This window comes from Armigeres subalbatus, chromosome 2 (genome assembly GCF_024139115.2).
Source record: "Armigeres subalbatus isolate Guangzhou_Male chromosome 2, GZ_Asu_2, whole genome shotgun sequence".
NCBI classification, from domain to species: domain Eukaryota; kingdom Metazoa; phylum Arthropoda; class Insecta; order Diptera; family Culicidae; genus Armigeres; species Armigeres subalbatus.
The window spans coordinates 216210534-216282622 of record NC_085140.1 but is presented as its reverse complement, the minus strand read 5'-3'; the positions used below and the strand labels follow the sequence as shown (position 1 = coordinate 216282622).

Sequence of the window (72089 nt, the reverse complement as noted above, 5' to 3'; positions counted from 1 at the left end):
ACGGACCTGGGGATCCTGAACGTTCAGGGAAACTGGAGGGACATCGCCCAAGACCGACGATTATGGAGCTCTACAATACGCCAGGTGTAGGTGTATCGACGCTATAACAAACCAGGTATCCAGGTAGGTAAGTTCTTGGTCACTTAAGAAATCACTGGAGTACACGGTCTACATTCGTAAAAGCATTAGTTCTTGGTCATGCAAGATATCACTGGAGTAAGGCCTCCCGAATAAAAAAGTCCAATAGAATTATAATAGAAATTATTTTAACAATACGATAAATTTAATTGTTATTACAATAATATCTATAGTTGCTCACAATAGAATAACAATTAAGAATATTGTTTTCCACCATAAATCCTATTGTAAATGGCAGTTTTACAATAAGCCATTTTATAAAAAGCTCAAACGACAGGAGACCTAACACTAATATTTACATTTTACAAGGAACATTTGCGAAAATGGAATGAAATGATGATGATGATGACGAATTGATGATGGTTTGCATGCAAATTTACCAAAACAAAGACCGAGCCGTTCACTCAAAATTTCGATCAGCTGTTCGAATCTGTCTCGTAAAATGGCTTATAGAAAATAGGGGTTGTTAGTTACCGTAACAATAAAAAAATCGTTTTTTTCTCATTGTCAAAATTTTTCTGTCAATAGATTTTATTGTACGTTAATTGGAACAACAATAAGGCAATTTAATTGGAACAATAGAAGAACAATAGAATTGAATGTTCATAAATAAAATGTATTGTACTTTTATGATATTTTAATGTAATTCTATTGTAGTTTCTATTCGGGCTATCAATCCACACGCAAGAAGAGGAAATTGTCAATGTATGAGTCAATCTGGTATCTGATTTTCTCACTTTTCACAAATAGAAAAACTCGTAAATGTCCGATGATACACACTATATTTATTTCATTCCCAAGATCCAGTACATTATACTTTTTGTAATGAATTAGTTTTAATTTGTTTGTATTCCTCTCTACGTATTAACGATGTAAGTTTTTGAATCAAACCACCCAACTTCTATTTCAGTATCAATTGAATCTAGTTGCACTGTCACGATTTTCAAACTTCATCTCATCAAGCAAATAAACATAACTCAACTACTGAACTAACTAACTGCACTAACTGAAACGCACTGAACTTACTGCACTAACTGTCGAAATAACTAAACTGACTAACTGAACCGCACTGACTCCACTCCAAAACTGAACTAACCGAGCTCCCTGAAGCTCCTAAAAATCTTCTACAAATCAATATAGGGGGAATGACGGCTTTGACAGGTTTTGTTCTATTATTGGCAGGGGGGTTTTTATGACTGACTAGGCTCAAATTCGGCTTAAACATTATTTGCCTATCCAAGAATATTGTGGCCAAATTTCATAATAATAGAACAAAACCTGCCAGAGCCGTATTTCCCCCTAATTAATAATTTTTCCATTGCATCAACATGCAAAAAAATGCACTTTTTGTATGCTGTTGCCGACCACTGTGACCACCGCAGCAAATAATGTGCCTCGGTCGAAACACTACACCGACACCGGGTCATCGTGCGCGGTGCCGATTTGTTCTATGCCCCGCAACAGCGGAGACAGAAGAATTAAATTGAAGCGAATAAAAATCCCGACTCATGGATTTTTCGGCAACGGCAACCATAATGCACTCCCAGCACGAATGCAACACTTGTTTCAGAACAAGTAGCATTAGGCATGAAAAAAATGGTCAAATTTTACATCAAGAAAATTTTGAGACATTGCACGCGTAACCAAAGATCAATTTGCCAAATTTCAGTACGGTATATACTCCCTGTGGTACACTACAAAGAATATATAACCACGTACAAAGTAAAGATTTTCACAGACATCATCCCTACACATTTTCTATTACATGTACCACAATGGGCACATAGCTTTATGTAACCGTTAAGTATTACAAATTAATCAATTTCAATAAAAGAGAAATGCTTCTAAAGTGATTTTCACACTTTGCTGGTTGACATAGTTAGGTTGGGCGGCGCAGTACTCATTACTCTGGCGGGCGTAGGTCAAGTTGGTAGCAGTGCCATTCGCCTACCGATTGTTTCAACCGGATAACTTATGGCTACCAAAGCAATCGATGGAACTTGCCGAGAAGTGGAATTTGAAGTTCCCGCGAGTCTGCGGGAGGCAGGCTCGCTCTCTTTATTTGCGACCGTAAATGTAGTTACATCGTGTGAACGGAAAGTTTTATTTTGAGAAGGGCAAGTGGAGTAGAATTTACACGTGTTTCTGGGACGGTTCAACTGCGCTGGAGAGCCCCGGTCACCAGTACTGCCGTAATCTGAAAAAGTGACGTATACGCCATTTTCCAAAAATAGTATTACGGCAGAGTAGCACTAGTTGGTGCTGGTTAATCGACAAGGATCGGAAGAGTTAACCGGTCTCGCCCAGTGTGATTTTTATCACCACGGCTCACTGTCGAGAGCTGCACCGGATGTCGTCTGGGATCCCCCTCCACAGTGTTAACTGTGCGAATACACCATCCGCTAACCGCCAAGGACAACCGCATTTTGGGAATCCCATCGTCAGTAATCTCGGATGTAAGAAGCTGGTAGGTAATGTACGGATCAAGCAGATCGTCGTCCGATCAAGTGCCTCGACGCGTGTTACAGTTTATCGTCCGGCGAGTGTTCGCCGCCATCTCGTATGGGGAAGCAAGCCAAAGTATCAGCCCGACGTTTTGTCAGCCGGCCCCGTTGTACAGCTGCGTGCATACAACCCGTCTGCGCCCGGCCGAACGGCCGAAGAAAATTATCTCCAGTTAAATAGAACTGCCACCTAACCTGCAAAACATTTCGCCTTCAATTCCGTAGTGCGCCCTGTCGGCGCCCGGTCGCCCCGCTTTCCATTTAAAATTCTCGCCACAAATACAGCTTAAGCGATGGATCGTCGTCGTTTTTTTATTTAATTCGGTGCATATATACCGCGTTAAAAACATAATTTGGTGTACTTATTTATTGAAATCGCACAGATTTATTTGACGCAATCCATCGAAAATTGGAATGGACGAATGAAAGCTATCATGGACGTAAACAGTTTTCCGTAAGACAAATTAAAAAAAAAAATGGTTATTTTGATTGCCGATTCCTAATAAACCATGATTTTGTTCATTGCGCTAATAGTTTGCAATGGAAAGAAGGAACTCAATATAAATACATGTTACATACAAATTAGTGTCGCGTCAAGGTGGGATGGTCGGTATGCCCTGTGGGCATATACGAGCAACCCGAAGTTTGCTTCAAGTGCCTGGAACCGGGGCACAAGCAATGGGACTGCAAAGGCCCTGACAGAAGCAATCTCTGCCGACGCTGCGGATTGGAGGGACATAAGGCACAATGCTGCACGAACCCTCCCAATTATTTGATTTGTTCCAGCGAACAGCAAGCACCCCATGGGGGGTTCGAAGTGCCCGGCGTTTAAGCGTGCTGCAAAATCACAGTGCAGGTAACGCACCTGGCTTGCTCGGCCTCGCCCGAGTGTATGGTGTGCGCAGGTTTAGAGGAAACGGCGGAACACGTGTTGTTCGTGTGCTCACGTTTTCGCGCAAAGCGTGACCACATGCTTGCCACATGTGGTCTGGACACTACCCCGGACAACCTAGTTGGGAGGATGTGTAAAGATGAAGTTGGCTGGAACGCCGTTTTATCGGCTATCGCCCAAATCGTCTCGGAGCTACACAGAAGGTGGCGCGTGGACTCAAGGATGGCTAGTTCGGGCGCAAATAAGAGGTGGTCCAAGGGATCGGATTCGGCTTCATGGGTCATACCGGTGGTCATGCTCTGTGGTCGGACTCGATCCTTTTATCGAACAAGTGACCGCGGGAAGAACAACATGGTATCGTCGCTTTCGCGGCGTCGGTCAACCGGGCGAGTTCCGAGCCCGAGGACGGAGAGGGGTCCTCGTCAAGGCTGGGCAGGCGTAGGCACCGCGTCGGCAAGTCCCTCTGTGTGCTGGCGAATAGGCCCTATCGCAGAAAGGTCAATTTGGGGTGCATGCGGCATCATCATTCTTGATACCAGTCGTGCAGAGGGAAGCAGGCGCGAAGTCGACCCTTCCCACCTTCCGAGGGCGTGGTAAGGCCACCTGGAAAGCCGGCAATGCGCTGGCACGATACCATGGTGTTCTTCTAAAAAAGCGATACGTTACGATGTTCGGTGCTGCAAGGACACGCAGCTAACCTCGAGGGTGCGTTGTGCACTGACCCCCCTTTGAAGCATTACTTTCTGGTTGTACCGAAGGGACTATGGGCTTGGCGGCAATGGAAACGGTTTAGCGGGATGTAGTCCTGCCTCCCTCGTTTGCTGTTGGAGGTGGTCCCTAACCCCGCACTTCCTGGACAACCCAGGATGTCTGTTGAGCAGATTCCCCCTCCATTGCTTAGGAAGAAAAAAAAAACACATATTTATTGGCAAAAATCCATAGATTTAACTTATGATGTATATCAGCGCACACATAGCCATTCTCCACGCGAACTACTAATAAAATATATGTCCAAATAAAATATGGGGACCTTATGGAACAAGCTTCTGCTTATCAAACCAATGTCGACGATTCGTATACTCTTCCTTTATGTTACCCAGTGGAAAAAATAATGGATATAATTAAATTCGTTTTAGCAGAACCCTTTTTGCAAGACACCTAAAAAACGCACTCTTACCCCACCGGTGGGGTAAGAGTACGCACTTTGCCAATCATGTGCTTAAAGTATTTATTAACACAAAAATTATCTAATAACATTTAAATGATGTTTACTGAAAGTATATTGTGGAATGTTTAAAGATTACGTAACTTTGAAGGGGAGGGGGGGCGTCCTAGAAATATGAACTTTTATACGAAAAGGGGCCGTCCAGAATCCACGTGGTTATATATGGGGGGCGGTTTGGTTTGACCAGGATAAGCCACATGGGGGGAGGAGGGGTTTAGCTCTCGAACCACGTGGTTTTTTACACGAAAAGCTTTTGGTGAATTACAATAGCGGTGTGAAACATACAAATCAATAAATCAATGAACGCAAAGTGCATCTTGGGGTAGATGCATACCTGCGTTATTAGACTGCTGCGTACACGTTGGGTTAAAAATACGCTGCGTAGATCCTGTTTTCATAAAAAAATAAACGAAAAAACAGGTTGCGATACAGTCTTAATTCCCAAAACAAATTTTGGAATGTAAAAATGGAAAAACATTTAAAAAATGCGCCACGCCGCACCACTTCGGCAGATGGCTTTTGGCATCACGCCGCCGACCTTTTTGCATAAGCGCACTGCTGCTACAATTTTGAAAAAAAAACATGTTTTTACATTAATCACAAAAAATCTTTAGAAAAATCTTTAAAAGAATTTCTTGTGGATATTCAGGGAGCATCCCATAATCAAATTTGTATTCATTACATGTACATTCATTAAACTCATTATTCCATACATGAATTCGATTTCTTTGACTGTATTGCGGAATGAATGGTATATAAAAATGTCTACAATTTCCATCTAAATTCTGGTAGTAATTGGAATAGTGCTTGAAAGGTCGCGTTAGATCGGTCGAAGTGCGCGTTAGATCGGTCGAAGTTACGCGTTTCTCGGTTTCCAAAAGTTACCCAGCTTATATTGTGCGGGATAATCCAGGTAATAAATAAAAGTTGATATAGACTATTAGTGCGCGTCGATTCGTTTGTAGAAGCACGATCCTCAGTATACAGAAGCCACCGGACTTGCATTGTGTTAGTTTTTTCTTTGTCGCGGGACCTTAAGGTAAATGGTAAAAGAGTTTTAAAATTAGTGTGCGATACTAAATGTTTGTTCAAAAGTAGAACGGTCTCGAGGCCACGGGTTTTTGTTCTGCTTTGTGCGGTAAGTTATTCAAATAATTAAGTGCGCGATCGGTTGTTTTTGTTCAAAACAGAACGGTCTCGGGATCACGGATTTTTTGTTCTACTTTGTGCGGTCAGTAATTGGACTAATAAGTGCACGATCATCAGACACACGTTATACACAGCATACCGTTTACCAAGGCGAACCCCGCTACATGCCCTACCCTGTATATCCAACATCCCAGTGATTTCTCGTGGAAGTGCAGATGACTCGTCGGCTTCCATCAAAGCGAGTATCACGTCAACATTTTCCTACCCATTCCTTAATTGACCTGCATTCGGACACGGCCGGCGCTGGTATTGCTTTATATTGGGTCACCAGTTTTTACACATTGAGGATGATGTTAGTCCCAAACATCATCTGTTGGTTCTTTGTGTAATTACAGCTGGCCTGGCAATAACGGAGGAGCAACCGTGGGCGGTCAATCATGCTCATGCTCGAGAAAGGGAAAATTATTTCTTCATACCTGGCAAACTGCTGCCGTAAAAACTTTGCTAATATGTATGCTAATAAATGTATGGAAGACTAATTTGTTTTGTTGTTTTATGTTGGTCTTTTTTACCGGAAATTCCGAATTTCCGGAGCTTCTTCCATGACCATTGAATGGCCAGTTATACCCTACCAAGAAACTATGGCGTTTTCTAGATTACTCATGAGATTCTGAGAGGATTGAAGTGTCGGAAGCCTAGTTTGTTTTGTAGTTTTATGTTGTCCTTTTGTACCGGAAATTCCGGATTTCCAGGAACCTGTTCCGTGGCCATCGCATGGCCAGTTTCACCCTAGCAAGAAACTATGGTGTTTTCTAAGTTACTTATGAGATTCTGAGAAGTTGTCGGAAAACCAATATATTCCGTGATTCTATGTTGGCCTTTTATACCGGATATTCCGGGTTTCCGGAACCTGTTCGGTGGTCATCCGAAAGCCCATTTAAGTCTTTTTTTCTATTGTTGTCAATTATTTACATTGACCATTAATTACTTATACTAAAACACCTGTTATGACGTTAAAATTTCAAAATATTGAACATTTGCTTAAAAAATGACTTATGCCACACTTCAAAACTCCCCCCACTAAAATAGGGAGGGTTATGCTGAGCATTTTACCCACCTACTTTCTGGAACTACTATTCCCCTTGATCACAGTTGAAACATTGCATTTTAGTGGAAAATTGGCCGAGAACGAGCTGTTTTAAGTTGTCAATGATGAGGATATATAAATGAGTATCCAACTAGATAAAAAACAAAATCTATGCTTGAGTTATGGCTTGAGAAATGGATTGCGAGTGATTTGGCTATGCGTCCAATTTGGGAATCTTGAGCTCATTCAGTAGCCGCTAGGTTGCGAAGGCCGACGGAGGTCCTTCGTAGCTTAGTTGGTTAAAACACCAGTCTAGCGTACTGTAGGGTCATGGGTTTGAGTCCCATCGAAGGAAAATGGTTACCTCCAATACATTTTCCAAATCAATATCTTCCACATAATGTACATATTCACATATGAGTTTTCACAACATTGTAAAAAAAAATCTATGCATTCATTTTCTGATTTTGAGTTAGCTCAATACCATAAAACCATACTGATAAGACAACATGAAGTATGCTTCAGCATAATACAGGTCGGACTCGATTATCCGGAGTATCGATTTTATTTTCACTCCGGATAATCGAATCACCACAAAAAAATCAAATTTGCATTTAATAACGAAAAACTTATGTTTTATTTTGTTTGCAGTGGTGTAGTCAGAATTTGTTTAAGAAAAACATTGATTAATCCACCTAGCGGTATCGGTGACTTTCTGGTGTAATATGGAAAAATATTTGCCAAATATTGTATTTTTGTCAAAACTTTTGAGTCCATAGTCCGATCCAGTCAATTTACAATATGAAATGATGAGACAGGATTTCCATTTGAATGCAGCTTGTTGGTTGAGAATAGATGCCAAAAAAATAGCTAGACTATTTAAGATTTTTGTGCAAAAAAAAGTATGTTTGCCTTTATTTCTTTTGAGTCCTATCCATGAAATTATCAATAGGAAACAGGATTTCCCATTAAATGCAACCAGTTGGAAGCAAATCGAATAAGGATAAGTACCGCAAAATGGGTTAGATTATGTCCACTCAAAGACACAGACATCACCTCATTTGCCGACCATAGACGATCGGTATATGATACTATGGATCTCCGAGCCATCTAAAATAATGTAAAAAATGGTAAAATTTTAAATTGTCTGAATGTTAGACATTTTAAGATAATTTGGGAGATTACCTGTGGAAGCTGTAAGGGGTCGCCGTGGTCACAACTAATAATTTGGTTTTGCTGAAGTTATTAGCTAAACCTAAACTCTGGTTACCTAAATGAACGTACATAGATTAAATAAGTGTGACAATCCATACACAATTTTAAAATGATTGATATAAAAAGATTGACGGGAGGGATGGAGGAGGGTTTGAAAATGGTCGATTTTTGCGTTACGAAATTAATGGATTATAGGGGGATATTCTGCAAGATAAATTCCTTTACAAAACTACCAATTGTAAGGACATCGGTTCTGATGATGCATTTCTACTTGTTTTACACATGGTCCTCAATGGCAATTGTAATAGAACGAACCGTTTTATCACAACGACGGTGGGGGAAATATTTTTCTGCCTTTTTTCGCATTTGTATCAGGTGATGAGCATTTTTTCATGTTTTGTTATGATCGAAAAAACTTTAGGCTTCTTGTCTATCGTCGGAAATATAAATAAAGAGCGAATTCGGCCATCCTTGTTATGTCGAATGAGTGACTGCTTCATCAATTTTGGAGCCACATTGGATTGATATAAACAGCAAATCTGAAGATATTATCTCAAATGCAACAGCTTAATTGATAATCGATCAAGTAATTGCATGGAAGAAAAAAGAGGAAACAGACCTCCATGGGAAAGTAACTGAAGCGAGAGGTTTGTGAACATGTTATAGAGAAAATAGTTTATTCATGGACTTAAGATTAAATATATAAAACACCCCTACTTCAGTCCCTACCATTCCAGCTACGTTCATGTTTTTTCAAATAATCATATTTTGTATGAATATGACAGTAATATATTCATTTGAATTCATGGATTTGACATACAAGCCTATAGTCAAATTTCAATATACAAAACGGCCCCTTTTCAACCCCCTCGAACAACCTTGATACGTCCCATATTGTTAAAATAATCATATTGTTTATTATAATATTGAAATTTCAAAATAAAAATAAAAAAAATAGATAAAAAAATACTCCGGATAATCGAGTCTAAAATTCCGGATAATCGAACTCCGGATAATCGAGTCTCCGGATAATCGAGTCCGACCTGTAACATAATTCTTAAGTAAAATAAGGTTTTTAACAGAATTTGAATTCAAACACAAAAAAATCCCACATTTTCTATATTTTTATGTACCTACTGATATAAAACTAAACTGATATAAAATTGATCAGATTAGGGGGCCTATACTTCACGATGAATGGGGTATTACTTTATCGCCAATGGTATATAAACGGGAATTCGGCAATAACTCTATTGGTCGCAAAGAAGTTATTTGACTTTGAAAAAATGAAATCAGAATTGCGTACATAATGTAAAACCAATTCAATAAAAATTCCGCGGAAAATAAATAAAATTTCGTTTCGAAAAATTTCGAATTAAATGGACGTTAATTTCGTATAGTTTCGATGGCTCGGAAGTAAATCTATATTCCGTTTCGTTTCGTTTCGAATCAACACAGACATTTCAAATATCGTTTCGTTTCGTTTCGTTGGGAAAAAGTGTGTTATCGCATACCCTTAGACCCACTAAATAACACCTTCTGGGCTCAAGCCTAATGTGCCGGCTAGACTACGAGGTGTATAATACCACTTGGTATTTATATAGTAAATTGGTATCCAAGGTTTTGACCCTTCCTTCGGAAGTGTCTATAATTTCACTTTGTATGCGTTACGCAGGTGTGTTACGAATTATTCTATCAAGAAATCTCGTGAATTATCAAATAAAATGTATGCAGGGCTGGTAGCGATGAATGCCGTTCAAAATAGTGACTTTAGTGACCAACGATGACGAAAAAGGTGACTTTCAGTTGTAGAAGAAGTGATCAAATAGTGACTTTTGTATGAAGTTGGGTAAAGAACTACAAGAGGCCAGTGAGTGACACTCTCGTAAGTACCACGGAGTTGGATTCTGAGGATGGTATTCGTTGGATCAGTCAGAAGCTAGGAATGTGACCATGGTACCTCATGTTAAGTAACACACTACGAGAAGGTATCAACCCGGCGTCTCAGGAACTGGTAGTGAGTTACAAGTTCGATAAAGTATTTGGACTCTCAAAACTTATAAATCTTTTGTAGGACCATTTCTTTGAAAAATATAAAGTCATTAAAATAATGCAGAGATTTTAAATGTACGATTTGACCCGTTATTGAACTATGGTTGAATAACAAATTTAAATGAAGCTTCTGAGATTTTGAGCTCGACTTGGCTTTCGGGGAAATTTTTGAAAATCCAATAAAACCATGGCCTCTACAAATCCATACATTTTAATAAACTTTAATTTCAAAATGTGTATTTTTTCAATGCTCTTTGCATCAACCCAAGCAGCACCAATTTGTTTCACTACTGAACATTTCACTGTGTTGCAACTATTCGGAAAGAAACAATCTTTGCGTATATGTATGCCATCAAATATAACTTTCCTGCAATCTAAAATGCGCAAGAGGCGGTGCCTACGGAAACATCCTTCGATTGCAGTAAAATTGCAATAATGTGGCAAAATACTACAGCGGAGAAAAATAAAATAAAAATATAAAACTGGATGCGATTTATGAATCTTGTGATTGATAGTCCTTCACTCTACCACAGCACCATTCAACACTTCGAAGGGACTGCATGTTGATTCACAATAAAAACCATTCGATTATGAAGTTTTGTACTCGAGTTTCGTGTTACTTGATTGCACCATCACAGGAAAAAAATGTGAGTTATCAAAACGTTGAACGATGCTTAATTAAACATGAAGACACATTCAACTTGTCTGCAACTTAATTTAAACAAACAATTAAATTTTGAAAGACGCATTGAAGTTACATGGCAAAAAATATGCAACTTGATGATTTTGTTTCGTGTTTGCAACATAAGGTGCAGTATTCTTTGTTTGTTTGTTTCCAAATGTCAAACGCGTACTGCATTGCAATTTTAATGAAACATTGATCACAATTCGAACGTTTTTGACATCTTGATGCAACTTTTTCGTGCTTTGATGTTTTTCCAATGCCTTTAATGAAACTGAATAGAAACAAGGTGCTTTTTGGAAGATGTTGCGTGTGCTACTTGGGAATCTAGCAGTGAAGCACGTGAAGTATTACCACTGGCGGGGTCAGTTATTGATATTTGATAGAGCACCACTTGGCGTAAGAACGCTCCCTTTGTGAACTACAGCGTGCTTGCGACGAGTGGTGCCCACCTCGCCAATCTTCAAGAATAAAATCTGTTGTGTGCTGTGTGTATGATCTTTCTTATTTTAATCTTCATTCTTTGATTATTACTTACTACATTTTCCGAAAAGATGTACTTTGTTTATTTACTTCGACTATATAAATTTGCCAATATTAAAGTCCCCGGATAATGTGTTGTAATATCAAATGGAGCGAATCCAATATATACGGAATGCAATTCTATCGCTTTATTTGTTAATACCTTCGTCGGGGGTGACAATGGGTCTGGGTCTGGGGGTGAGAATGGGTCAACGCCCTCACTGACAGTGTGGAGGTCTGATAACAAAATTGTGTAAAAAGGTGTCCTATAATACAGTTTTCTTGTCCTCATATACTTTAAATCTCTTCTACAAGCATTCTACATATGTAGTTGGAACAGTGACCCATTCTCACCCCCTTTTGACACATTGTCACCCCCGGCAGCGGTAACATTTTACATCCCAAAAATGCGTATGCTTCTTATGTATTGGTGTGTTCATCCAAGTCTCACTCTTCCTTGAAAACGAAACATAATTTATGTAACGTTCCAAACTATGATTATTTCATTTTTTTTGTACAACTATTTTTTGCAAATTTCACTATATTGAAATAAGAATAAGTCACGATTGCATGAGGATGCATGAAATGTTTCTTATGGAGCTTATTAAGGAAACTCCAATCTTTCCAACACTGACAATTTCATTGCTTGGACGGGTTTGGGACCCAATCGAAAGTTTTATTTTGTGAAACATATTATGCATAGTGAAAATGGCAGAAAAAAGCTTGCAATTAATATCATGTTTAAAGATCAGCTGAAAACGGTTTCTGATTAAATCATGTTAAAAAACGTTTTACTTACCCTCCTCATTGATACCTATATTGATTTTTATCATGGAAATTATTATAATCCAAGAAAAATACGTGAACATTTTTTCATGCACATTTGCGATTAAACTAACATCTACATTATGGTGATGTTTTGGCAGGCAGCATTGCTTACAAGCAAGCAATATTGTTTCACAAATCCTATGGCAATTAGTATTACTATTTGAGAGTACAAAAATGAAAAATAATTTGGAAATTAAAGAAAATGTTTTTGATTTTTTGCCAGGATTTGGCTGAAATACTCCTCAGTGTGATGTTGAGAAACATCAAATTTAATTGTCATGTGATATATGTCATGGCTGTCCACTATCTTGTCACCGGAGGGTATTAACGCTCACCTGCAGCCGTGGTTCTGGTTCCAATATTCCTCATTTCTGTACTCTATACTCGAGGTCAGCTCTTCGCATTTTAACAAATTCCATTCGTGAAGAAAAAGATCATAGTTGACATGAATCGGAAATAACCTCACGATTTTCAAAAACATACTTTGGAATTTTTTTGGTGCATATTTCCCAAATTTAATATATTGCTATCAGATTTACATTTGATTTGGCTTATAATAAGAGTAGGTACAAATAATTTTTATTTTGAACTTCATTACAAGGCAATGTAAAAATAGTGACTTTAGTGACCATTTTCCGAAAAATAGTGACTTTAGTGACTTTTGGATGAAAATAGTGACTTTATAGTGACTTGACTCAAAATAGTGACCAAGTCACTAAAAAGTGACTCGCTACCAGGCCAGTATGGTATTTGAAACAAAAGCACCTTGATATTGAAAATATAATTATAACAAATGATATGATATGGAATTATGCCTATTTTTCTCATTTGTTTCAAAGAAACAAATGGTTTTATTTAAGGAACATATAGAAGCATGTACAAAAAAGTCTTCTCAGAATAGCAAAAACGTAAAAATTTAAAGGGATTTGAAAAATTTCTTCAGTGCAAGCTAGATAGCAAATGTGAGCATGTTTTGAGACACTAATAGACTACTTGTATGCATGTATGTGTGCGTATGTGTGCAAATTCTGAAATATACTACCATAAAAATCTCACTCATTTTTAAGGTATTGAACAAGTTTAGTTTTACCAAATTAGGCATCCATAAGACGAAATATATGTTATTATTGAACGCTATTGAGTTTCGCTCAGATCAATGACTGATTTAGTTAGTTCTGGATTAATTAATATCGAGGTCTCTGTAAATTACGAGTACAATATATGCAACCAGCGTTACGATTGTTACTAACCATGTCACAATAGTTATTCAATCCGACGAGCGCCTTATAGATAGGCAGCATGAAGTACAGTACGTTATCATTCGTTGAGTTGTCACTCAACCCATGACATCCGCCTTTGGGTAGGCAGTTATTGTGTCACTTTCACGGTAAATCGCCGTGGGAAGCTGAGTAGTTTTATCTCGTTTTAAATACTTGAGTCTGGAAAAAAATTCCTCATAACTAAGTAAGGGTCAAGATCTCACTGTAGGTGGATTAATCTGGGTTTTTTTATAGAAGAGCTGTTCTCATTTTCATCGCGCTGTAACTAGAGATGTCTTAAATCTCGACTAACCGATTAGTAACTAATCGATGATTTTCGATTCTTAACGATTATTGAATCGATTCATCGTTGAGTAGTAATCGATTCAAAATTAATCGATTATCACAACGATGAATCGATTAATCGAAGTAATCGACATCTAAGAGTTGTCGTGAAATCCCGATTAATCGATTAGTAACTAATCGATTACTCTCGATTCTTGTCGATTATTGAATCGATTAATCGTTGAGAAGTAATCGATTCAAAATTAATCGATTATCACAAGGATTAATCGATTAATCGAAGTAATCGATTAATTTGCGACATCTCTCCTGTAACAAAATTCATCTCATCTCAAGAGAAAAAAAATTAAGCATAAACTTCATCAGTTCTTGCACGCATGCTCACTAAATAAATAAATAAATAAAAAACTCCATCTCAGTTCAATCAAAGTTAATTGCCTATATTCCGGGGATTAAACCACCCGACTTGGACATTAATTTACAATGTTATGAAAACTCATATGTGAATATGTACATTATGTGGAAGATAATGATTTGAAAAATGTATTGGAGGTAACTACTTTCCCTTCGGTGGGACTTGAACCCACGACCCTACAGTACGCTAGACTGGTGCTTTAACCAACTAAGCTACGAAGGACCTCCGTCGGCCTTTGCAACCTAGAGGCTACTGAATGAGCTCGAGATTCCCAAATCGTTTCTTTGATTTTGATAGGATAAATATAAGAGCTATGAGGTGAAAAACCAGAACAGTTGCACTATATAGTTTTTATTGAATATGCATTTGTTGTTTACTTTCCCTATTCGCTATATTAGGGGACTATATCCTGTTGTTGTATAATGTACAAATGTACGAGGAAGGCACTATTGCCGCTAATTGATTTGATTATGGTTCTAGGAACTTTTTGCTAGCACGCGTGCTTATATCAAACTTTTTAGATTTCAGTATCAGTGTGTAATCTGCAGTATCAGAAGTGCGCTTAGAATTGTAGGGGACTGAGGAGACTTGATTCCTTTTTCTCATTTCCGATGTATCACAACAACAAAAAAATACGCGGTTTTCACACAGACTCTCTAATAGCCTATTCAGATTACGCCATTTATTATGAAAATTATCGTGACAAATATGAGAAAGAAAATTAAATGTATGGGGATTGGCATCAAGTTACTCTTTATCATGATATTTATTATCATGAATGGCGTAATCTGATTAGGCTATAAGAAATATAAAATTCAACTTTACTGGTGTGTGACAGTATGTAATTTGTTGTTGTTGACACCAGTACTGAGATTTCCATATTCATTGGGATATTCACATTAAACCCCCTCTCATAGCTTGAGCTTGATTGACTGCCCGTAGTTGCTACTCCATTATGACCAGATCAGCTGTTCTTGCACAGGGAACCAACAGATGTTTGCTTGGGACTAGCACACATCTTCAATTTACAAGTACTGGTGATCTCATTTGTTAGGTCATACTGGCGCCTGCCACGTCAGAATGCAAGTCAATGTAGGGAAGGGGGAGGAAAATGATTATGCAATCACTCGCCCACTGCAAGCCGAATATACCTCTGCACTTGCAACGAGTTCATGCGGAATTTATTGGAATTTTTTGGGTTAGGTTCTAGAGGCAGAGTTCCGTCTTGGTTAAAGAGTTGTCAATGTGATAGATAGGAAAAAACCACTGATGGAATTTCTAATTGGATGTAGGAAACGAGCTCTATAGTTCATTTCTAATTCTAGCAGATTACTGTTAGAATACTTAAGTTGAAGGTATAGGAATAGCAATGAAAACGGTATGGAAGTATATTTCCAGTTCTAGCGATTGCTAGAACATGAGAAATATAGAGAAAGATACAAAGTAGGAGAATAGAACGGACCTGGGATTGAACCCACGACCTCCTGCGTATGAGCAGTGGCCATATGACTACCAAGCCCGTTTCACATTAAACCCGCTCTCATAGAAAACATAAACGATAAAAGGAATTTCGATAAATTTTCACGGATTTTTATTCAATGAAAGCGCATCAAAGTATTGTAAACAAGCTGTCTCTGCTCCAATAATGTTATTATTATTACCTCTAGCTAAAAAATTAGGAACAATATAATCATTTTATGAGTTCAAATAAAAAAAGATAATTATGCGGTTTAACGTGGACAAGTATTGAGCTTCGTAATTCTTTATTTCATCGATAGAATGAAACTACTTCCAAATTAATCAAAGGTGAGCAATATTTTTCTGATGATATAAAACTTTTCATTGATATTTTCTTGACGGATCCAATGTTGCCTTCAATAATTGATCACTACTTAACGTATAATAAACTAGGTACGTTGTTCAAAGTAGCACTTTCAATTGATATTTTAGACAGTTCGTTGAACAAAAAAAATACGATAATGCAATTTAATTATCAATTGATCACTTTCAAACGGAAATACAAACAAATGAATTCTTTCTCCGCCACCGTGGAGTTTTGATTTGAATAAAATAAAATTAATTAAAATCAAATAATTGACACGCTGTTATGCTAACAATGATACAAATAATACACGTAGTCAGCAACAGTCTCTCCAAATAGCAAAATCAAAGAAACTCATAGGTATAACAACTGTTTACCAAGCCTCTATGTTCTGCTATCGGTATCAGATTTGAAGTAAACCTATGGTATTGGGAAACAGGCAGGGTATCGAAATTAAAATATATAATTTGGTATTCATCATACGGTAATTTGAAATTAACGTGTTTGTTATAGTACCAATTACTGGGCTTTATATTCTTCCATATTGATTGCGCAAAAAGAAAAACACAAATTGAGAAGCTCCACCCACCATCAATATCAGTCTCCGCCTACCGAAGCTGGACTGCGCATGGTCGGTGATATGGCGTACGAAGAATGGATGCACTCGTTCTTTCTGTCCAGAGGGGCTTTCGTCCGATTCAGTGTAACATAAACCACCGACCGGTATACGACGCGACCGCTGTATTTATTATTTTGTACCGCAACTAGTAGTAAGTGTATATCAGGAGTTTATTAATTACTGGTGATCAATAAGAATGTCTCATGAAATGGAAGTGACTGTGGAACAACCGGAAAATGGTGATATCGGTTGTGGTGCACCATGTGTAGAGGCGAATAATTTTACCGGAGGAATAACGGAGGTGCAGTGTAGTAATTTTAGCTTTCGTAACAAATCTTCCAACAATGCAAGTTCATTTCGAATCGAGGCCCTATTGGCCAGTGCTAGTGATACCAAAAATGAGTCATCGAGTGCAACAATGAACAAGGATTACAAACTGGATGCTTTCTTGAACGATGAGTCATATTCAGGGTAGGTGAAAAGATTTTTTTTTAATTTGTTTAGTGGTGTAAATGCATTGAACTAAAATAATTGCTCCTACTACGTACTATGCCATTCGTTGCAAATTGCCATGTTAATACAATAAAATAAAAGTTTTTTTGCTCAAACTTAGCCTAGTTACATGCTATTGGTCTCTCTTATTCATGATTATTTTTCATAAGAGACAATCTGCTGCTATAAGCAACTGCTTCATATATGTATGATTTCCTATTCATATGGGACAGTCATGATGTCAGACAGTACTTTAAATGTTAAACTCCACTGGTTGAATGAAGTATAAAAGACTTCATGGCCTTTAGATTTCTTTTTAGTAGTGCAAATCACCGGAAATGCCATTATAGCAATTTAAATTTGTTTGGCAATTTTTCCGAATCTATAAATTCTATAATCTGGAGTCGAGAGATTTTCGCGCTTGAAGAATTCATTGTAATAGACTACTGATTTTTTGAGTATTTTTCTACACTTAGTCAAAAATATTGCACATACTTAAATGTATAGTGAATATAGAAATAAACTTTAGTCCACGAAATCTAGAAATCTCACTCCTCCACACCAGGTTGAACTCGCCTCACAAGAAGTGAGAGTCTCGATTCGAGCACAAAAGGATAATCGACATCTGCTAAACATCTGGCGAAGTATCCGTTTTGCTTTTATCGTACACGATAAAAAATATACACGTCCTTGCGAACTGTTCTCCATTTGAATATGCTACTTCTTTAGATACAAATCAATATCAATAGCTGAGCGGGACCCTCCTTAGCCGTGCGGTAAGATGCGCGGCTACAAGGCAAGAGCATGCTGATGGTGGCTGGGTTCGATTCCCTGTGCCGGTCTAGACAATTTGGGCATAAAAGTATCATCGTGTTAGCCTCATGATATACGAATGCAAAAATGGTAACTTGGCTTAGAAACCCCGCAGTTTATAACTGTGGAAACGCTTGATGAACACTAAGCTGCCAGGCGGCAATGTCCCAGTGTGGGATGTAATGCCAATGAAGAAGAAGAAGAAGCTGAGCTCGACGCATACAAAAAATACCACCACTTCCATTTGACGTGGCAATATTTTGAATATAAAACAACAAAATAAAGAAAATACCTCAACTCAGATTTGAATAACATGCCTTTGCTTGAAAGTCCTTCGTCTTACCCAAGATTTTTTTTATGTATAGGTTATTCGACTTCGTTAGTAGTCGGCCATCTGCGAGTTGTGGGGCTTTCCTAGGATGTGGTGGGGTTGAATTCTCATAAAAAGCTGCATGTATCCGCAAGTAGGCCCCACCAAAGCGACCGTGTGCCGCTCAAAGCGCACAGGCCCGAGTCCTGGTGTCAGGTGGGACACAAAACAGACCTGCCCCGACGGCCCTCCGACGAGACAGGAGGTTCGCGCAGGTCCAATAAACCGCCTGGAAAACCAATAATTACGAGCAATATAATAGATAATACGACTCGATATAATCGGCAAAGACCTAGGCTACGAATAAAGGATCACGATTGGAAGCTTGGAACATGGAACTGCAAGTCGATAGGTTTCGCAGGTTGCGACAGGATGATCTACGATGAATTACATCCCCGCAACTTCGACGTGTGTGTGAAAGAAAGAAAGCGTGGAAAAGCGGACATCGAGCGGCTACCTTCTACAAAAGCTGTAGCACCACCAACGAGCTGGGAACCGGTTTCATAAATAGTGCTGGGTGCAATGCGCCAACGTGTGATTGGGTGGCAGCCAATCAACGCGAGGATGTGCAAGCTGAGGATAAAAGGCCGTTTCTTCAACTATAGCATCATCAACGTGCCCTGCCCACACGAAGGGAGACCCGACGACGAGAAAGAAGCATTCTACGTACAGCTGGAGCAGACATACGATGGATGCCCACTGGGACGTCAAAATCGTCATCGGCGACATGAACGCACAGGTAGGAAGAGAGGAAATGTATAGACCGGTCATCGGACAGGATAGTCTGCACACCGCATCGAATGACAACGGCCAACGATGCATAAACTTTCCAGCCTCCCGCGAAATGGTAGTCCGTAGCACCTTCTTTTCCCGCAAAAATATCCACAAGGCCACATAGAGATCACCTAACCAGGAAACGGAAAACCAAATCGACCACGTTCTAATCGACGGTAAATTCTTATCCGACATCACGAACGTCCGCACTTACCGCAGTGCGAATATTAAATCCGAGCACTACCTCGTTGCAGTAAGCCTGCGCTCAAAACTCTCGACGGTGTACAACACGCATCGAAGTCGAACGCCACGGCCTAACATTGGGCGGCTAAAAGACAGTAGACAAGCTCAAGGATACGCGCAGCAGCTGGAAGTGGCACTCCCAACGTAAAAGCAGCTAGGCGAAGCGTTTCTTGAAGATGGCTGGAGAGATATTCCATCCACTGCACTTGGCACGGTGCCCCCGGATCTGAGAAACGACTGGTATGACGGCGAATGTGAGCAGTTAGTGAAAGAGAAGAATGCAGAAGTTGAACCGGTCACCGACACGTGCCACAGCCTGATATGTGTAAGGTCATAAACGGGAACCTTCTTACGAACGAGCGTGAGGTGATCCAAAGGTGGCGCTACGAAGAACACCTGAATGGCGATGTGGCAGACGAAGATGGCAGTATGGTGATGAACCTAGGAGAGCGCGCGCAGGACATAATATTACCGATCTCAATGAAATCCAGGAGGAGATTGGCCGGCTTTGAAAATATGGCTTATTAAGCTCTTTAGCACAACCGTAGAGTTGCTCATAAGATCAATCGGAATTTGACTTTTGAAGCTTTTCCAGCAGATTTATGAGTGGTTTATTGATAGTAATAAGAGCGCCAATAAAACTGAGAAACTAGCCATGGCGGTTGCTGTCATAAAACCACTATAAGAATTAAATAAATCCAACAAGCATGGAAATTGTTACTTGAGTGGGGCAGTACTAGGCGGGTTTTATGGTCGAATGCCACGGACCAGGTGTTCGCCATTCGCCAAGTACTGCAGAAATGCCGCGACTACGACGTGCCCACACATCATCTACTCGTCGACTTCAAAGCCGCATATGATACAATCAATCGGGACCAGCTATGGCGCTAATGCACGAACACGGAGTTCCGGATAAACTGACACGGTTGGTCAAAGCGACGACGAATCGAGTGATGTGAGTAGTTCGAGTTTCAGGATATTTACGAGTCCCTTCGAAACACGCAGAGGGTTACGGCAAGGTGATGGTCTTTCGTGTCTGCTATTCAACATCGCTTTGGAAGGGGTAATACGAGAAGCAGGGATTAACACGAGTGGTACAATTTTCAATAAGTCCGTCCAGCTATTTGGCTTCGCCGACAACATAGATATTATGGCACGTAGCTTTGAGAAGATGGAGGAAGCCTACATCAGACTGAAGAGGGAAGCGGATCGGACTAGTCATCAACACGTCGAAGACGAAGTACATGATAGGAAGAGGTTCAAGAGAAGACGATGTGAGCCACCCATCGCGAGTTTGCATCGGTGGTGACGAAATCAAGGTGGTTGAAGAATTTGTGTACTTGAGCTCACTGGTGACTGCCAAAAATGATACCAGCAGAGAAATTCGGAAACGCAACGTGGCTGGAAATCGTAAGTACTTTGAACTCCGCAAGACGCTCCGATCGAATAGAGTTCGCCGCCGTACCAAACTGACTATCTACAAAACGCTCATTAGACCGGTAGTCCTATACGGGCATGAGATCTGGACGATGCTCGTGGAGGACCAACGCGCACTTGGAGTTTTCGAAAGGAAAGTGCTGCGTACCATCTATGGTGGGGTGCAGATGGCGGACGGTACGTGGAGGAGGCGAATGAACCACGAGTTGCATGAGCGGTTGGGAGAACCATCCATTGCTCACACCGCGAAAATCGGACCACTGCGATGGGCCGGGCACGTAGCCAGAATGTCGGACAGTAACCCGGTTAAAATGGTTTAAAAATGGTTCTCGACAAAGATCCGGCGGGCACAAGAAGGCGAGGTGCGCAGCGGGAAAATTGGAACGATCAGGTGGAAGATGATTTCAGGAAATTGATCATGAGGTATTATAGTCTCCCGAATCAGTTCTTTATCATAACAGCTCCGGGTCTCTGGGTCCGGATATTAAGGTAAATGACAAACTAATTACATAAAAATAACAAATTTGACTCTGATAACAGGTTTTGTTATTTTTATGCTATTCACGAACAACATGAATTAACATAGCAAGAACAAATTGTCTTGACCAATTTATTTATTAATTGGAACAACCAATTCTGATTTTTTTGTAAATGTTCTGCTATTGGTTTGTTATTATAATGGCAAAATAAGTTATATTTATTATTTTGCTATTCAGTTACTCATGTATTAACGTTTTTTTTGTCTACCAAATCCCTAAAATGGCAAATTTATATATTTGCAGCCCTAAGTTGCCTCTTCACCCGGGTACATGTTGATGCTTCGATAATTAAGATTATGTTGAGGAAAACGTCGAAAATGTGAATGGATTTTTTTTACCATTTCCCCTACATCATACACTATTGTATCAAATGGTGTCATGATACCTACCAACATTAGCAATGGCCGATCGGAAAACTTTGTACATTTTCCAGCGCACATGCGCAGCCCGGAACATTGTAGCATAGCGTGAAGAGGCATTGTTGTAGCAATAAACCAGTGGGAGTTACTTGGCGGTTAGATGGGAAGGCCATGAAAAGCAATTAGCCGACGACGACAACATGTCTTGGTGATTAAGGCCTTATTCCAATCCATTGGTTATTTAATTATCCCTACTACCGTGTTGAAGGTATGAAGTAGTGCGATTCAATAAAATTTAAGATTGCTGGTAGCATCGCTGCTATGCTTTAACAGGAGTTTTCTTTAGCTTCGTCCGTAGAAGCGCGCCGAAAAGTCGGGTCATGTTGAACGGACTGAGCTTGTTGAATACAAGTGAGGTGGATGTTTTTCCCCTTTTCACAAGTTCCTCGCACTATTGGAGCATAATGCGTCGGCGTTGATTTCACAGAAAATAGCTGATCCGTTTGTTTAAGATACTGCATATGTGACATTTTTCACTAAAATTAGATATTTATATATTCTGAACCCTTGTGCGGTAAGACGCGCGGCTACAAAGCAAGACCATGCTGAGGGTGGCTGGGTTCGATTCCCGGTGCCGGTCTAAGCAATTTTCGGATTGGAAATTGTCTCGACTTCCCTGGGCATAAAAGTATCATCGTGCTAGCCTCATGATAATACGAATGCAAAAATGGTAGCCTGGCTTAGAAACTTCGCGGTTAATAACTGTGGAAGTGCTTAATGAACACTAAGCTGCGAGACGCCTCTGTCCCAGTGTGATGTAATGCCAATAAGAAGAAGAAGAAGAACCCTTGTCAAAAAAAAAGTATTATGGCAAAAAATACGCAAAAAAAATTGTTTGTAACTACCTATTTCTCGGGTACTTATTCAAAAGGACGTATGTGATTTTGTAAACAAAGATTCAAACGTCGATTTGTCCAATCTGATAGCACTCCCACGCAAACCATCACCACAGACAGGTAGGGGAAGCCTTCGGCTAGTTATTGGTAGTGTTGGTTTGCGTGGAAGTGCCATCAGATTGGACAAATCGACATTTGAATCTTTGTTTACAAAATCACATACGTCGTTTTGAATAAGTACCCGAGATTTGATTTTTTTTTGGTTGTTTGAGAAACTTTATATGTACACGCACTTTGAAAAGCAATAATAAAGTACTAAGAAATCGAAAGATTTAGTGCCAATTAGTTTAAAAACAGTTTTTTGTTGTTTTATCGGACTTGTGTGAAATGGTTGGGTATGTATAAATTAATGATCCTATGTGTATATAAATCTTGTGCGAAAGAGCGGAGATTTCAGTTGAATTTGTTTCGATTTTTATTGCTTGCTCACTTGCTAAGCCAGTGTTGTAAAATGTCATTTGCATTCGTTTGTATAACTTTCCCAGAACTTTTTCCAGAAGGTAGCTTGCAATTCATGATGTATGACGAACTTATAGCGCTTAAATGTGCCTACAACTTTGTCTAACAAGACATTGCTGTAAATATGAAATCTGGGGCGTGGGGGGCAAAATGTCATTCAAATGACATTATGTCAAATGACACGTGACATTTTGGAGAGTTTTCACTCTCCAGCCTCAGATGTTATATTTAGAGCAATGTATGGACAAAAATATAGCCCCGTTATGAGTACATCTTAAATTATGAAATAAATTTGGCTTCTAAAGAAAGTTATGAATAAATTAGTCAAATGACATGCAGATGACATTTTACAAGCCTGCTCAGAATACTTCAAATTAGAACACATCAAAGTAACCAAATAATTTTATTTACTCAGACCAATGCGGCAGTGGCCTTTGCAGTGCACAAAAATCTACGGATGATCCGCAAATCGTCATCCACCTGATCACCTTGCTCGTTGTGTACCTCGCCTTCTTGTTCCCGTCGGATCGTTGTCGAGAGCTATTTTCACCGGGTTACTTTCCGACATTCTGGCTACGTACCCGGCCCACCACAGTAATCCGATTTTCGCGGTGTGAACAATGGATGGTACTCTCAACAGATGATGCAACTCGTGGTTAATTCGCCTCTTCCACGTACCGTTCGCCATATGCACCCCACCATATATGGTACGCAGTTTGCGTTTCTAAAACTACAAGTGCGCGTTGATACTGCACGAGCATCGTCCAAACTTGTTTTCAAAGGGGTCAAAACCATTAACTTAATACATGTTAGGGCTGTGGGGTGAAAGTACGCAGGAACGAGTGGGGTAAGAGTACGCATATGAACCTTCAAGTTCAGATGTCAAATAAGACTACTTTCAAAGCGCACAGATCCAAAATAAATAAAAAAAGGACCGAAATAGAAAACCATCACATTTTTTTCCTTTTTAGAATAATCTGAAGTCCTTTGGGACTTAGGGGACAAAGCACTGAAGCGAAATAATGAAATTTTATTAGGTATTGTTTTACGCCTAAACATTGTCCATCTAAAACACAATTTCATCTAAAAGATTATTTCATTTGATCAAAAGAAACATCCATAAATTACGCAACGCTTAGCTAGAAAGGGCTTGCGAGGTGTAAGACGATTCATACATTTTTAGAGGATTTATACAAAAAGTGTAAGATAGGGGCGATGAAATGGCTAAATTTTGCGTCACGTAATTGGTAGACTGTCTTTAAGGAAAAATCCTTTGTTTACGCCACGCGAGACCTGCACTCATCTACCCAAAATGAAGTTCAAACAACTCAAAATTAAGTTCAGTTCACTTAATTGGGACCGTTGGTGGGGGAAGCCAATTTTGAATTGGATGGTCCAACTCGGATTTGAGTAGTTTCCGTTTGATCCCGTGTGAAAAAGAACCTAAATATTAAGTTGTTTCTACCAAATGTTAAGTTTAAATAGGCTTAAACAACCTAAATTTGAGTTCAATCCCTTTAACCTAGCTTTGGCTTCCCCCATCAAACTGCTATCGTTGGGTGGTTTTCTTTCTCTGTTTTTGACATCAAAGGATGAAATGAAAGAGATGCCAGATCGAAAACAACTCAAAATTTGGGTTGTTTGATCTACCCGTGTGGTATATCTTTACCTCTGTAGTTTTTGACGTAAACTACGTCTAAGGGGAAGACTCGGATACAGGGTGTAAAATGAAAATTTCAAAATTGAGGACCGTCACGAAATCATGTAAGATTTTGAACGTTACTAGCGCATTCATCTTTCGATGGATTTTTGAGATTTATATATCAATCGACTCGGAAACTCTCCACCAATTTGCCAGCTGTATTGGATATTCTGATTAACAACATTAAACTATGGTATCGAACCATTTTGGCAACACCTCCTATTTCCGTCCGCTACGTGAGTCTCTCTTATGACGGCAGTACAGCTTCGGAACGCATACGTTCTTAAAACGGGCTATACTGCCGTGAATCGCATATTTGTCCCATATGAATAGGAAACCCAGCAAAGATGGGACAGATATGCGATTCACGACAGTATAGGAGTTACAATAGATCTATCACCTTCTAGCTCCCGAATCATAGATTCTTGCAATTATATTAATAAACTGGTTGCACGAATATTGTATCCATAATGCCACTTTCGGACAGTGGGAGTTATATTGTAATAAAATAACACAACACCTTCCCCCCTATTCCCGTCCGCAACGTTTACTACTCGGGCGCATCACAACCGAATGACTTGGTGTTTGGTACATCCCGAGCAGCACACATGTTGTACATAGATCACAGTAGCTTATGTGTGACTTGATTTAGTCACAATTGGGTTGCTGTAACCTGTTTCATGGTCTGGTCCCCAGAAGTCCCTATCTCACGCTTCCACGGGTCGTTTGATGACAAAGACCGCCAGCTAAGGGTTGTGTACTTAGCTGGTAGTGCTGCCTGGGCACTGTTGTCCTTCTGCTAGAGTAAGAAGGTACGCCTCGAGCGTCTGTTCACCAGGAGGTGCGGCTCAAACAGCGTCTGCCTGGTACCCAGCGGCTGATTAACGAAATGCTGTATCGCGTCAGCTATACCTAAGGTGGCAGCCCCATCATCGTGATGTAGGTAACGCGACCCCGGTAAGGTAGCTTACTGAAGCCTCTAAAGTACCACGAAAATGGAGATAGAAGAAAAAGAGAACGGTATTTTTGGCAACCGACCCGGTAACGAAACAAAAACTATGATTAGAAACTCGGTACCTGGAATGTCAGGACCCTAAATGAACCTGGACGAGTGAGCCTTTTGGCTCGTGAACTGCAGAAGGTTGGAGTGAACGTGGCTGCTATTCAAGAAGTCCGATGGCCTAGATCCGGAGAACGTGAATTCCGAGCCGTGTACCCCACGACCAATACTGCATTCAAGTATAACATCTATCACAGCGGCGGTGAAAAAGCAGAGCATGGAGTTGGTTTCGTAGTGATGGGCAAGCAGATGAAGCGAGTGATGCGGTGGAAACCCATTAGCGAACGAATCTGTGTGTTGAGGATACGGGGCAAATTCTTCAATTACAGCCTAATCAACGTTTACGCACCGACAAACGATAAATCCGACGACGTGAAGGACACGTTTTATGAATGTCTTGATAAAGCCTATGGAGAGTGCCCAAAGCATGACGTTAAAATTGTTATCGGAGACGCTAACGCTCAGGTCGGTAGAGAGGACTTTTTCCGTCCCATAATCGGTAGGGAGAGCCTTCACTCCGCTACCAATGACAACGGCCTACGGCTAGTAAATTTTGCTGCTGCCAGAGGGATGGCCATCAGTAGCACCTACTTTGCACGAAAGAACATCCGAAAACACACCTGGAGACACCCAAATGGTGAAACTTGCAACCAGATAGACCATGTTCTGGTGGATGGGCGCCATTTCTCGGATGTTATCGATGTGCGGACATTCAGAGGTCCGAACATTGACTCAGATCACTACCTCGTTGTCAGTAAAATTCGATCACGGTTGTCAACTGTATCGAACGAAAGATCACAGCGAACGATGCGTTACAATATCCAGCGATTGTCGGCGGAAGGAGTATCGGCTGAGTACCGCCAGAAGCTCGACGAACGGATAAGTGCAATCAACGTTAGCGACAACATCAACGATCTATGGGAGTCGATCCATGGAGCGGTGAGCACAACAGCACGAGAAGTGGTAGGCACTGCACAGAGGCGACCCAGGACGGGTTGGTTCGATGTGGAGTGTCAGAGAGTGACAGACGAGAAGAACGTTGCCAGAAGCCGGATGTTGGTGTCAGGTACCCGATCGAATAGAGATCGGTACAAGGAAGCAAGAGCAGCCGAAAAACGAACCCACCGCAGGAAGAAAAAAGAGTACGAAGAACAAGTTATTAGTGAGGCGCAGGAAAAAATGGAGCAGAACGATATGCGGAGGTTTTATGAGTCTGTCAATGGCGTGCGGAGAAAGACAGCGCCATCTCCCGTCATGTGCAACGACCAACAAGGGAATTTGCTAACAGATAAAACTGAAGTGGCTGCCAGGTGGAAGCAACACTTCGAGACTTTGTTGAATGGAGGAAGTGACGGTGCATCGGTGAACAGAATAAATATTAGCAACGATGGACAAGCTGTGGAGTCACCTACACTAGATGAGGTTTAAAAAGCTGTCAAAGAGCTGAAAAACAATAAGGCTGCGGGGAAGGACCAGCTCCCGGCTGAACTTCTCAAACATGGCAGTGAGCAGCTTTATGAAGTTCTGCATTATGTCGAAAATATGGGAAGACGAGGAAATGCCTGCTAGCTGGTTGGACGGCCTCATTTGCCCTCTCTTTAAGAAAGGAGTGCGCCAATTACCGAGGAATAACCCTCCTTAATTCGGCGTACAAAATTATGTCCCGTATCCTGTTCAACAGATTGAGACCGCTTGAAGAGTCCTTCGTCGGCGAATGCCAAGCAGGTTTTCGTGAGGGCCGATCAACGACGGATCAAATGTTTACCCTGAGACAAATCCTTGATAAATTCCGGGAGTACAACTTGCAGACACATCATCTGTTTATTGATTTCAAGGCGGCGTACGATTCAGTGAAACGGAATGAATTATGGCAAATTATGCTTGAACATGGTTTTCCGGCGAAACTGATACGGCTGATTCGTATAACGTTGGACGGATCGAAATCAAGTGTAAGGGTTGCAGATGAATTATCGACGTCTTTTGTTACCTTGGATGGATTAAAGCAGGGTGATGCACTCTCGAACCTACTGTTCAATATTGCGCTCTAGGGAGCGATTAGGAGAGCTGGTGTGCAAAGAAGCGGTACCATTATCACAAAATCGCATAAGCTCCTGGCATTTGCGGACGATATCGATATTATCGGAATTGATCGTCGTGCCGTGGAAGAGGATTTTGTGCCTTTCAAGAGGGAGACAGCGAGGATTGGACTTACGATCAATACCAGCAAAACGAAGTACATGGTCGCTGGCAATCAACGTGGGTTCATTAGTGGTGGTGGTAGCGAAATAGTGCTTGATGGTGAAAAATTTGAAGTGGTAGAAGAATTTGTGTATCTTGGAACATTAGTTACGTGCGATAATGATGTTACCCGCGAGGTGAAAAGGCGTATTGCAGCTGCAAATAGGGCTTATTACGGACTTCGTAACCAGCTTAAGTCCCGTAGTCTGCAAACGAAAACAAAACTCGCGCTGTATACTACTCTGATTCTTCCGGTGGCTTTATACGGCCACGAGACATGGACGTTAAAGGAGGCTGATCGGAGAGCTCTCGGAGTGTTTGAGCGTAAGGTGCTGCGGACAATACTCGGCGGTAAACAGGAGAACGGTATCTGGCGGCGTCGCACAAATCATGAATTGTACCAGCCCGGATATTATTAAGCTTGTACAACACGGCAGACTATGGCGGGCTGGTCACGTTGTTCGTATGCCGGAAGAACGTCAAGCGAAGATAATATTTAGTAGAGAACCCGGAAGAGGTCGCAGGCTCCGTGGAAGGCCACGTACACGATGGCTTTTTGCAGTTGAAGAGGACCTGTCCAGGGCGACTGGAAGCGATTGGCCCAGGATCGAGTCCAGTAGAGAAGGATACTCCATTCGGCGTAGGTTCATCGAAGAGCTGTAGCCCATCAAGTATCAAGTAAGTAACCAGTTTCATTAGACTTGTGCTGCTTGGGATGACTAGCATTTGTTGATTTCTAGTTGTCGCGACCGGGTTTTATCGACCCGCGCTTCGTTGTCGTACTCGACAATCCAACTATCCCTTCTCCAACAGCGATGCCTCGACTCAAGGATTGTCCCGGACCTTGAGAAGAACATCGTGTGACATCATCAATTAGCACTCTCGAAAAATTAGTCGAATTTTTTTTACCGATATCAATTATAGATAGTTTTTTGTTTCAAAATAATATTTCTCCATATTTAATAATCTACTCCACTATTTCCATGTATATATTACTACACTTACTGGTGATGTACAAATAATCAAGATATACACAAAAAAAATAATGAAAACTAATCAGCGCGTAAAAAATAAAGACGCCGAAAATTACACAATTCTAGGCATAGAATCTTTTCCAACAAATTCGCCCTAAATGTATGCAATTTCTAGTGAATTATGTTTTTAAATCGTATAAATCTCGCTTAAATTTTCAAAAGGACTTAAGTAACATTTGTTTCATAAATTAATATAAATATTGTAATCAATAGACCAATACGAAAGCTTTTGTTTGCAGTACTCAAATAATTCATGAAAAAATGTTACTTACGTCCTTTGGAAAAGTTAGGCGAGAAATAGTTACATAATGCAATAGAAACTGACAATATCGTTTAAATGTCTAGACCAACATTTGAAAAAGGAATAACAGCGAAAATTTATTGGATCTGATTCTTCGTCTACATATATAGCTATACATGTGGACAAAGAATCAAAAGGAATACTGTTACGCCATTTTCAAATGTTGGTGTAGATATATGCTATTTTTGGCATTCCTTTTATGTATATTACTTTCGTGTAAATTTCAACAACTTTTTCTATCTGTGTAATTGGAACGCTTTCGATTAATAAACGTTGCGGACGGAAAAGGAGGGGGCTGCCCAAAGGCGGATTCTATCACAAACGCCCGAATGACAAACGCAGTCGCCCGAATTCCATTCGCCCGAAAAGATCAAACGCTCGAAAAGACCATTCGCCTGAATGGACCACTCGCCCGAATATGTCATATATTTATGTATACCTCCAGATTCTATAACAACATGTTATTTTTCCTAATCATATTAAAAGAAAAAATATGCCAATCACCTGGAATATATGAACGTACCAGTTTGTCTAGTTTTTCATTCTTTTCTGCTATTTTAGATGTCTTCTTAGCCTGCAGTGGTCGTAGGGTATCAGTGGTCGCATTTCTTTCTTCTAGTTGGAACTGTTTTGGAACGCTGTAAAACGGAGGACTTCCTCGTTTCAAAAGCGTATTCCACTTATTGTGCCACCCTAAAATGTTATTGGAAGTTCGAGGAATACTGTTTAGGGTATTTTCATAGACCGACCATAGTGAAGGGGAGAAAAGTGGGTCTCTAGTGGTCTTTTTGTGCGTTGATTGGCAACAATTCACATAAGTCCGCTACGGTAGGCATAATTGACGTTACGCATTACGGACGTTAGGAATAATGTACGTTAGGCATAATGGTCGGCATAATTCTGCCTTCTTTATGTCATGGGCTGTTCTTGGGTCATTTATGTATAACGTTCATTATGCCTAACGGGTACACCCCATCCACATGATACTTGCTTACATAAAAAAATACGTTTTTGAGCAAGATTTTAGAATCCCCTTGAATGCCTTTGTTAAATCTTAACATGAAAAAAGTGCTAAGGTCTTTTTATGGGCAAGCTGAAGTCTGTAATCCTTCCCGTATACCGATTGTAATCCCAATCGCTGATGTTTTCTAAAAACAAAACTTTGGTTGAGGAGAAAGAAACATCCTTGAATCTTGAATCTGGGAAGACACGTTCCTCAGCATTAATCTCAGCCATCTTAAAATCCAATAGTATATACTATGGATCTAACGTATACTGATAAATTTCGTTCCACCAACGAACAAAAGGCTGTATCATACGTTCCCGTGTTTTAGCATTAATACCAAGGGAACGAATCGACGGTGTTGACCTTCGCATACAGTTCCGTTAAGTGTGAACACTTGAGCAAGTTGTTGTGGAGCAGTTGAGAATGTTCCGTCAATTATCCAAATCTTGGCTTGTGCTTACAACACTGAATGATGTGTTGAAGGAAATAGAAAGATGGTCCATCATTACCATGGATAGTCGATCGCAAGAAAGGTTCTGCGTCCAATGTTGTCATATAGCATCTGTCGATATGCACATATATATAGTCACATTCTGATGGTTATAAGAGTTCATCACGTCGTCACCGGCGTTACATTATACGACGTGGCTCGTTTTTGCTTATCTTTAAAACGAATTTTGCTCAAACCTTAATACTTAGGGAAGAAATCATGTCTTCAATTAATTTATTTATTTATATATATATTTATATATATATTTATATATATATTTATATATTTATTTATATACGTTACTCAAGACAAATAAATCTTATTATGTTGGAAAATAGTGGTGGAAAATTGAAGCATAGTTGGTTCAAACAGTTTAAATTCCAGTTGTTTTTTTTTTTTTCATTCAAAAGTAATGACTAAATATTTACGTTTAAGTGCTCAATTATCTTCTTTCTAAAGTGCATCTGTCCTAAAGACTGCACAGTAAGTTCATTTGGTAAAGAATTCCAAAACGTTACACCTTTAACGAAAAATGTACTCCCATACTTAGCAGTGCGATGACGATGGATCACAAATTTTCGAGAACGACTTCCTCGGAAAGCAGACAATTTCTCAAAAAGATAGCCAGACGTTTTGCTGTTTATTAGATTATACATAAAAAGACAGCTCCTATATTTCGGAAAATTGTCGAACGAACATCCTAATATACGATCTTGTAAATGTGGTACGTGGCCTTATCGATTTAATCTGTAAACAAACCGCACACAATACATTTAGAAAGAACAATGTATAAAGAAAAGAAGGGTGAATTCCTATTTGCGTCTCTTAATTTCGGAATCGCGAAAAGCATCATTACTATACATGGGTTTTTTAAAGTGAAAATTTTAAGTTATCGTACCGTCGTCGGGGGAGACAAGGGGTCAATTGGGGGCGTGAAAGGGGTCACTGTTTCAACTACATAGAATGCTTTTAGGATAGATTTTATGTATATGAGGACAAGAAAACTTAATTGTAAGAGACCTTTTTGAACGATTTTGTTATCCGATCTCAGACTGTCGGTGAGGGTGCTGACCCTTCAGACCCATTGTCACCCCCGACGACGGTATTCAACAATTTTCATATTTTAAGTTACATAAATTTTGTTCTAAGCCAGTGACATAATGCATGATATTACATGATGATCACTGCATTCCTCAATGCACAAAACTGTTTTACGTAGTTTTCGTCGAGCGTACGTGTCTTGTACACAACCCCTGAATTGTTTAGGTTAAAAATCAAATATTGGGTCCTTTCACCTTTTTTTTCGGGTCACCCATTCGTTTTTTTTCTGTGGATCTTTGCCTATCTTCTCCATAAATTAGTTTTTGGTATTATGGTATTATACAGTCTGCAGAACTTTTTAAATTTCGAAAAAACACATTTTTTTACTAATTTTTGATGTTACTTCATCCTCACACCAAAAATATTTTTTCTCGTTCAGAAAAACTTACGTACTACAAAGAGCTATTTATAAGAAATATTTTCATAAAAAAGATCCAAGAAATGTTGTTCTGTGACTGAGATATTGCAGTTTTAGTAAATAGTTAAAAAGTGTACAAATACGGTACTTTTTCTTTACATGTTATAATTTCATCAAGATTGCACCAATATTTTAATTTTAATTAAAAAAATTCAAAAGCAAATAAATGGGAATATTTTATAGGTAACATGGCTTTTCTTTCCGATGGAGTTGGTTACCTGAATTACAGGATTTGGTCGGAGTATATGGATGGAGCCAGTTATGAAAAGATATCACACCCAACAGTTAATATGTAGCAATATACCTACAAGTAACTGCAAGTAATAAGGTTTACTATGACCTCTTTATTAGTTTTGATTCAATCATAGGATGCTCTTCACGGCATACAAAAAACAAAGCAGGCTCAGCACGTATGTAAACATTCAGTTCGAATGTAAACATGTGTCGTCAATACTATCTTCGCACAAGCTGAACTGAGACGAGATGCTCTACGGTCTCAGCATGCTTACTTTTGTACTCTAACATGTGGCGATAAAATATGAGTCATATTACATATGACAAAACGAAAGGGTGACCCCCAAAAAATGTAAAAGGACCCAATATTTGATTTTTACCCGATCTGGCGTGACCTCCAAACGATTTTTTAGAAAGTCGGTTTGTTCTACAAAAAATATCCAGACAGGTATATCTTTCATTTAAGGGTTGAGCACCATGACTTTTCGAACATCGATTTTTTTTGGGACACCCTAATGTTGATATTTGATTACCACACTTTTTCTACGCTAGAATTGGCAAATTTGAATGCAACAAGCTATATTCATATATATTAAATTATATTATATTATATAATGTTATATTATATTATATTATATTATATTATATTCTATTCTATTCTATTCTATTCTATTCTATTCTATTCTATTATATTATATTATATTATATTATACTATTCGCTTCGACCGCACCACCGGCGAGTGTCCATCGAGCTAGTGTGTGCTGCCAGAACTGTTAGCCGGCAACACAGCAGTGTGAACGCAAGTATTTAATTGAGCTCCCTCTCATTGTTCCCCTCTCTTCTCCATCTTATTGGAATAGTTTTTTCTTTCTTTTTTACTCGTCTTCCCCTCTGTCCCAAATCATTATTTTGTTTGTGTGTGTGTTTTTTTTCTGCCCTTGTGATAATTGTTTAGTTTTAAAAGAGATTGTGCCTCGCTGCAGCGGCGCATTTCGTGTCCGCAATGCGCGAAGGCGAAGTTGGCGGGGGTACTTCGTATTCCATGTCAAATGTTTCCTCTACGAGCCCCCGTCCCAAGGTCTACCCTCACGACTCTAGTGGGCCGTATGTTGTTTTCTTTCGACCCAAAGGCAAACGTTTGAATATCAGCCAGATTAGCAAAGATCTGGAAAAGCGATTTTCGTCTGTCACGACCATTGACATGGTTGGGTCCAGTAAACTACGTGTCACGGTCAGTGATCGCAAACAGGCCAACGAGATTGTCACCTGTGAGCTTTTCACTCTCGAATATAGGGTGTATTTACCGTCAGCAGTGTGTGAGATCGCGGGGGTGGTGACGGAGGGAAGTATGACATGCGACGATTTGAAACAAGGTTTCGGTCGTTTCAAGAACGTTTCTTTGCCTCCTGTTGCGATACTGGATTGCAAACAAATGTATTCGGTGTCGCAGGAGGGAGAGAAGCGGAGTTATTCCCCGTCTGACTCTTTCTGCGTCACTTTTTCCGGGTCCGCACTGCCTGACTACGTAGTGATTGGCAAACTTCGTCTACCTGTTCGGCTGTATGTACCGAAGGTGATGAATTGTGTTAATTGCAAGCAGCTGGGCCACACCGCTCAGTACTGTTGCAATAAACCTCGCTGTGCATCATGCGGAGAGAAGCATGTGGAGGGAGCGTGCAAGACGGCACCGAAATGTGTCTATTGTAACGAAAGCCCTCCACATGCTCTTGAAGCTTGCCCAACGTACATACAGCAGCGAATCCACCAGAAGCGGTCTCTTCAGCAACGTTCTCGGCGAAGTTACGCCGAAATGTTGAGGAAGGCCGCTCCTCCACTCGTTTCTGACACCATCTACTCGTCTCTTCCTTTGGACGATCAAGGTAGCTCTGACTCCGAGGTTGGAAATGGGGTTCCCTTTGTTTTCAATGGCTCAACGAGGAAGAGAATAAAACAGAGCCAGCGACCCTCGAAAAAGCCTAGAAAACAGCCTCAAAGTGAGCCCCAATCCAACATGGTCAAATTCAAAGCGGGAGGAAATACTCAAAAACGATCAACTTTTGTGGTTTCACATCAGGATGATCGAGAGTTTCGACCGCTTCCGGGAACATCTAAAATCCCAGATACCCCATTTTTGCGATTTCTCAGCCAGAAAGAGAGCATACAGAGCGAGCAGAAGAACTCCTGAGCGCTCCAATGTTCACACTTTCTGGCATCGTGGAGCTCATCCTCAACTTCTTTGATGCTTCCGACCCCGTGAAGAACATGGTCAAAACTGTTCTTCCTATTCTGACTCCTCTCCTGAAGCAGCTGGCTTCGAAAATGCCCCTCCTCGAGTCATTTGTATCCTTCGATGGCTAACTTAGTCAATAAGGGTAACATGATTTCGATTCTACAGTGGAACTGTCGAAGTATTCTTCCAAAATTAGATATTTTAAATTTTTAGTTAACAAATTACAATGCGATGCTTTTGCTTTATGTGAAACATGGCTAACACCAGATGTGAACCTTCATTTTCCTGATTTCAACATAATCCGCCGCGATCGGGCAAATCGATATGGAGGAGTGCTTTAGGGATCAAAAACAGCACTCCTTCTATAGAGTCGATCTTGCGCCGATGTCTGGCACCGAAGCTGTCGCATGTCAGGTGACTATTCGAGGAAAAGACCTCAGTATCGCCTCGATATATCTTCCTCCAAACACCGCGATATCTCGAAGAGATCTCTCGCACATCTGCTCGGTTATGCCCGAGCCACGGTTGCTCCTGGGAGATTTTAACTCCCACGGAACAGGCTGGGGGGAACTGTACGACGACAACCGTTCATCAATGATATACGACCTCTGCGACGACTTCAATATGTCAATTTTGAATACAGGAGAAGTTACACGAGTGGCTCCTCCAGCAAGAGATAGCCGTCTAGATCTTTCCATTTGTTCGAGCTCATTATCGTTGGACTGTACTTGGAAGGTGGTCCAAGATCCCCATGGTAGTGATCATTTGCCGATCGAAGTTTCGATTTCCAATGGACATAAGCAATCTGCTTCCATCGATCTTTCATATGACCTCACGAAGCACATCGATTGGGGCAAATATGCGGACGCCATCAGCGATGGCATACAGTCGATAGAAGCACTTCCCCCGCGGGAAGAGTACAAGTTTCTATCGCAGTTGATTCTTGAAAGCGCTCTTCAGGCACAACGTCGGCCGGTGCCAGGAGCTTCGGTTCGTAGGAAACCCTACAGTCCGTGGTGGGACATCGAGTGTACGCAACTTTATCGCGAGAAATCCGCCGCGTTCAAAGAATTTCGCACGGGGCGATCGTTCTTCACAAACGATACACCGCGCTCGAAATCCAGTTCAAGAAACTGGTCAAAGTGAAGAAGCGCGGATATTGGCGCACTTTTGTTGAAGGTTTATCGCGCGAGACTTCAATGAAAACTCTGTGGACCGTCGGGAGAAGAATGCGCAACGCGTCGTCCGTAAACGAAGATCGTGAAAGCTCGTCGCGGTGGATACTTGACTTCGCAAAGAAAGTTTGTCCGGATTCGGTACCGGTGAGGCAAGAGCTACGTGATGCTTTTGCAGACAGGGATGATATGGATCGTCCCTTTTCGATGATTGAATTCTCACTTGCTCTCCTTTCATGTAACAATTCCGCTCCAGGGATGGATAGAATCAGGTTCAATTTGCTCAAAAACCTCCCAGACGTCGCGAAGAGGCGCTTATTGAACTTGTTCAATCAGTTACTGGAGTGCAACATTGTTCCGGATGATTGGAGGGAAGTGAGGGTGATAGCCATCCAGAAGCCCGGAAAACCCGCGTCGGATTGTAACTCGTATCGCCCCATCGCGATGCTGTCATGTCTTCGGAAGCTGTTGGAGAAGATGATTCTCTTCCGGCTAGACAAATGGGTTGAATCGAATAGTTTGTTGTCAGATACACAATTTGGTTTCCGCAGGGGCAAGGAACGAACGACTGTCTTGCGTTGCTTTCTTCAGAAATTCAGCTTACTTTCGCTAAAAAGAGCAAATGGGCTCAGTGTTTTTGGACATTAAGGGGCTTTTGATTCAGTTTGCGTCGATGTCTTATCTGACAAACTCCACGAGTGTGGACTTTCACCAATTTTGAACAACTATTTGTACAATTTGTTGTCAGAGAAGCGTATGAGTTTTTCTCATGGTGACTCGGCAACTTCACGAATTAGCTACATGGGTCTCCCCAGGGCTCATGTTTGAGCCCCTTCTTTAATTTTACGTCAGAGACATTGATGAATGTCTCATGCCAAATTGCTCGTTGAGACAGCTTGCAGATGATTGTGTTGTATCCGTTTCGGGGCCAACATCGGTTGATCTGCAAGGACCATTGCAAGATACTTTGGACAATTTGTCTACTTGGGCTACGAAGCTGGGTATCGAATTCTCTCCGGAGAAAACTGAGATGGTTGTCTTTTCAAAAAACCTAAGCCGGCAAAGTTCCCGCTCAACTGATGGGTAAGACAATCACTCATAGCATATCTTCTAAATACCTCGGGGTCTGGTTCGACTCGAAATGTACCTTCAGGAAGCACATTGTGTATCTGACACAAAAATGCCAGAAACGGATCAACTTCATGCGATCAATAACCGGAACATGGTGGGGAGCTCATCCTGAAGATCTTATGACGTTGTATAGAACAACCATTTTGTCGGTCCTCGAATACGGTAGTTTCTGCTTCCAGTCCGCGGCTAAAACACACATGCTGAAGCTTCAAAGGATTCAGTACCGCTGTCTCCGTATCGCGTTAGGATGTATGAATTCGACACATACAATGAGCTTGGAAGTACTTGCGGGAGTACTGCCACTAACAGATCGTTTCGCGGAATTATCGCTCCGGTTCCTCATCCGCTGTGAGGTTCTCAATCCATTGGTAATTGATAACTTCGAGAAGCTGCTCGAACAAAACCCTCAATCTCGATTCATGAGTATTTACCACTGGTACATAACGCTGGAGGTAAGCCCTTCTTCGGTAGATACCAATCGTGCTAACTTCTTAGACTCTTACAGTTCCTCTGTTACTTTTGATCTGTCCATGAAGCAGGAGGTTCATGGAATACCAGACTTTCTGTGTGCGGAGGTCATACCTCCATTATTTGCAAGCAAATACGGGCACGCCAGTGAGGAGAGAAGCTTTTTACAGACGGGTCAAAATTGATGACTCCACTGGTTTCTGTGTTTTTTACGTTTTTCATAGCGCCTTCTTTAAGATCAAAGAGCCTTTGCTTCATGTATACTGCTGAGCTAGCAGCTATACACTATTCACTCGAGCAAATCGCATCCCTACCTCCTGACCACTTTTTCATCTTCACCGACAGTCTAAGTTCCTTGGAGGCTGTTCGGTCAATGAAACTCAGTTAAGCACTCAGCGTATCTTCTAAATGGGATACGGAAAGCTTTGAGTGCCTTATCACAACGGTCTTACACAATCACCATGGCTTGGGTCCCTTCTCATTGCTCGATCCCGGGAAATGAGAAAGCGGACTCTTTGGCTAAGGTGGGCGCTATGGAAGGTGATATTTACGATCGGAAAATCACCTTCGATGAATTTTTCACATTAGTTCGTCAGGAAACCTTGAACAGCTGGCAACAGAAATGGACAAATGGGGAGTTGGGTAGATGGCTGTATTCAATTCGCCCGCAGGTGTCGAAGCGTCCATGGTTCAAAAATTGAATATGGGACGAGACTTCATTCGAACCATGTGTCGTCTAATGTCCAATCACTACACTCTAAATGCACATCTTTTCAGAGTGGGGCTCTCGGAAGGAAATCTCTGTGTTTGCGGCGAGGATTATCAGGACATCGATCATGTCGTGTGGGCGTGCGAGGAGCATCGTGGCCCCAGATCTGCGCTAACTGAACATCTCCGGGTCCGAGGAAAACAACCAAAGCCTATTAGGGAAGTGTTGTCGGGCCTTGATCTCGAGTACATGTCCCTGGTCCACCAATTTTTGAAAGTTGCTGATGTAAAACTGTAATCATTGTCTGCCCATTCCCTTGTCTGTCGTACCCCATATCGAATGTCTTCCTCTTGTTGTACATTTCCATGTCTGTCGTTAATCCCTTCCGTATGTCTTCCTCTCGTCGTTGTCTCCCAAAAAAAGTTTGTTTGTCCCGTTACAGATGTAAAATGCGAGGAATGTCAACTTTGTGAACATCAGCATAGTAATTACTTAAGCACCCTAAAATCCTTTCCTTTCCTACTGTATTATTGTATTCCCTAACCTCGACTAAACCGCGAGTCTTTCGGTTCCCCAAAACTAACACTATGTATAAGAATCAAGAAATGTATTGTTAAACTTGATTTCGGCTCCGTAACGCTTCACGGCAAATGAGCCTTCCAAATAAACGAAAGATAAAAAAAAAAAAAATTATATTGTATTATATTATATTATATTATATTATATGCTTTGATCTGTTACAGACTCAAACAACTTGTCACCATCATCAAATTCAATCGGTTCAATCTGTTTAATCTTTCGCTTCTAGACCCTTATCATCAGTTTCGTCAGACTCCAGTCCCAGTATAAGCCCTGGCTGTGAAAATCAAGAACACTACAAAGATGATGTGGATGCCAACGACGCCGAAAGAGACATCAATAGCTATCAGGGGTTTCCTCCCTACTACAATATCTCAAACTCTGCCTTCATGTTTTGCTCGAGTAACAACGTATCGGGACGGAGCGAATCCGATTTGAAGTATCCCTTGGTATGTATGAGCAATGTCGTTAATCATAGGAAACGTAATATAGATTTGGATTTTGTAATATAGACATGGATTTTGATTCACAAATGCGCTGGGATAAAAAACAACGTCGTTTATGGATAGTCCCTGAGACATCATTAGTTTAAGTGGTATCAAAATATGTCGATGTGGTATAATTTAACGAAAATGTAAGAATTATTTTACATTATTATAAATTGCCTGATATAGTTAGACTGATAGTGGAGACAATGGACATTCCACAAAATAAAAGTTAATTAAATTTTAACAGACCCCTCTACAGTGGTGTTCGGAATAATAGCAGCAAAGGCCGATTTTCATATAACATACACATACACGACATACACATAATTGACATACACGAAATAAGGAATTTACTGTACAGCTTGTAGAAAACTGACATATGTACTAGGTCAAATTGTTCGAAATAATAGCAGTGTTTATTTTTGATATATTGGCCAATTGAAATGCCATATTACACAATTCATATTATTTATATAACTAGTTGAATGTGCCTGGCCTTACCCGGAATTGCCAGTTTGATTCGCAGTGTTTGTTTTAATCGGAAAATGAGAAAATCAGTTGGTTAACAGGGTAAATGTGACTTGTTAATAATAGTTCATTATTTGAACAAAGAAGGCAAACTTCATTCCGTACATATATTTACCAAATTATATTTAAACTATATGATTATATACCAAAAAATAACCCTCGGGGCACCCGATTGAAGCGATTTGAGGAAGAGTGAAATCGCCAACTTCCTATTGTTAACATCTCGTGGATAAAGGGGGAGCTCTTCTCCCCATCTATTGGGTCAATATGGGAAACGAGGGGTAGATTATATTATTGTATGTATGTACGAGCTTTCTTCTGGAAGCAGAAACTATTCCCAAGCAGCTTATTCTTCTTCTTATTGTGATCACATCCCCCACTGCGACATTGCACCTTCGTAATCGAATAATTCTCCGCTGGTCCACTACTGGGTGTTATGTGTCCTGTCCGTTGTCTAATGCCATGCTTTTTTTTTTCTTCCCAAGCAATGGAGGGGGAATCTGCTGAACAGACATCCTGGGTTGTACAGGAAGTGCGGGGTTAGGGACTACCTCCAACAGCAAACGAGGGAGGCAGGACTACATCCCCGACCCGCTAAACCGTTTCCATTGCCGCCAAGCCCATAGTCCTTTCGGTACAACCAAAGTAATGCTTCAAAGGGGGGCTAGTACACGACGCACCCTCGAGGTTAGCTGTGTGTCCTTGCAGCATCGAACGTGACTCGCTTTTTTAGAAGAACACCATGGTATCGTGCCTGCGCATTGCCGGCTTTCCTGGTGGCCTTACCACGCCCTATGTCCTCGAAAGGTGGGAAGGGTCGACTTCGCGCCTGCTTCCCTCTGCACGACTGGTATCAAGAATGATGATGCCGCGTGCACCCCAAATTGATTGAATCTTCGCGCGGCCACTTGTTCGATAAAAGGATCGAGTTCGACCACAGGGCATGACCACAGGTATGACCCATGAAGCCGACTCCGATCCCTTGGACCACCTCTTATTTGCGCCTGAACTAGCCATCCTTGAGTACACGCGACACTTTCTGTGTAACTCCGAGACGATTTGGACGATAGCCGATAAAACGGCGTTCCAGCCAACTTCATCTTTACACATCCTCCGAACTAGGTTGTCCGGGGTAGTGTCCAGAGCACATGTGGCAAGCATGTGGTCACGCATTGCGCGAAAACGTGGGCACATGAACAACACGTGTTCCGCCGTTTCCTCTAAAACAACGCACACCAAACACTCGGGCGAGGCCGAGCAAGCCAGCTGCGTTACCTGCACTGTGATTTTGCAGCACGCTTAAACGCCGGGTACTTTAAACCCCCCATGGGGTGCTTGCTGTTCACAGCTTTGCTGGAACAAATCAAACAATTGGGAGGGTTCGTGCAGCATTGTGCCTTATGTCCCTCCAATTCGCAGCGTCGACAGAGCTTGCTTCTGTCAGGGCCTTTGCAGTCCCATTGCTTGTGCCCCGGTTCCAGGCACTTGAAGCAAACTTCGGGTTGCTCGTATATGCCCACAGGACACACCGACCATCCCACCTTGACGCTCCCTAACTTGACTACCTTGGAGGCATCCGCTGCAGATAGCCGAACCAATGCTACCTGTGTCCCTGCCGGACCTTTCCGTAGCCGAACGGCTGCGGTGGGCGTCTCCACTGCACACTGTCGCCGCACACTGTCGACGTGAGTGCCCTCACCTTGACCGTCTAGCCTAGGACTTCCTCCGCCGACTTCTTGTAGGCGGCGCCCTTTTGCGAGACGCCCCGCTTCAGCTCGAGGATCATCTCGCCCATCCGGGTACGTCTTATTCGACGGACGTCGGCGTCGAGTTCACCGAGCTTGACGTCACTCCTCATCGCCTTCAAGACGTCCGAGTACTTAGCCTCGTCCGTCTTGTTGACTAGGGCATCGCCCCTGGAGCGATTGGCGCCTACCCTTGACTTCTTGCTACCCTCATTCGCCTGGACCTTCTTTTCGGCCATTGACGTCTTCGGTTTCCTTTTGTTCTTGACCAGGGTCCAGCAGGCGTCATCACCCTCTATTTCCCTGGTTTGGGGCGGCTGAGAGTTCTGCCGTAACCCCTTACCACCGTAACCCCTCAGCCTGCCGTAACCCCTTACCACCGTCTTTCCTGGGTGGACGGACCTTTACAGGACCTTTACCCCCGACGTGCCCGCGAATACTTGAGCCTCAGTCTGGATAGACTTTGGCACCACCGTCTTCGCTGGCGTCTTCGTCATCCCCTCGGCACGGGTCGCTTAACGCCTTGGGATTAGGGGTTAGGGACGATGGTCCCCTTGGTCGCACCCACTCACTCTAGCTGATGTCAGAAGGACAACTGTGCCCAGGCTGCACTACCAGCTAAGTACAAAACCCTTAGCTGGCGGTCGATTGTCATCGGAAGACCCGTGGAAGCGTGCGATTGGAACTTGTGAGGACCAGAGCTGTGTAGGTCGCTCCTTCCGAGATGTCAACTCACCATTTCGCAGCCCCTAATGCTATGTGTTAGGTATCCAGTCTGTAGACCTCTGGTCGAAGACGGTGTTCATGTCTTTTTTGCCTTTCTCGTACAACAAAGTTGTACCGAAAGGCTAAAGGATTACTCAAAAAACAACTTTTGATAGAAGGCCCGGAGACCCATACTAATATATACTGATAGACTCAGTTCGACTAAAAATTCAGTGATGGTGGCAATTCGTATTAATGAATGCAAAAACTTGCAAAATGGTAGAAAACATGCGATCCATTCCCCTAAAGTGCTTTTTTGACCTTTCTAATGATTTTTTTTCAATAAATTTTATGATACACGAGAAAGGCATCATCGCCGCTAGGTGGATTATTCTTGTTTTTTTTTATTCATTTAGAACTTCCACATTTGTTAACTGCGTTATCATTTTCACATTCGTATATCATGAGGCTAACATGATGATACGTTTATGTCCAGGGAATTCGAGAAAATTTCCAACCCGAAAATTTTCTAGACCTAGGGAGTCAAACCCAGCCACCTTCAGCATGGTCTTGCTTTGTAGCCGCGCATCTTACCGCACGTATAAAGAAGGGTTTTTCAACTATTATGCCGAACACCCCTGTTCATTAATAATCGATTAACAATAAAAATGTTGCTACCGTTTTGACACAAATCCCGATTAGACGCTTTTCCGATTAGACGATTCTTTCGCTACCCAATGGGAAAAAATGATCTACTAAAATATTTTAATTATTGTGCCATAAAAACCTCCGAAGTGAAAAATGTGCTTAAGTGTTCGGAATATGGATCGCAATTTAAATACAATTCCATCCATCCAAAATCGATTTAGGCGCATAAAGAACCATGATAGCTGATTTATTCAAATGAGTAAAAACGATGTACATATTTTAAAATTTCATACTGCACCTGACTTTGTAGAACGTTTTCGGAAAGACCATATAGATACAACCATCATTTCATAGGAAATTTTCCTTACTTTTTCTGCCCCTTTTCCCAAAGATGTCATATTTGCTCCAAATTACCCCATGGGCATCATTTAAATAATCTTCTTGGGCATCATTTATATTTATTATGGTTTCGTACAATACCGTCAACACAAAAAAAAATCAACTTAGTTATTTTGATGTCAAAGCACAGAAAATAATATGAAGTCGTCAGGTCGAAATTCAGAATATATCAAAAGTAATGAGCATTTTAAAATTTGACGATTTTTCGAAAAGTTCATACAAATCCATGATTTTGATGATTTTTGAAACACAAATGCAAAAAAAAAACCACGAAAAGTTTCTTTTCCTGAGTCAAACATTTAAAACGCCGCTCCTAAAAATTGTCAGATTTTGAGTTGTCTCTGTATTGCACGAAACCGGCGATATGTTTATACAGTATTACAGTAGTTGTTGTATTCTGCCTTAGTCTTGTTCACCTTAATCAAGGATAAACAAATATTGCACTACATAAGATGCGGTTTTCGTTGATTTAAAGCTCTTGACTCTTGAGTATTCCTTTAAGCTCTATACCTTTTACTTTTAGCCTGTGCTCAATGGGGAAGCGCTATAATCAGTATACTGAAAAATTCAATTTACTCATATTAATTTCCATGTAAACTTGAAGCGGCTTGTAAGTCAGTTTTCATCCAAACCAGCATACAGCTGCTTCTCGGCTTTCTATGTTCTGTGATTTTCGAAGAAATTGTCTTTCAGCTCAATACCATTGTTGCAGCTACCAAAACCAGAATGCAGTTTGACTGTGTATTGGAAAATAAGCTCGATCGGTCATTGCGGTACGGAATTATCTACTTTATGAAATTATCATTTTTCTAGACGCATAGACGAAAACTGACTCTGACAATAACCGAATTTTATTATTTTGGTTAGCGGCAGTATATCACTAGCTATTATAATATATCACTTTAAATAAACAGATAAAATATCATCAGGAAAAATCCTACATTGATAACCCCTTTCTCTCTATTCCCAGGAAGATATTAGAGGCCAGTTGAACTTTCCACAGTTACCTCAGCTGGAGTTTTTAAGACAACCATATCTGTACTATCCCAGGATTACTGAAATGGAGCTTTCAGGTAATTAGTAAAACATTATATAAAATAAAAGTTTATATCTATCTTGAAGGTAAAATGTTTTTGTTGTCTCAATTGCATCACGGAAAAAACGTTGTAGAAAAGTACCCATAGGGTATTGTCGCTTAAAAAACTTGGTAGAAGTAGTTTAGAGTGTATTTTCTAGATATCAAATATAAGGAAGACACGAAGAAAAATTACTTGTAAATTAAGTTACGGCACCATTTGAATCATTTGTTTGAGAAACTGCATAAGTCCATTTTACACTTTTTCGAGAAAACAACAAAAAACTGTTTTTGAACAAATTTGCACCGAATCTTTCGATTTCTTCGATACAGATCATTAGTTTTTGGCAAAACTCAACACCCTGGGGCACTTTCGGTGCAAAAATGTAAGCAGTACTCCACAATTGCTCTTCAAAGTACGTGGACATATGTAGTTTCTCAAACAAACGAAAAAAAATTCATACATTCCTGAACAAAAATTTTTTTTTCGTATTTTTTGCCAGAATACGTATTTTTGGACGAGGATTCAGAATATATAAAAATCTCATTTTGCCAAAAACGTTACATATGCAGTTTCTCGAATAAACGATTCATTTATACTTGTAAAATAAACTACAAGCCAACGCTTATATTTTCTACTTATGTATTTTAAATATATTAATCAATTAAATAAATTCCACTAATATTATTAGTGCGGTTTACTTATAATTAGACTTGTAAATTTATACTTGTAAATAGATTCATTATGAAACGGAAAATACAGGAAAATACAAGCTACTCTACTTATATTATCAGTGATATTTCGATTATGCTACAGGCCCCAGGAAGGACAATCAAACAGAAAATACAATTAACAATTTTGCAAGACAGGAATATTTGATGCATTGCGCCAGCACACGTGCCAGCCGTGACTAGTCATACCCACTAAAACCACCTTGGGCCCCAACGATAATACCCCCGGGTCTGCCTTCCAGTGTTACAGGGGGACAGGTAATACCAAATGTCTTACTTAACCACTAATGTATCCTGAGCACCCCTATAGGGGTACATAGGGCCAACATAAAAGATCTCCATCCTGGGTGGCTGCTCGCTTTAGCCTTAATCTGGGCCCAGGTCAGATTACTGTTGACTTCCTTTATTTTTTTGTTGAGATTACGTCGGCACGAGCCCCTGAAAAGCCCGGCCGGAAAAGTCGCGCTTTCAACATTTGCGTGGATAGTATGGGGTCAGCTCGACCCCGGGAGCCTTGTTGGATGTCATGCTTCAGATGGTTGCTTCACTCTCCTGCCATGATAGAGCTTCGGAGTTGACGCGGGTAATGCGTCGCAACTTTGGCGGCTCATGTCGGGCATCGAGACTTGAAGATTCAAGCTCTATCTGGTAAAAGGGCGAATGTCGCAAGAGAGAATTCTCTTCGTCGACTTCCCCTCTTTTAAATAAAAGTGACAAACAGAGGATTTCGTTGCAGTTTATCACCTCAGAATGCAAGTTCGCATTGTTTTCTACCGTGCTGAGTTGATAAACCACTAAAAATTCCGCTGCTTGTCACTTTTATTAAAAAGAGGGTAAGTCGACGAAGAGAATCTTCTATTGCGACATTCGCCCTTATTCCAGATAGAGCTTGAATTGCTTGAAGTGCTCGAACCAATGTTTTAGCTGATCAGTTGGGTAGGTGAGTAATTTACATGTCACGTCTTTCATCGGCATTTTCGGAATCATCATTGCTCCACTCAGGCGTCGTGAGATATCGTATAGGAAGCGAATATCGCCAGTTTTTGCAGCTTTCTCCCCTTCGTCGGTCAGGAATTCCACCCACGCTCGATTGTCCCAGCGTTTAACTTCCTTCTCTAGAGCCGATTACCGTTGACATGACTCGTTATTGGCTGCTCTGGTTGACTGGATATACTGACCACCCAACTTTCAGCTTACCAACTCGGATCAAATGCTGGCGTCGGGGCCTGTAAATTCATGGCAATCTGCGTCCTCTGCGGTGCTCTTCACAGGCAGATGGACGCCTTTGCCACCATTGGTGGGTCATCTCATCGTGTAGAGCCCTCAGTGTTCTATACCCTCGCCTAGGACTTCCTGCGCTAGCCCAGGTTAAGTATCGTCTCCCGCCTGTGAGCCCTTCATTAAGACAAGGAGCATCTCGCCCGCTCTAGTCCGCCTTATAAGTACTGCGAACTTCTTTAACGAGGTCCACCAGATTTTCAGCTCTACGCATTGCCTTGAGCACATCGGCGAAGTGCTCTTTCTTTCTTCATAGCTCTCGCCGAGCGCGTGGTTGCCGTTTTCTGCTTTCCTGACTACCGTTTGTCAGGGACCGTCCGACTAGCTGGTTATCGTTGGCTTCCCGCCTCGGGTGGCGGCCTGGCATGTTTCACCCTTGCTTTCTTCTTACGCTGTTTACTCTTGCTTACAACTTACATGGGCCTGTTCTCCTTGTTTGCGCTATCCCGGCACCTTTTTGCGTTCTGTGGATGGCGCTTACTGTTGGGCGAGTCCCTGGTGCGCTTGTGTGTCCTCTTTTCTGCTGCACTGTCGCTGAGTACGAAATCTATAGCATCCTGTGGTACTATGGAAGGGAAAGAGAGCAGTGTGTGTGCTTTTCTCTTACTTGCCACCAGAGCATAAAATATTTCATTTCACGAAGTAACTTCGGCCCGAATTTTGACCAACGTTGCATTATTCATTATTCAAAACATAGTTTGATTGGTACTGAGAATGGTCACTGCGTTCGAAGACAACATATTGACTTCTGGCGCTAAAAATGTCTCTCAGTTGAAGTTTTACAGGAATTCATTAGTTTGTAAAATTTGAATAAACACTCACTGACTGACATTCGATTGGAAATTGTCAGTGTTTTGCCAAATATAAATATGTTACGAAGCGAGGGTGACAAAGAAAGACGATGGGCTTCACCAAATTTGCTTGCCACAACCTTCCAGCCTAGCCACAAGCACTCCTGTTCTTGCTTTGCAGTAAGAACAAAATTGCGAAGTTTAAGCATGTCCAGCTTTAGGTCTTTTGACATATTGCATGTTGTAGTGGAATAGTCGCCTTCTTGGTTATCTTTGCTGATGCAGTGAGGCCATACGGGGGTTGACATCTCGGTATTCATAGCCGCATTGGCGTAAGCCTAGATAAGAATCAACATGTGGTTGGTTCAGCCAGACGACTGGAATAGGATGGCGTGCCCCAAGGCCAAGGCCTGCCACGGTTTTACGGGACGGATGGCATCTGTGGCATTAGCCCACTCGCCATTTCAAGACAGTGTCACCCGGATTTACTCAAATTGTGGAATGACACAACCAAGTGTCAGCCCTTGATGCAATGTATTAATCTCAATTTCCGCTTATGTCCGTTGACGTTGTCGAATCTCCTAGGCTGGAGCACAGTGTTGGGATGCTGCTTTTGCGCGCGCTGCTTCTCATTTTTGCGCCTGTTGGATGCTACAATGGACCTATGATAATGTTTCTATTCTGCGCGCGCTGTAGCTTGATAAAACCGTTGATAGCTTGAGCGCAAACCGATCCTTTTGCTGAAAATCAGCTATCAAGCGTTAAAGGATTTCTCGTTTTTGTTTTTTTTAATGGCTCTACATTCTAACTGGAACTTGGCATTTCCTCATTTTTTAATTGGGTTTATTAATTTTGCAAAACATGTTCATTTTTATTATTCATTCTAAAGAACACCTTTTTCTGAGCTACAACATTTTTTTCACGCTCGTAAACCCTAAATTTGATGTTTAAAATCAATTTTAAAAGTTTTTGGAAATTTGACTGTTTGGCAGTTAGCTCACAGGTTGACAGCTCGGTCCATAGTAAAATCAAGTTAGGGTGTTCAATACGCGAAATTATTAGGTTTTTCGAAATTGATTTAAAATAGTTCCCGTGCTCCAAAACTCATGAAATTTTGGACTTAGATTCAATTTTTATAATAGGTTCAAGATATGTAATAATCACAATACCCCTTAAAAACCCAATTGAGGCTTATATATATATATATATATATATATATATATATATATACATATATATATATATATATATATATATATATGCCCGCCATTGCATGAGTATGTATCTTCTGTGGCATGTATAACACTATACACTATGGCCTGGAAGTCGAGAATATTTCCCATCTGAAACATCCTAGACCATCAGACCAAAAATCGAACTCGCCATCTCCGGATTGGCAATCCTACGCATTGGCACGCAGGGCTAACTGGGGACTCAGATTTTGAAACTTATCGGAACTAATTGTATACTTACGATCTCGATTTTTTAATAATAATAAGTAACAGAACCAAGATTGAATTACGTATATTATACGGACATAAATATATGTAGATATATGTATACATCTGTTCTAGCCACAAAACATTGCTATTCTTCCGTCGGTCTTCGCGGGAAACGATTTCGTTTTCCCCTAAATGTACATTTTTGTGAATGTGCAGCTCCTGAAGCTGTCAGTAGCCGACAACAAATATATAGACGAAGTTAACGCTAGCATAATAAAATTCAACCATCCAAATGCCTCAACATTGCCCTACACGAGATATCACCCTTTCCTAACTGTTCATGTAGCCGGTGATAGACTTATGATACGACATCAATATGATTACGGCAAACCTCGTTACCTCTTATAGCACAACACATTATGCGCAGGAATGATCAATTAGAGAAATGTCAACAAAACAGCCAATTACCGTGATATAGGACCTTATCATCAAAGTGTTCAACATTCAATAATATTCGTTATCAATCACGGAATCTGAATCGTTACGCTGTGATTCCGTCCCGCCGCGAAGCGACGCACAGTAGCCGGAAGTCGGATACCAATGCTTAAAAACGTTCTCAGCGGTAATACTTTAATGATTTTGCGCTGGTACCTCACACAACCGATGCTTTTAAGGACGTTATTATGGCTTGAACCAGTTGAAACACCTCGAAAAAATGTGTAGAATTCAAAGTTCAAACCGCATTAAGATCGGACGAACTGCTTTTGAGTTATGGTGTCTGCCAATTTTGAAAACATGGTTTCGATTTCGAGATAGGTAATCGCGAATTGCTCGGATCACTGCGACACTGCTTCGCTTTTGGCTAATGAATTTGGAACGAAGTGTCTCATGGACTTCGGGTGAAGTTTACGATTCGGGTGAAGAAAGCAGACAATCTAAAAAAAATCATGCAAAAATAACCTTTTTTTGAAACATTCAGAATTAATTTTCAGATTATGTATGATCAATTTTTGTTCAACAGCTTGTGAATATTAAGATGTTTGAATTGACATTTGATTTGAATTTTGTCTATATTTTGGGAAGGCGATCTTGGGCATTAGAGGGTGACTAATGCCCAAGACCGCCATTAGACGAGGTATTTTGATTATTTTTTGTAATTTTCAATTGATCAGATTCCGAAAAGTTTATGCTGTTGATCAATAATATAAACTTCAATGTATGTTTAAATGTGGTTTAAAGTCAATTTTCAAAGTTCTACAAATTTATAAAAAAATATTGAAAATTGAAGAATATTTTGTTCCTTGTATAGAAAGTTTGAAGAGTGAAATCTCGCTTAACTTTTCAAAAGGTCCTAAGTAACATTTTTTTGATGAATTAATTTGAATAGCGCAATCAACAGAACAACATGAGAGCTATTGATTGCAGTATTCAAATTAATTCATGAGAAAAATGTTACTTAGGTCCTTTTGAAAAGTTAAGCGAGAAATATTTGCAGTTTAGTAATTTTCTACAACTAACCATATTCAATAGAAGGTTGTAGTGGTCAAATTCTACACTCTAAAATATTTATCCAACTCGGAAAATAAAAAATAACACCGAAAAATTTAAAATATGCAATAAGTCAGCATTGACTAGGAATTTCTTCTTCTTATTGGCATTACATCGCCACACTGGGACAGAGCCGCCTCGCAGCTTAGTGTTTATTAAGCACTACCACAGTTATTAACTGCGAGGAATTTACAAACTCTAAATATGTTGAAAAATCAGAAAAAGATTATTAGATTAAAAAAAACTATTTGATTAGATAAAAAAATTGAAAACAAAATTCTAAAAAATCAAAGTGTGAAATTGATAAAATTGCGAATTACAAATTTTTAATGCCAAACCGTGGTTAAATCGATTTTAGAAAGCAAAATAGTGATTTTGAGCGAAAACAAAAATTTATGTTGTAGAGGGTTAATTGCGTAACGCAAAAAATACAATTTTCAACCCCCCCGGAAACTTTTTGTATGAAGCATCAGTATTTATGTTTTTGCACTTTCCATTTTTTGTGATAATCGAAAGGGTTCAGTATGCAATCTTAACGAGGCCTCGTTACCCACATCCTGCAAGTGGGGCTGAGGTATGGCTGACGCGATACAGCGTTTCGTTCAGGGACGAGAAAAATTAAATTGTACCATGCTCGAGGAGTTGCAAGCACTCGGGGTATTCGAGAGACGTGTGCTTAGGACCATCTTTGGTGGTGTGCAAGAGAACGGTAAAGGATGAATGACGACTTCGCTCAACGGCGAATTCAGATCCAGAAGGTAGCTAAAGCTGGAAGCATACGATCGGCAGGCCATGTTGCAAGAATGGCGCACAGCAACTCTGCTAAGGTGGTGCTCGCTTCCGAACCGGCAGGAACATGAAGGCGTGAAGCGTAGCGAGCTAGGAAGGCGGACCAAGTACAAATCGATTTGATCGATGATGAATTCTTAAGTCCACACAAACAGTGCACAAACTACTAGCACCCTGAACATTGAGCGCCCTCAGGTCCTCTTCAACTGCAAAAAGCCATCGTGTACGCGGCCTTCCACGAAGCCTGCGGCCTCTTCCCGGGTTATCTACTAAATATTATCTTCGCTTGACGTTCTTCCGGCATACGAACAACATGACCAGCCCACCGTAGTCTGCCGTGTCGTATAAGCTTAATAATATCCAGTTCTTTATATACCTGGTACAATTCGTGATTCATGCGACGCCGCCAGATACCGTTCTCCTGTTTACCGCCGAGTATTGTCCGCAGCACCTTACGCTCAAATACTCGGAAAGCTCTCCGATCAGCCACCTTTAACGTGCATGTTTCATATATAAAGCCACCGGAAGAATCAGAGTAGTATACAGCGCGAGTTTATGCTGGTTACGAAGTCCGTAATAAGCCCTATTTGCAGCTGCTTGATTTTTGATTTCGATCCGTCCAACGTTATACTAATCAGCCGTATCAGTTTCGCCGGAAAACCATGTTCAAGCATAATACAGATGGTGTTAAAGGCAATAAACGGATGATGTGTCTGCAAGTTGCACTCCCGGAATTTATCAAGGTTTGTCTCAGGGTGAACATTTGATCCGTCGTTGATCGTCCCTCACGAAAACCTGTTTGGTATTCGCCGATGAAGGACTCTTCAAGCGGTCTCAATCTGTTGAACAGAATACGGGACATAATTTTGTTCCCCGGCGCACTCCAGTCGTTGCCCTTTCTTAAAGAGAGGGCAGATGAGGCCGTCCAACCAGCTAGCAGGCGTTTCCTCGTCTTCCCATATTTTCGACATAATGTGGTGCAAACTTCATAAAGCTGCTCACTGCCATGTTTGAGAAGTTCAGCCGGGAGCTGATCCTTCCCCGCAGCCTTATTGTTTTTCAGCTCTTTAACAGCTTTTTTAACCTCACCTAGGGTACTTAAGCGACTCCACAGCTTGTCCTTCGTCACTAATATTTATTCTGTTCACCGATGCACCGTCACTTCCACTGTTCAACAAAGTCTCGAAGTGTTGGTTCCACCTGGCAGCCATCAGGCAGGTTTTATCTGTCAGCAAATTCCCTTCTTGGTTGTTGCACATGACGGGAGATGGCGCTGTCTTTCTCCGCACGCCATTGATAGACACATAAAACCTACGCATATCGTTCTGCTACATTTTTTCCTGCACCTCGCTAATAACTTGTTCTTCATAATCTTTCTTCTTCCTGCGGTGGGTTCATACGGCTATAGAGCAAGACCATGCTGAATGTGGCTGGGTTTGATTATCGGTTACGGTCTGCAAATTTTTTGGTTTCGAAATTTTAAAAAAAAGAGAGAAATGGATATACGAATGCAAAAATGGTAACTTGCCTTAGAAACCTCGTAGTCAATAATTATGGAAGTACTGGAAGAGCACCAAGCTGCGTGGTGGCAATGTCTCAGTGGGGGATGTAATACCAATAAGAACAAAAAGAAGATAAAGCAAAATTGGCATTTGTATGACCGCATATCATTCAAGAAAGGATAGACAAGTTTCTGTTAATTTATATGCGTTTTCTTCTTCTATTTACGGGGAGATACGTAATAATGAAATTTGAAAACTTTGAAAATCTAACAAAAAACTTACGATTTCTGTGCTCTGAGGTCATATTGACTCCAAATTGAAATTGTTATAACTTTTTTAATGTACATAACCAATGTCGGATTTTTTTAGATGTTTCGAAATATACTTGATTTAATCATCTTTCATCCCGTTACTTAAGATTTACCATAAGTAGGTGGCTGTCAAAAATCTTAGTTTGTTGCATTTCTTGTAAAAAGCCTGTTTAGATTTTAAGGTTTCTTAAGTGATATCATATTAAAAGATAATAATATGAGTGCACTTTGACATCAAGATATTCTTTATCTATACACCCGATTCTTTTTTTACACGGGGGATGCGTTCCGTGTAAAAAAAGTTTTCAGTTCAAAATTCGAAAATCCGTGTAAAAAAAGTTTTATGATTTCTCGATGAATCATGCAAAATGGAGCAACTTTACAAAAATTTTGTATGGGATTTTGTAAAACGGCCGTGTAAAAAAATGGTGAATCGGGTGTATATATATTTATAATATTTGTTTGATAGTGACGCTAAAACTCGAGAACGGCTGGACCAATCTCAATTGTCTCTTCGGATGATTTGTTTCTTTTCTTAGAAAAAAAGAAAATTTCCCAAAAAAATGTCGGATAGTCGGAAGATTAAAAAAAAGCGTCTTCTCTTCTATATAAGGTACACTGGGGAAAGTATAAAAGGGGGTAATTGTAAAATTCGACTGAAAAAATTGTGATTGTACACACTTTACCGTTTTAAATTGAGTCGATTAGTTTATAATACTGTAGGTTGCACTTCTCCTTGTATTTGAGGCGAACATATAGATTTTCCGTACACTAGTGTTCGAGAGGGAAAAAATGGTCCTCTATAGCTATTCCAAGAATTCCTTGGGACGGATTCCTTTAATCCAATGACATTATTGAAGAAAAGATACTCAGAGCAATTACTGTTTTGATTTTAATTATATGCCACCACTCATCTTAAGTGAAGGTCAAGGTAACTTGGTTTTCCCACTTACCCAGGGTGCCCACTCTTGCCGACAAAATAAATTCCCGGGTTTTTCCCGGTTTTCCCGGTAGGTTTTCCAAAATTTTCACGGCAAAACCTGATAATGTTTTGAGCACTTTAGTCCATGTTACGTGAAAAATGTATTTTATTTGAACGAAGAGAAAAGTTTTTTGGTATGCATATACAATGTTCAGCATCTTTTGTAAGTATCGATTAAGTTATTTTATAATAAGCATTGCGCTCTAACATTCCAACAGACTGCTGCAAAAGACTTTAAGTTCTAACTGCTGCTTCGTCCAAAAAGCTTTTTGAGATATTGATTGTGGTCTAGAACCTATGTGGCTAGCTCTGAGGTAGCCTCTATCCATCTCTGGCCATGGTCTATGAAAATAACAAAAACCGCACATGTAGGAAAAAATATAAAAATATTTCAACGTGTTTTATTGATGAGTCATTTATCCATTTCTATCTGATTAATGTTCATATGCCTAATAGTTTCTCTACCTTCTCGAATTGATAGTCAAAGAGTACCAACAGCCTGTTCGCTCTAACAGTTTTTTGCTATAAAAAGGCAAGCTAGGACTTCATTTTCAATCAACCTTGAGCTTGAGCTTCTTGAGCTTTATTGACTGACCATGACTGATCATGATCAGATCAGCTGTTCTTGCACAGAGAACAACAGATGTTTTGCTAGGGAAGGGGAGGAATTGATGTTGTATTCACTGACCCACTGCAAACCGAATATACCTCTGCAATTGCCACTAGTTCATGCGGAATTTTATAGATTTTTTTTGGGTGAGGTTGGCGGGCAGAGGTTCGTCTTGGTTCACGAGTTGCCAGTGTGGTAGGAGAAAGCTATTGATGGAATTCTAATTGGATATAGGAAGCTAGCATTCCGATCATTTTCAATTCTAGCAGTTACTGCTAAAATAGTCAATTTGAAGATGTAGGATAGAAATGGAAACGGTATGGAAGTCCATTTCCTGTTCTAGCGATTGTAAACAGTGCTAGTGTGTTGTCCAAGATTGGTGAGATTTTACGCGTTTTGTATTCGTGTAAATTGCAAAAAAAAAGGAAAATAATCGTGGTAAGTATAAGAAAATTATTTTGAGCTTTTTAGTGGAATGTCTTCACTTGTCATAAGACGAGTTTATACAATCCCATTGAATTCCACCACTTAATTGTATCTTGACAGATAAGTATTTCGACCTCAACAGTAAGGCCGTCTTCAGTGTCTCGTACTTGACTCGACTTCAAATTGAGTCGAGTCAAGTACGAGACACTGAAGACGGCCTTACTGTTGAGGTCGAAATACGTATCTGTCAAGATACAATTAAGTGGTGGAATTCAATGGGATTGTATAAACTCGTCTTATGACAAGTGGCGTGGTAAGTAGTTAAGTGTAAAATGTCCCTGCTCCCACGAACCTTACGAACGCAGCCAACACTACACTGTCCCATAAAAGGACGACAGTGATACCGCTACTCACCACCAGACATCGAATGGGCGGCCATGGGGGTGGCGAATTGGGTGGTCAGCATGTGGCGGAATTCATGGGCGACAACGGGTCAACGGTCACAAGAACGACAAATCATTAGCCTGGTGATTGTCGAAAGGAAAGGTTGAATTGAGAGGCTGAAAAAGTTATTAAGCTAGCAGAGAAAAGTTATAGAAGTTGGAAAATTGAAGAAGTTGGTAGAAGAGAAAGTTAAAAGGAGTTAGTGTAAAAGACTGGACTTCTAGGACCTCGCGGTTTTTGTTGGTTTGGTTGTGGTTTCCCATAAACGCCTTTCCTAAAACCCAGGATTTTCCAGCACGTCTACGGACTGCTGAATCCTTGAATCCGTTATCATACTCGAGGAGCGCACGACATAGACAGAGGGTCAACAAGAAGTAACATATACTTTTGGAATATAAATTTAATATAAATTTGAAAGAATGTAAATTTGACGAAATTCCCGGTAACATGTTCAAATTCCCGGGTTTTTCCCGGATTTCTCCCGGTGATTTCAAATTCCCGTGTTTTTCCCGGTTTTCCCGGATTCCCGGGTGAGTGGCCACCCTGCTTACCCCTCATTTACCTGGGGTAACAATTCCTAATTTTCAAATCTCTTTTTATAAATTACAAATGATCGAAACGGTATGAATTACCGCACAGTTAGCACAAAATTAATAGTTTTTGATTGTCCATATGTTTTGCTTGCAGTTAGATCATTTAAACTGATTTTACACTAATTCAAACATGAACTATCGATTTTTCTTATTCTACTTCTCCCAGTGTACCTTATATAAAAATGAATGTGTGTATTGTTAGTGACGCTAAAACTCGAGAACGACTAGACAAACCTGGATGGTCTCTTCGGATGATTTGTTCCTTTTCGCCCATCGAAGAATATTAGGAAAAAAGAAAAGTTGGAAAACTCCCAAAAAAATGTCGGAAAATTGGAAAAATTCGAACAAAAAAACGACATTTTCTCTTCTGTATATATATAATGAATGAATATTTGTTAGTTAGTGACGCTAAAGCTAAATAACGAAGTGAATTTATTATGTGAATCGATTTTTAAGCATTTGCATGTGATTAATTAATATTGGACGGTACAAACTCCGTCGTTACCAGTCATGTCATAAAACTTTCAATCTAAACAGGTTACGCCAGCGTTAAATTCTGCCCGACTTTGCTGCGGAGACCCTCCACTGCACTGTGGCGACGCGACGGCAATTCATTTTCCACATTCCACATTATACATGTAAGTGAGCCTGATATAGGCACTTGGCAGTGCTTTCACATCAACACCTTTTAATCTTCGCTGTCCAATCCACAATTGCCTAATTACCATTATTTACATCGTTTATAATAGAAGGGGAGGTAACACCCTTATCTGTGCATGCCGATTTTCGCTTCAACTTGATATACGGCTTTCCACCCCTCGCCTAGTCACATCTACAATAGGGGGAAAACAGCCGTATCAAACAAATTAACTTTGTTTAGTGACATCTGTTATATTTACTTTATTGATATTCATGACAGCGATAAACTGCTTGGCATGTGCCGGGAAAATAGTTACAACGAGTACTAATTGAATTAAAAGATTTTGTAATTGGCTTGGGTGCGTTATATCATAAAGGAGACGACGTGAAAACACGTTCTGGTATGCATTAAAGGACTAGCACTAAATAGCACATAAGGCCAATTTTTGGGCAAGTGATAAGTGGTTTGATTGCCTGTTTGCTACCGGGGTTTAGGGTAATTAAATAGAGGGGGCGGCCCTTCTCGTAACTTTGTCATCTGCTGCCAATTTGGTGCAATCAAGCAAAAGTTCCATGATTGCTCATTGCGGAACAACACATGGTCTGATAATGGTGATTTGCTTAGCATATTGGAAAATTATCATCAACTGATTATTTTAACCTTTAATTTGTCAAGTGAATTTTATCTTGATTTTAGCCGCCAGGTATCGATTTCTTTTTACATGGCACTACGTCCCTACTGAAACTCGGTCTTCTTTCCCACTTATTGTTTTTATTAGTATTCCATCAAAGTTGAAGAGCAAGTCTAAGTTGCACTTCAAACATTAGAGAGTATATTTATTTTATCCTTAGTTTTCAAAATAGAATCTCTGTTGTCAGCCAGATGACTATAATTTCATAGGTTATAAGTTTTATGCAGATTATTAAAAGACCAAAGGGTATCTATATCAATAACAATAAGGCAATGTGAAATACATTGATTTCTCACCCATAATAATAATTTTGCTCAGTTCATAATTTTTAATTGAAAACAATTTGGTGACTTTAAAAATGTTATTATTATCACATTTTTAAGTAAGGTACAGTGGGGCAAGTGGGTAAAGGAATTCATATAGTTCAAGTTCATTAAGCCACAAAAGTTGAATATAATATTAAAAATAAACATGATTATGATATAACGAATAATCTATCCAGTCTTTATTTTCCTTGTAACAACGTTTCCCCAAACCCCACGTGTGGGGTAAGTGAAAAAAATACTTTTAAAACGATGTTTTCAAAGTAGGAACACATTTTCTTTTCATATATATTATGCAAACGATAACTATATCGAATATACACTAATTGTGATCAGTTGTGATGTTTATCGATACTCCATGAAAGTCAAAGCACTCCAGCCAGATGTCCAATGTTTTGACTTTCATGAAGTATCAAACAGCAACACAACAGATCACAATGCATCCATTAAATAATTTATAGGTATTTATTGTACCCTTTTCTTGAACTTTTTGAAATTGTTCTAAGGCCTTAGTATCTAACTTTACTTTTTATAGCAGCTAAAACTTGGCGATAGCTTTGCTTTGTGAATGCATAGAATTTTTCTTTGAAACCTAGAATTATAAAGGCGGGGTTTCATTAGTAATCCACTTATGATTTCAGTAGAAAAATCTACATTAACAAACGGCTAACTCTTCTCACCTTCGTCCAAATAAATCATAGTTGTTGATATATTGACTGCAGTAGCAGAGATTCATATATTTCAGCTGCATAAATAACAGTTTTTCTTACGAATTACCCAATATTTTGATGCTTTTTGCACACTCGGTTTTCGATTAATAAACTCAAACAACAAAATGCCTTCGAACGAGTTTAAATTTGCACTTTTTATTTATCTATGCCCAATAAAAGTCATTTATCTTTGAAAACCCTGATTAATCCACCTAGCGGTGTTGGTGCCTTTCTCGTGCAAAAAAAAAACTAAAGAATATGAGCGATTGATTTTTAGCGTGTTTTGCGCATAGAAAATAGTATTTTGGCCATAACTTCTGATCCGATAGTCCAATCTGGCCAATTTTTAATAGCAAACAATGGGACATGATTCTCAGTCGAATGAAACGTGCTGCGAATAATTCGGCCAATGCTTAAGTTCCAAAAAGTGTGTCTACAAAATTCTGTACACATACACACATACACACACATACATACATACATACATACATACACACAAACAGACATTCGTCGAGTTGAGTCGATTGGTATATAACACTATGGGTCTCCGAGCCTTCTATCAAAAGTTTGGTTTTGGAGTGATCAGATATCTTTTACGTATACTTAGTATACGAGTAAGGCAAAAATATAGAAATTCATTCAGTGTCACAAAGTTTTTACTTGCCCCATCCGTAGTAAAAGTCGGACAAAGTCATAATTTTTTTTCTAATTTTTTAGTTTTCATATAAATATTTTTTGTTGCTGCAGCTGTTTTATTGCATGGAATTCAAAACTATAGAGAAAACAAACTTGTCAATGTACTAACTAAACGTTTTTCGAAAATCAATTTTCAAAAAATCAAATATTTATTGATATGCAAAATAATAACTCATTCAAAAGTTGAACTTGGCAGGTGAGAAAACTTTTTCTCTCGTTTGTTGAAATAGATCATTATTTCATGTTTCACTCATTCAACGCATTAATTTGAATGGCCGTGTAGGATTGTGAAGTGAAATTGATAAATTCCATGCTTTATCATTGACATGGCACGGCAAATGCTAGGTAAAGCGTACCATTGGTACTTCGCGTATCAATAGGAATAAAATAGATCCCATCTCGCGTCTTGAGCCTCTTACCTTGAACTCCTATCCCTACCTCCCCGTGGTGCTGGCCGGGATACGAGCAAACTTAGGGAAGATTGGGTAACCAACCCCGGTGGTGCCAGCGAGGGACTCTAAGCGAAACTGTGCACCATGGTTCACCGGGAATAAGGAGGAATGGTCCTCCAGAAATTTAGGGGGTTTGGTGTCAGGCCCTGCAAGCCAGCAATAAAGAAGAAGAAAAGAAAAGGGACTAGCGATTGGAAACTCGGTTCGTGGAACTGCAAATCTCTCAACTTCATCGGGAGCACGCTCATAATCACCGATGTGCTCAAGAATCGTGGATGGTAGCGCTGCAGCGGATTTGTTGGGAGGAATCAATGGTGCCAACGTTTAGAGGTAATCATACCATCTACCAGAGCTGCGACAACAAACACGAGCTGGGAACTGCCGTAATCTGGCAAAGTGACGTATCGCCATTTTCCAAAAATGATGTTGACGAGTTGCACTCATCGAGCCCTTTAACAAAAAAATGGAAATCATGTAGGTTGTAATTTGGCGCATACGTCACTTCAACTTCAGCATAATCAACGTCCATAGCCCACACTCCGGAAGCACTGATGATGATAATGACGCATTCCACGCGCAGCTGGAAGCACGTTAGTACGACAGCTGCCCAAGCCACGACTTCAAAATCATCATAGGAGATTTGAACGCTCAGGTTGGCCAAAATGAGGAATTTAGACCGACTATTTGGAAGTTCAGCACTCACCGGCTAACGAAAAAGTCCTACAACTAATTGATTTCGCCGCCTCCAAGGATATGGCCATTCGCAGCACCTACTTCCAACACAGCCTTTCGTATCGGTACACCTGGAGATCACCACTGCAGACATAATCACAAAACGACCACGCTCTGATTGATGGACGGCACTTCTCCGACATTATCGACGTCAGGACGTATCGTGACCACGATACCACGTCCTTGGGGGATAAGATCCATATGTCAGCAGGCCCTGAAAAGGGCTTGCTGAGAACTTTGAACCTACGTTGGGTGAGTGCACTGCAATAGCAGAGGATGTGTTCTGATGTTTCTCTCTCCTCGTCACAGAAGCGGCAATTTGAGGTTTGGATTGCTCCGATCTTTTGTAGATGGTATCTGCAGGGCAGTGTCCAGTTATTAGACCGGTGTAGATGTTGAGATCCCTTTTGTTGAGACCTAATAGTTGTTGGGTTTTCTTGGGGTTAATCGTTACGAGCCTTTTGGATTGGCTCGTATGGGGAAGTGCATTCCAGTTTGATGTGATTTGACTGACCATATATTTGTTCAGTTCCATTTTTACAGAGCAGTCTGAGATCCCGCAGTAGGGCTCAGGGTCAATGAACCTTTCATTAGATCCATTCCTGGCTAGCTCATCAGCAATCTCGTTTCCCTCTAGACCCGTATGTCCTGGGATCCAATATAGGTAGACGCGATTGCGTATGGATAAGTTTTTCAAAGCCAGAATGCATTCCCACACTAGCTTTGAGTTACAAGTGTAGTTATTAAGCGACTTAAGTGCCGCTTGGCTGTCAGAGAAAATACATATTTTTGCAAATCTATACTTTCTCCTCAGGCATAATAACACGCATTCTAATATTGCATATATTTCCGCCTGAAATACTGTGGGCCACTGTCCTAAGTGGACAGAAATTTTTGTTGTAGGGCCATAGATTCCGGATCCTGTCAGATTATTCATTTTCGAACCATCTGTGAAGAAATTTATAGAGCCTGTTGGAACGCTGGGTCCACCTCCTTCCCACTCCTGGCGGGAAGGAATGAACACATCGTAAGATAAGTCATAATTGACTACCGTTTCCATCCAGTCACTACAAATTCCTATTGCGGGATTTATGGCGAATTCATTTAATATGCTGAGGTGACCCGTAAGGTCTCCCGACAGCAGTGTTTTTGTTCTCTTTAACCTTAGAGCACTTTTTCCGCTTCCAGCTTTATGAATTGATCTAACCGGGGCAGGTGAAGCATTGCGTCTAGGGCCAAAGTGGGTGTACTACGAACTGCACCAGTGATGGCTATGCAAGCGGTGCGTTGGATTTTGTTGAGCTTAGCCCTTGCAGCAGCCTCATTAGTTTTAGGCCACCAGACAAGGGAAGCGTAAGTTGTCCTGGGACGGACAATGGTTTTATATATCCACATGATCATACTTGGTTTTAGGCCCCATCTTTTACCAAGGGTTTTTGAACAAACCCAAAGTGTATTGAGACCTTTCTGCACAACTGATTGGAGATGAGAGTTCCAATTAAGCTTTGCGTCGAGTATGACACCTAGATATTTTACTTCACTTGAATAAACTAATTGTGTTTGATTCAAGAAAAGGGTTTCAGTTGTACCTTTCTCCGTTTGGTGAAAGGGATAATGGAAGTTTTTGTAGGATTTATGCCTAGTTGATACTTTTGACACCAGAAAAAGTGTGATTTAGGGGAGAATGCATTCTTTTCCCTATAAAACCTTCGAATTTTCCTCGTACAATAATGACAACGTCATCAGCATATCCAACCACATGCCTCTTCTCTCTAAGCTGTCTAGAAGCTCATCCACCACCAGTGACCACAACAAAGGAGAAAGCACTCCGCCTTGCGGACACCCCCTTGTTGCTTTAACAGTGATGTATGAACCGCTAAGCTCAGAGGAGATTTTCCGATTAGCTAGCATAGCATGTACCCAGGTAACAATGCATGGGTCGAATTTTCTCCTCAACATTGCTGACCCTATAGACGAATAAGAAGCGTTATCGAATGCGCCCTCAATATCAAGAAATGCTACAAGAGCAATTTCTTTTGCATTAAGTGTTTTTCGATTTTTGAACTACCGTATGTAGTGCCGAGATCGTAGATTTTCCACTTTGATAAGCGAATTGGTTTTTTGACAAAGGCATTGCTTTCATAAATTTGTGATTTATGTACTCGCATAGTACCTTTTCCATAATTTTGAGCATTACAGAGGATAAACTTATCGGCCTGAATGCTTTGGGGTTGGTTTTATCTCTCTTGCCTGCCTTCGGAATGAAGGTATGTGCCCCAAAATCAGACTCGCCTTAAAAATCTCAACCAAGGGTAGAACCAGTGTTTTCTCCTCTTTTTGGATCAACGCTGGGAATATTCCATCCATGCCAGGAGACTTAAATGGCTCGAAAGATCTCACAGCCCTCTCAACCCTGGCCCGAGTGAAAGCTTCCTTTGCAACCTTTATTGCGTCTTTTTTAGATCCAGAAACCCATGATTGGATCTCTTGTGGATCTGAGACAGCAATTCCAGTGCCTTGGTCGCCGATGCTCGACTCAGGGATTGAATCAGGGAAGTGGATCTTTAACAATTCGCTCAGTGTATCGCTAGGCTCTACAGTGAGCGAACCATATGTCTTTCGGAGGCTACCCACACCATTGGAGTGGTCTTTTGAAAGAGTTTTTTGGAGTCTGGCCACTACGGGTGTATTCTCTATGCTTTCACACATTAGAATCCACGATTTCCGTTTGGCTGACCTTATTTCTTTGTTGTAGTTCGTCAGGGCCTTTCTGTATAGGCTCCAATCGCCGGTTCGCTTAGCACGGTTGAACTCCCTACGCGAAGTTTTCCTAAGCTTCTCAAGAGTTTTATTCCACCATGGAACGTCTCTACTCGAACTAGTTGATTTAGTTGGACAGCTCTCTTGGTAAGCGTTAAGGATTTTGTTTTTAATGGATTTGGACGCATCTTCCAATTGTGTTATGGACTTGATGTGACTTTCTATGATGTACTCTTCGGATCGTAGGATAGCTGAGTAGGATTCCCAATCAGTTTTCTTAGGATCTTTAAACGTTTTTTCCATCGTTAGACCCCCTTCCCATTCGAAGATGATGTGTTTATGGTCTAACATTGATATTTCTTCAGAAACATGCCAGTTTTTTATTTTATCAGAGATAGACCGACTACATAGAGTCAAGTCCAAAACTTCCTGACGAATGGAGTTTTCAAACGTGGGCTTGTCACCAACATTACAAATGTCAATGTTCTTGGAAGAGAGAAACTGTAACAGGTACTCACCTCTGGTGTTTATATTGGTACTTCCCCATACGGTGTGATGTGCATTTGCGTCGCACCCTATGACGAAGGGGATGTTGTGTCGGTGGCTGTAGGCTACGAGCGCAGCTATTTCTGGAGGAGGGATTTCGTCCACGTCACCTGGGAAGTATGCCGAGACCACCACTCCCTCTGGCGGAAGGTACCTCCATCCTGACCGCTACGATGTCCCTTTTTATGATTTCTGAAATTGGAAAGTATTTACAGTTGTTATGTAATAAAATAGCCGCTCTAGGAGTAAGTTGGCTGTCATCATATATCAACTTACATGAGTGTTGAGGAATACCTTGTATTCTGGATTTATTGACCCATGGCTCTTGAATGAGGGCCACGGTTAAATTCTCTTTGGTGAACCTCCGACAGAGCACACCCGTGGCGCTCTCAGCATGGAGGAGGTTCACTTGCAAAACTTTAGTCGCCATTTCCGGGTTCCTGCTTTTTCCGGACGACGACTGTCCGGCTTTGGATGTTGCGGATCATCAGGATGTCGTTTGATGTTACAGTTTGGGTTTTCTCTCTTCCTGTAGCAACCTGGCCCGCCAGTTTCGCCTCTGTGGTCAAACTGTCGCTTTTGCACCCCTTTGCCCTGTTTAGATACCTTTGGTTTGGTACCACTAGAGCAGGGGTCGCATGTAAGCTTCGAGCTTTTCCTTTAGAGGCGGACAGACTAGTCTTTATGGTGCTTTTGGGGTGAGATTTACTAACCTCGCCCGAACCGGAGGCTTCCTCAGATTTCTCTTGGGTCGGCCTTCCAGTTAGCTGTACCTCGCCCGAACAGGAGGCCTCCTCAGATTGCTCTTGGGTCGGCCTTCCAGTCGGATTGGCGGTAGCGGCAGTCGGTTGATCTGTAATCTTCCTTAGTTGGATTTCACCAAATCGGTAGTTGAGGGTGTATTTGGACTTCTTCAACTTTTCCATCGACGCACCCTCTACTGTGAAGATCCATTCAACATGAATATCTTTCAGAATGGATCGTTTCACAATACGCCAATTAGTTGTTGTGATGTCATTTTGGCTTTCTATGAGAGCCTTTATTCGGTCGTCATCATAGCTGGAGCTTTGACCAGATATTTACTGTACGGCAAATCCTTCAAAAATGCCGTGAATACCAGGTCCCAACCAACCATCTGTTCGTTGATTTCAAGGCGGCATACGACGGCATGCGGTAGAAGGTATCATGCGGAGAGCCGGGTGTAACAGCCGGGGTCTGATTTTCAACAGATCCAGTCAACTTATTTGTTTCGCGGATGACATGAACATTGTCGGCCTAATATTTGCAAAGGTGGCAGAATTGTACACCCGCCTGAAACGTGAAGCAACAAAAGTTGGACTGGTGGTGAATGCGTCAAAGACAAAGTACATGCTTCTGGGCGGAACCGAGTGCGACAGGGCCCACCTGGGAAGCAGTGTTACGGTAGACGGGGATACCTTCGAGGTGGTCGAGGAATTCGTCTACCTTGAATTCTTGCTAACGGCTGATAACAATGTTAGTCGTGAAATACGAAGGCACGGAAGTTGGAAGTCGGGCCTAGTACGGGCTTCAGAAGATACTGCGGTCAAAAAAGATTCGCCACCACACCAAATGTGTCATGTACAAGACGCTAATAAGAACGGTTGTCCTCTACGGACATGAAACATGGATAATGCTCGATGAGGACTTGCTAGCACTTGGAGTATTCGAGAGACGGGTGCTTAGAACCATACTTGGCGGTGTGCAAGAAGACGATGTGTTGCGGCGAAGAATGAACCACGAGCTCGACCAACTCTACGGCGAACCCAATGTCCAAAAGGTAGCTAAATCCGGAAGGGTACGATGGGCAGGACATGTTGCAAGAATGCCGGACAGCAACCCTGCAAAGATGGTGTTCGCTTCCGATCCGGCAGGTACGAGACGGCATGGAGCACAACGAGCGAGGTGGGCAGACCAGGTGCAAAACGACTTGGCGAGCGTGGGGCGTATTCGAGGATGGAGAGATGCGGCCTCGAACCGTGTATTGTGGCGTCAAATTGTTGATTCAGTGTTATCGGTTTGAATGTAAACTAAATAAATAAATGAATTATTGACATATTTGCGTTTTGACCCTTCCTCCGGAAGTGTCTATAATTTCGCTTTGTATGCGTTACGCAGGCGTGTTACGTATTAATCTATCAATAAATCTCTTGAATTATGAAGTAAAATGTATGATATTTGGAACAAATTCACTTTATTATTGGAATTATAATTATAACAAATGATATGGTACCGAAATTTCCTAATTTTTTTGATTTGGTTCAAAGAAACAATTGATTTTAATTGAGGAAATTTTAGAAGCATGTACCAAACAATCTTCTCAGCAAAGCAAAAACGTAAAAAATTAAAGGGATTTCCAAAATTTAGATAGCACTTATATGCATGTATGTGTGCGTATGGGTGCAAATTCTGAAATTTACTACCATATAAATCTCACTCATTTTTAAAGAATTAAACAAGATTAGTTTTATCAAATTAGGCATCCATAAGGCGAAATATATGTTTATTTGAGTTTCGCTCAGATTAATGACTAATTTAGTTAGTTCTAAATTAATTAATATCTAGGTTACGAGCATATGTATATGCTACCAGCGTTACGATATTTACTAACCATGTCACAATAGCTATTTAATCCGACGAGCGCCTGATAGATAGGCAGCATGACGTACAGTGCATATTCGTTCATTTTGTTGTTACTCAACCCATGAAATCCGCCTTTTGGTAGGTAATTAATTTGTCACTGTATACGTTCAATCGCCGTGAAGTTGAGTACATACTTTTATTCCGTTTTAAATAGGGCAGGTAGGGGTAAAATTGACAGGGTGGGTAAAACGGACAGGGGTCCTGTTTGAGCTAAATCGTTACAAACTATGAGTGTAACATGTTTTACTACATTCAATTAATGAAAACTATTCTGTTTATTAAGATTTAATGTAAACTATGGCTGAAATGCCATGGTGATGAAATTTTTGATGTGCAGTATTTAAGCTTTTAAAACAGAAATCGGCGAAACTATTCCACATGATCCTCGAGGATCTCAAACTTAGTCTATTCAAAGATTGTGTACGGGTTGAATTACTGATTTATCTCAAAATTTATTTTTTTGAGATTTTTTTAAGAAATCGGACCATGGTGGGGTAAAACGGACACGTTCTGGTGTGGGTAATATGGACCATATGAAGTATATACATTTTTTTCGTCGAAATTTTATTTTGAAAAATTTGTATTGTCTACCTCCGAAAAAAACTTAGCATTCATTTGGAAAATCGAATTTCCGAGTTTTGTTCAGACAAATGACATTTTTATGTGATGTTTATTGAAGTAACATGCTTTTTAGTAAAATCATTGCAAGTTATCAATATATTAATTATTATCCAAAATTTTTATTTCCAGAGGCTTATTTTAGTGATGCTTGGCGTATGCATACAATTCATCAAATTCACTGTTTTAAGCTTACTTTCTTAACATGTCCGTTTTACCCACACACTATGTCCATTTCATTCGCATACTTTTAAATCGAGATTTTTTCTTCCTGATTTTCATTGTCAAAAAATCACAAAATCCGATTGTTTTCCAATAAATTGACTTCAAGCCATCGTAGTGCTTCTATTCAAGATTCACGTAGGTCATGGTGGTGGTTTGGGTCATCAATATTACGAAGTTTTTCTTGTAAAAATGACGCGACTCCTTAGCATGTCCATATTACCCCCAGCCCCTCTACTGGAGTCTGACAATATTTCCTTACGACTCATCACTGCAGGTGGATTAATCTGGGTTTTTTTCACTTACCCCATTTACCCACTTACCCCACTGTACCTTATTTAACAAACATAATTAGCTTAGCATCATGCACCCATTTCAATAACAATTAAAAAAAATTTAACGCGGAGCACGGGACAAGAAAAGTTTATAGTTAAGTTTAGTATGGAGATCTCAAGAAATTGACTCAAGGAACTGCCTCACATTTCGGGAAAATTTACCGCCGGATTCTGGTCTCCAAGTATCCAAAGAGACGGGATTTTTTATTTTTTGAGCCGAAATCTATTCAGTCTCACCCGTTTGGAAATAAATTGAAACAAAAACCGTGGACCACATTCCTGAAGGCAGAAGCTTGAACCAGCATTGACTTTAAAACCCTGATTAATCCACCTAGTGGTGTTGGTGCATTTCTCGTGCATAAAAAAATTGCTAGAAAAAAGAAAGGTTGTTTTTTAGCGTGTTTTGCATATAAAAAATATATTTTGGCCATAATTTTTGATTCCATAGTCCGATCTGGCCAATTTTCAATAGCAAACAATGAGACATCAAATCTAGACCTACATTTGAAAAGGGCGTAACAGCCAGAATTTATTCCTTCTGATTCTTCATCTACATATATAGCTATATATGTGGACGAGGAATCAGAAGGAATAAATTTTGGCTGTTACGCCCTTTTCAAATGTTGGTCTAGATAAAACCTGTTGCGATTAATTCGGAAAATGCTATGCTCCCAAAGCGGGGCTCCTTAGCCTAGCGGTAAGGTGCGCGGCTATAAAGCAAGGTTCGATTCCCGTTGCTTGTCTAGGCAATTTTCGGTTTGTGTCGACTTTCCTGGGCATAGAAGTATCATCGTGTTAGCCTCAAGATATACGAATGTAAAAATGGCCTAAAAACCTCGCGGTTAATAAGTGTGGAAGTGTTCATTTACACTAAGCAGCGAGGCGGCAATGTCCCAGTGGGGGATGTAATGCCAATAAGAATAAGAAGAAGAAGATGTTTCCAAAGATGTTTCATACACAAACACGCACACATACATACACACATACAGACATCACCTCAGTTCGTAGAACTGAGTCGATTGGTAAATTCGTTTTTAGAGTGATCATATAGCACAAATATGTAATTTTATCATTTTTTATTAAATTTAGAAATGTTTCTATTTTCTTTATAGGACAGCACACGGTGTATGGCAAAAACCGTAGACCCCGCACAGCGTTCACATCTCAACAATTGTTGGAGCTCGAGAAACAATTCAAAGTCAGCAAGTATCTATCAAGACCAAAGCGATATGAAGTCGCCAACAATTTACTGCTTTCTGAAACACAGGTACATTTCTCCTTATTTGGACATGTTTTAGATTAGATGTGTTTCACAACATCAAAAAAGACTCAATAGACTGGCGCTGGAAACAAAAGTTGTGGAGTTCTACGGGAAACCGCAGGATGTTGGCTTTGAGTATGAAGAACATTTTCTAAAAATTTCGCCCCAATCTATCGTTGAATGAACTGACGCAGTTTATTGAAATTAATATTTATTTTCCAACCAAAATACATGCAAAATTACATCACCGACAATCTTTCATTTGAAAAATAGGTTCAAAAAACAGCTTTTGCTTAACCGCAAAAAAAAGAAAGTTGGAATGTCAAAGAACAACTTCAAGAATGATTTGATTGAATTTCAATTAGTTAGCTGAACAAAATGATGTATGTTCTCTAGGGTGGCTCAAAAAACACCTTTTCAAATTTTCTGAAGGGCCGCCCTCTTATTCGGTTCTATTTGGTGCCCTGATGCTCTGGACAAAATTTCAACCAAATCGGTCAACGTTTGGGCAGTGCTAAACTCGTTGGAAGTTTATATGGAAAAATGTATGCAGACACATCCTGAAACAGTGAATTGCAGTTGGACGGCACAATTTACGATCAAGAATCATGATACTTATTCAGTTCTTGTATTAAATACAGAATGTTATGCTGAAAACCACGAGAAGATTAGAGTTTATTAGGCAAAGATATTAGCATTTTACTGGAGTGATGTAAGGGTGAATTAATTTCTTTTCAAAGGTAAAAGAAACGAAATTTGCTCAAACCCCACTTCAGAGAAATGCTAATAACTTAGCCGGGCAAACTCTAATCTTCTCGCGGTTTTCTGCATAACGTTCTGTATTAAATTCTTCAAGATCTGAATGAGTATCATAGTTCTTCATCGTAAGTTGTGCCGTCCAACTGCAATTCACTGTTTTTGGATGTTTCTGCATACATATTTGCATATAAACTTTCAACGAGTTTAGCGCCCCCCAAACGTTGACCGTTTTGGCTGGAATTTTGTCCAGAGCATCAGGGCATCAAATATAATCGAATAAGAGGACGGCCTATCAAAAAAATTGAAAAAAGTTTTTCCCATACTAATTTGAGCCACCCTTATGTTCTCATATAAACTTCAAAAAATGCGCCAGCTCATATAGCAAGTGAACGAGTTGAAATTTTCAGAGAATGTTGTTTTCATCAGAAACAAAATCCTGGAAGGTGCCCTGTGGAATTTGATTTTTTTTTGTTACTAGGCCATTCTAGGGGTTTGTGGAGCTCAACCATTGATTTAACAATTCAATCCAACACCCTCCCAACAACGAATCAAAAATGTTATTTTCCATTATTGCAGGTCAAGATATGGTTTCAAAACCGACGAATGAAGTGGAAACGATCCAAAAAAATTAATGATTCTAAGAAAATGGCCCACAATGTTGCATCTGCTAGCAATTCTACGCAATACAATGAGGTCAAGAAGATCACACCCGAGACTAATACCCCTGCAAATACAGAACATCTCGAATCTAACCAAGAACATCAATTGACTAGCAGCAATAGCCTTACGGGCCAGACAAAACTAGCCGTTTCGCCGAATTATGTAAAGCATGATAGATGTACAAATGGCAACTCCATAATCGCAAAACAGTCTATGCTTCGATTAGACCAAGAAAAATGCAATGTTTTCAAACCATATATAACGTAGAACTGGTGTTGAGGTATTTATAATTGCATGTATTAATTTTGAAAGAAATCCTTACCAATCCTTACATGGTTGGTCTCTTATGTGACCATGTGGATAGCGACGACAGTCGTCTATGCCCATTTGCGAGCTATGGAGTTTGGGTTCGATTTCCGCCCTAGTATGGAGAAAACTTTTCATGAAGCGGAAAATTCTCTACTTGTCAACTGGGTGTGGTGTAAACGTCCTGTCCGTTGTATAATGCTAGGTACATATTAACTATTTATTCAGTCTGTGCGACCCCTGATCGAAGACATGGATCCTGTCTTCTCTTTCCATGAATGTATTCCGACATACATTACAAAAATCCTGAGGAGATTTCAAAACTTCAATATGCGTTACTTTCTAGTCGTAGTGGTAGACATGGTCGGATTTTGGGAGGGTCCGATTGTTTTTTTTTACCGATTTCACGTTACCAATGTTGACTGCTTATAGCTTATTTATAAAAATATGTGGCAGCAAATCCTAGATAGTATAAAATTTAAATTACACTTCAGTCTTGTTGAACTAATGTAAGCACACCAACAACTTAGCTGAATGAATAATCTTTTAGTATGGCTTTCATACGCAGACTGTGACACGGTAAGAGTAATGAGAGAGAAAAAGAGAAACCCAATGTGAGCAGATAGATTGGGATGTAAATGAGAGGATAGGTGGAAGACTGGAAGGAAGGTTGCATCGCCGATACACGGGGAGTAGCTTGAGATCGGCAAGATCGGCACGGCAAATGCTGGGTAGAGCGTACCATTGGTACTTCGCGTACATGAAGGAATAAAATAGACCCCATCTCGCAGTCCTTAGCCTCTTATCCAGCAACTCCTATCCCTACCTCCCCGTAGTGCTGGCCGGGATACGAGCAACCTTAGGGAAGATCGGGTAACCAATCCCGGTAGGAACTATGGTCGTATGCTGACAGGGAAGGGAGTTTGCTCCTCTCCAGAGGTGCAAATCTTACTGAGCGTCTGTTCACCATGACTCTAAGTGAAACTGTGCACCATGGTCCACCGGGAATACGGAGGAATGGTCCTCCGGAAATATAGGGGGTTTGGTGTCAGCCCCTGCAAGCCAGCCTTTAAAAAAACATACGCAACGAACAATCAACAAGAGAGTACAGACCGGAACCATCGGCGAAGACCACGAAAGACGAAGACGACGAAAGGGGACTAGCGATTGGAAACTCGGTTCGTGGAACTGCAAATCTCTCAACTTCATCGGGAGCACACGCATACTCGCCCATGTGCTTAAGGACCGTGGATTCGGCATCGTAGCGCTGCAGAAAGTTTGTTGGAAGGGATCAATGGTGCGAACGTTTAGAGGTAATCATACCATCTACCAGAGCTGCGGCAGCACACACGAGCTGGGAACAGCTTTCATAGTGATGGGCGATATGCAAAGGCGCGTGATCGAGTGGTGGCCGATCAATGAAGGAATGTGCAGGTTGAGGATCACAGGCCGGTTATTATACTTCAGCATAATCAACGTCCATAGCCCACCACACTCCGGAAGCACTGATGATGATAAGGACGCATTCTACGCGCAGCTGGAACGTGAGTACGACAGCTCCCCAAGCCACGACGTCAAAATCATCATAGGACATTTGAACGCTCAGGTTGGCCAAGAGGAGGAGTATAGACCGACTATTTGAAAGTTCAG

The 72089-nt window shown here is 40.6% G+C and overlaps 1 protein-coding gene across 1 annotated transcript; it reads left to right on the top strand.

Annotated features, from left to right (window-relative positions):
- The first annotated feature begins 16830 nt into the window (after positions 1-16830).
- On the top strand, positions 16831-70413 carry LOC134215889 (homeobox protein Hox-A5a-like). Its single transcript, XM_062694979.1, has 5 exons — positions 16831-17183; positions 39261-39480; positions 44515-44617; positions 68566-68720; positions 70050-70413. The coding sequence occupies exons 1-5, from the start codon at positions 16909-16911 to the stop codon at positions 70398-70400; spliced, it is 1104 nt and encodes a 367-aa protein (XP_062550963.1). The 5' UTR covers positions 16831-16908; the 3' UTR covers positions 70401-70413.
- Positions 70414-72089: the final 1676 nt, after the last annotated feature.

Excerpts from the sequence above, each read along its gene's own strand:
- LOC134215889 (XM_062694979.1), top strand. The coding sequence starts at position 16,909 with ATGTCTCATGAAATGGAAGTGACTGTGGAACAACCGGAAAATGGTGAT. Across the intron at positions 17,184-39,260 it reads AACGATGAGTCATATTCAGG|ACCCTTATCATCAGTTTCGT; the intron begins GTAGGTGAAAAG and ends TTTCGCTTCTAG. Across the intron at positions 39,481-44,514 it reads CCGATTTGAAGTATCCCTTG|GAAGATATTAGAGGCCAGTT; the intron begins GTATGTATGAGC and ends CTCTATTCCCAG.